The 61,279-nt window shown below is 37.9% G+C and overlaps 2 protein-coding genes across 2 annotated transcripts; both read right to left on the bottom strand.

Moving 5' to 3' along the window:
• Positions 1-41,330: 41,330 nt before the first annotated feature.
• On the bottom strand, positions 41,331-41,957 carry LOC132270235 (late embryogenesis abundant protein At1g64065-like). The gene has a single exon (XM_059771426.1). The coding sequence runs from the start codon at positions 41,955-41,957 to the stop codon at positions 41,331-41,333; it is 627 nt and encodes a 208-aa protein (XP_059627409.1).
• A 5,114-nt stretch (positions 41,958-47,071) lies between these two features.
• On the bottom strand, positions 47,072-48,013 carry LOC132268642 (late embryogenesis abundant protein At1g64065-like). The gene has a single exon (XM_059769461.1). It carries the CDS (start codon positions 47,845-47,847, stop codon positions 47,221-47,223), a length of 627 nt encoding a protein of 208 aa, XP_059625444.1. The 5' UTR covers positions 47,848-48,013; the 3' UTR covers positions 47,072-47,220.
• Between the last annotated feature and the right edge of the window lie 13,266 nt (positions 48,014-61,279).

The following is a 61,279-nucleotide window of genomic DNA, read 5'->3' on the forward strand; positions in this document are numbered from 1 at the left end:
TTCTTCCATTCATCTAGGGTTTTCATCAAGAAGGAGATCATTCCTACCATGGATAGCCCTTGAGGGTTGGATGACTACTTCAACGAGTGGCTAAACATCTACTTGGGGCTAGAGTAGCCCCTAAGTTTGCTTCCTAGACCTAGTCTTTTGTATATTTTTAGGGATGTAATTGTAATAAATGTTTTGATCTTGTATTTATATATATATATCTTATGGTTTCTACTTGATGTGTATGGGTTAATGCTTTCAATTGATTATATATTTCTAACCATATGTCTATGTATGCTAGAATGGATGATTCATGTGTTTTTCTCTATATTTAACGGAATTTATGCATGCCTAAGTGTATTATTGATGAAGTTAATCTAGAGCTGATCAAAACATAGTGCTTAATTGAATACTCTTGTAATTTATTTGATGGTTCACACTTGTTTCTTGATGGATTGTGCCATACCTTTAGCTTACTTAGTTTAATCTTCATGTCTTTAGTCTAGATGTAGTGTAGTTGCTTTAAATTCCTAGATAGGTGGACAATCTATTCTTGTTTCTTGGTGTTCTATACTTATGAATGCAAAGGGTGTCTATCTATAGATATTTGTGTGCATAAATTGTGGTTTCATTAAATGGATTTTGGTTTCATTTGATAAGTTGTTCTTTCCATTTGAATTGGCTAGACAATTTATACTTATTTGTCATCCATACTTAGTTTCAATTAGTGACACACACACACACGCATATGTTGCAATTCAATTTCCCTATTGATGTACAATTACTAGTGTCTAGTGAAGTCAAGTTTAGCGGTGAGCTCTAAAACCCCAAGTCCTCTCCTCTATATCTTTTCCCTACTTTCTAGATTATTTCTTTTTGCTTGCTTTAATTTCAATTGTATTGTAGTTTAATTAACCAAGCAAACTATATTTTGATCACTCAACCTACTAATCCAACCTTGTTTCCATTTCAAATACGCACCCAATCCCTTGGGACGATCCTACTTACCTTAGCTATATTTAGTTGTTAGAGTTAGTAGTGACTTTTTATAAATTCAAAACTTGGCCACACTTTTTATTGCAAATTTGGTTGCAACACGACGGACACCACCAAGTTTTTGGCATCGTTGCCGGGGACTAACGATTTAGTTGGAACTAGACTAGACAATAGTGTTCATTTGATTGCTTCTGTTTTTATTTTATTTTCCATTTTATATTCATTTCTCATTCTTGATATTATTTGTCAATTAGGTACTTGACTACAAGGAAGGCAAACATTGGATCTTAAAGCAATTATTGGAGCTTGAAGCTAGCATTGGAATTTGAGGTTGCTTAAGGACCTTTGTGAGCAATTCTTGGAACTTTTGTATTTTAATTGTTTCACTTCTTTGCATGTTTGTGATAGCCCTTGTTGAGGCTCATTATATTGCTTAAAATCTTTGTCCAAGCATCGGCCCATGTGAAGGCCATTATTTATTGCATTTGGATTTTGAATGTGGATAGAGCTATTGTTTGATCTAAGTTTAGGGGGAAATTACTTCCCCTCGCCTTATGTCCCTCCACCATATTTTGATCTTTATGAGGTTGAGTCCAATTCATTTCAACATGCATCATCCTATTATGGAATTCTCATTATCCTTCTTATAATTATTGCCCTCCCCCACCATTTTATGATGAACCAATTCCACCACCTTCTAGGTATTCACCCGAATTTGAAGAAAAAGTGTTAGCTTTACTTGATGTGCATATTTCACAAACTCCACTTATTAATTCACATTCTCAAATTTTAGCCAAGCTTGAAGCTCCAGTTGATCAATTTGCAATACTCTTTCTCATCAAGAGGAGGAGGAAGAAGCAAATGAAAAAATGGCACAAACATCAATTTATATAGATGAGGATGATGAGAGTGAAGAGGAGGATGAGACAAGTGGGCTAATGCCTAGAACTCTATCTTGTATAGAGGAAGAAGTAGCAAGTGAGCAATTTGAGGAGTTGATGAGTCAACCAATGGCTAATCCAATAGAGCATAATATGATTAATAAGGACTTTCCTTGTTTTAATCATGATTTTATCTTGGCTGTTGATACTTTAGAGAGTGAAGAGATGTTGACCACTATAGAGGTAGGAGAGCAGGAGGAGGAACTTGTTGAAGAGAGTTTTCCTTCTATTATCTCCAATGACCCTCTTAAGACATGCCTTTTGAAATGTATAAAAATTGTGGTTTTAACCTTGAAAGCTCCAAAAATGAAATAAACTCTCTAATGGACTCCTTAGCTAACTTGGAAGGTGAGGAGATGGTGATTTTTGAGGAAGAGAAAAAGGATGAAGAGAAGGTGTTTCTTGATATTCTAAATGAGTCTTTGAAAGACTTTGCCTTGTCAAGTGCAAGGCCGCCCATTATTGATTTCATTTTCAAGACCGTGAATGAAAGGAACAATATCATCTCTTTCATTTCTTTTCAAGTCATTCTTTTGGAGGATGATTTCATTGTCATAAGTGAGCCATCAAATGAGAAAAGTGAAAAGATGATTAATAAGGATGTTTTATATCCAGCTTTTGATTCTTTTGATTAGTGAGTTGACCCAACGTCTTGCTAGAGACGTTAAATACTAGCATTCGTAGAGTTTTTAACTCTATTCCTCTCCCATTTCTTTTTATCTTTCACTTCTTGCGGCGTCTAGATATGCTTCATTAAGCTTCATTGAAAATTTCATGCATGTTAGGCATAAACACTAGTATTCGTAGAGTTTCAAAACTCTATTCCTCCCTCAATTCTTTTTATTTTTCGTTCTTGTGTACATTCTTCCATCCATTTTTCAATCTATATTCTTGTTACCATCATTGGGGCCTAGCATATGATTTTCTACACTTTCATCTCAAAATGAAGCATTTGGTGCCAATTCGATCGATCACAAGTGTCACTTCGATCGATCGCACCTCTCTACAGTCAATTCTCTGTTGAAATTAGCTCTCTGTGTATCGTGCGAACTTTATTCCAGATCGATCCAATTATTTTTCGATCGATCCAGTTATCCCTTCGATCGATCTCAGTTTTATACGTAGAAAATTTTTAAATCTCTACACATTTCAGATCTCTGTGTATCGTTCGAAATTGTCTGCCAGTTTTCACATCTTGGATTGATCGATTATCCTTAGATCGATCACAACTTTGCTCCTTTGACTTTTTGAATTTTTCTTCTTTCTATCTTTATTTTATTTTATTTTATTTTTCATTTTCTTTTACTTTTGTTATTTTCTTTTACTTTATTTACTTACTTTTCTCTGATGAAAAAATAATAATTTTTTTTTTCTTTGCCTTCTTTATTCCCTTGCATTTTTACTTCTTACATTTTTATGTACTTGTTTTTTTTTTTGTGTACATATTTTTTTTGTCTAAAGAAAAAAAAATTAAAATTAATAAAAAAAAGATGGTTTTTCAAAGTAGCATTCCATCTTGCTAGAGACGTTAAACTTAACACCCACATGACACATTGTGTCTTTTATCTCTTGTATCATACATATTCATTTTCATTTTCATTTTTTTTTTATTTTTCTTGCATTTTGTTTCATTGTACACAATTTCATAAAAAGAAAGATAAAAAAAAACTTTTTACCAATGTGCCCTTGTGTGTATTCACGCTTCTATGCTTGGTATAGGGCTTGCTCTCTTATCTCTTCCATCTTATGCTATATTGCCTTAGTGTGTATCATTTCATTTACCTATTATCCCATTTGATATTTGATGTGAGTTTGCTAGTGTGGTTATTCAAATAGGTTATTGATTCCAAGTTTGGGGGAGACCCTTTTCATTTTGGATCACTGCTGGGCTTCATGATTTCGCCACCACAGTATACTCTTCCTATTTTTTCCATTGTTCTCATTGCACATTGAGGACAATGTGCGGTTTAAGTTTGGGGGTGAAGTTTCTTTGTTGCATTCTACTTAAAGTTGAGTTTTAAATGCATGATTGAAATTGGAGATCAATGTTAGCTATGATTTTGATCTTTTGGGGACTATATTATTTAAAATTTAAAAATTGCATAACTTGAGAGTCCAATACTCCTTGTATGTCTTGTGGATGCCATTTAGGAGTACATTTTTTGAAAGATTGATATCTTGCTTGCATTTATGGTCCACATCATCCTAATTTTGTGATTATTTTGAGATTCACTATAGGATTCTACACTAGCATAGGCGCACACTAGCATTCATTTGTGGGGTATATGCTTTGTTGATTATTGAATTGGTTATATCCCAATTGAGCTAGTAGTGTATTGAAAGCTTTCATCTTGATAAAAGTAGATAACAAACCCTTTTCATTGAGTAGCCAGGATTCTAGCCTCATCAAGCACTGAATTTCTCGTGCCGAAAGGTGGAGCGGCCAAACTCTAGGTTAATAATTGAACTTGTTACAAAAAAAAAAAAAAAAAAAAAAAAAAAAAAAAAAAAAAAAAAAAAAAAGAAGAAGAAGAAGAAGAAGAAGAAGAAGAAGTTGCAAAAGTAAATAAAAAAGTGAGGGCTTCTCTCAAAAGGTGAGGAGTGGGAAATGATTAGATGGAGGTTGTTTTGATTTGTAGTCTATTTGATTTGAGGTTGTAAGTCCTTAGGGGTGTTTTAACACCTAATGCCCTAAAGCTGTCCGGTTTGGGAGTCATTGACCTAACGCTTGACCTTATGGATCGATAGAAAGCTTAATAGATCAACACATTGCACTATGCTTCCATCTTTGATCCTTAGGATTAGAAAAAAAAAAAAAAAATCAAGTGAAAAGAATAAACGCACCTAGAACAATAAAGCTTTAATAAAAGGTCAACTCTTTGTCTTGGTGATCGGTACTAAATTTGTGTGCTAGTTTAAGGATAAGGATGTGATCATTTCTTTAGTTGGCTAAGATAACAATATATTTGATGCCGGTCCACTCAAAAAGGATTCTAGAGTTGTTTTGATTTGCATGATCATTTTCTTGATGTGTGGAAGACCATATTTGCTTGCTTGATGTTGAGATTTTGGGAGATTGCTTAGAAAGGGTTGAAAAGTTGCATACTTGAGGTAGTTTTCTCCCAATGCTTGTTTAGAATATTGGTACCTTTTTAGTGAGAATGAGCATAATGTATGTGGGTATCATTTCTGAAAACCCTCACGAGTATGTGGGTATCATTTCTGAAAGCCCTCACGAGACTTCACTCGTCCACTAGGGGTAACCTAGGCGTTTAAAAGGCTTGTTGCATATACTAAATGCAATCGTATTCCCTACGAAAGTGGCGTTATCCATTTATTGTTTTTTACTTCATAGTTGTATAGTTGATCATTTCATTCTTTACTTCGTAGTTCATTGCTAGGGACTAGCAATATTTAAGTTTGGGGGTGTGATGAGCATTTAAACCCCTTAAGCTTGAGTATTCTAGAACATTTATCTATCTTATTTTCCCGTCTTAAACTAATTTCATGTAATTGCCCTTTTCAGGCGCTTATCCCCACAATAAGTCAATTAAGCCCAATTAGAGCCTAAAAGAAGCTATCTCAAGCTGAATGGAAAAAAGGAGCAAAGTAGTGGAAAAACATCAAGCTTCGATCGATCTGAAAAATCTTCGATCGATCTCACATTAATCGATCCAGCCTCATCAAACCCCTGGTCCTTATCCTCAAGAATTTCCATCTTCGATCGATTTCACCATTCCTTCGATCGATCGAACTTCCTTGATCTTATCCTCACCTACCACTTTTGTCCTTTTCCCAAAATATCCCAAAATATCTCAAAGATTTGTCGTATTCCAAAAAGGCACTGCCAAGGATTGATCGATTTGGCCAAACTTCGATGGATCTGGCCACAGTTCAATCAATCTCATATGAATTCGATCGATCGAACCTCCTCAAGTCCAAAATAAAATAGAGTCCAGCTCATTAAAGATGGCTCGTGGTGCAATCATTGCAAGGGCCCTAGTGCACTAGTCCAGACCATTGGGTGTGACACTTGAGCTACTTATATAAAGACTTTGAGCCATTTTTACACAGACAGAAAAGATAGAGAGAGAGAAAACATATAGAGATATACTGAGCGCTGAAAAGTGCGTATTTAAACCTTTTAAGCTTAGGCATTCTAGTACCTTTATCTATCTTACTTTACCGTTTTAGATTGATTTTGTATAATTTCCATTTCAGGCACTTATCCCGAAAATAAGCTAACTCAGCCAAATAAGAGCTTAATTGAAGCAATTCTGGGATTAAACGAAGAAAAGAGCAAAGTGGAGAAAGAAAGAAGCAAATGAAGCCAAAGGTGGAAAGCAGCAAAGTTCGATCAATCCAACTTCAAGGTTCGATCGATCGAACACTGATCGATCTCAGCACTTCAAGATAGATCCAAACCTTGACCCAAAGCAGGAAGTCCAAAGTTCAATCGATCCAATACCACCCTTCGATCGATCGAACACTTTTTTCCTTATTCAAATGATTGATCCTATCCACAGCTGTACCACCCACTAACCACTTTTGTCCTTGTCCCAAAAATATCCCCCAAAACATCTCGGATTTGTCTTTTCCCAAAAAGCTCAACTAGTTGGATCGATCCAGCCTAAGTTCGATGGATCTCAGCCAGTTCGATCGATCCAAGTCCATGGTTCGATCGATCGAACTTCCTCCAGTGCGAAAAAGTTTAAATTCCAGCTCATTGAAAGTTGTCCTTTATCCAATCACTGGGGAATATTATGTGCACGACCCCAGCTCATTTTGTGTGTTATTTGACCTACCTATAAAAGGAATATGATACACTTTTTGAGGGAGCTTCTTAGAGAATTACAGAGACAACCTTAGAGGCAATTATTAGAGTAGATGAGGAGGTTAGAGACACCATTGGAGACTCTTCATTAATCAAGGAGCAAATCTGTAATACCCCTAATTTTAAAAGGATAGTCTCGGCAGGGGTATCACAAAATCTCTTCCATGGAGTTAGCCCTTGAGGGTTGGAACAACATCACCATGAGTGGCTAGACATCCTCTTGGGGCTAGAGTTAGCCCCAAGCATGCTTTCTATAGCTTAATCTTGTGTATTATTGAGGGATTAGTGTTGTAATTAATGTTTTGACACTTTGATATATATATATATATATATATATATCTTGTTTATTCAATGATTTATGTGGTCTAATGCTTTCAATTGATCATTTCATTCTATCCATATGTCTATGTATGCTAGGATATATGTTCATGTGCTTCTCTCTAGATTTTGTGTTATTGATGCATGTCTATGTGTATTGATGCTATAGATTTAGAAGTTGTCAAAACATAGTGCTTAAAAGAATACTCTTCTGGTTTTCTTGATGGTTCACACTTGTTCCCTGATGGATTGTGCCTATCCCCTAATTTATTTTCATGCTAGTAGTATAGATGTAGTGTAGTTGTAGTGTAGTGTTAAATGGGAGGACAATCCATGCTTGTTGTTTGATGTTCCATGCTTTTGAATGCAAGTAGCATATATCTCTAACCTTGTGGTGTAATTGGATTGTGAGCTTAATGAAAGGATTAATGACTTGTTTTGATCTATTGTGCCTTTCACATGTTGTTTAGACAATATATGCTTCATCGATTAGATATATTGTTCCTTTCACATGAAGTTTAGACAATACAAGCTTAATTGGTCATCCTTGCTAATTGAATCAACCAAAAACACAAACACACACCAATATTGCAACACACATTACCCTCATTAGTCACTAGTTAGAAGTGTAGAAAAACATTACTTGGTGGTGATCTCTAAACCCCAAGATTTCTCTCTCTTACTTACTCTTTGTTGCATTCAATTATTTAGTTTAATTTAGTTGCTCTCTAGTTTAATCAACCAATCAACCATTTGTTTGATCACTCGACCTACTAAACCTAATTGTGATTCCACAACCAAGTACGACTCCAATCCCTTGGGACGATCCCTACTCGCCCTAACTATATTTTTAGTGAAAGTAGTAGTGACTTTTATAAATGTAAAACTCTTGGCCCTCGCTTTAATACCCACTTTTAAGCTTGTGGTGCGGCAACAAAAAAACAACCACCAGTTTTTGGCACCGTTGCCGGGGATTAGGTAACGTCGTCTTTGTGGAATTAATTAGGAATTAGTATTCTTTTGATCGTGTCTTTACTTTATTTTCATTTTTCTTTAGATTACTTATTGTGTTTGTTCATCTTTGACAAGGAGCATTGAGCAAAGGAGCCACCAAGCAAAAGAGCTAAGTAAGCAAAGGAAAAAAAGCTAAAAATATAAAAATAAAATAAAAATTTTGCTAAGCTAAGCTATAAATTTGGAGTTGAAGTGCTAAAGGACCTTTGTGAGCTTTTCTTTACTCAATCCCTTAGTTAAGTCGTCGGCTTGCGTGGAGGCTTGTTTTTAATTTCTTAGATAAATCGTGAGCCCACGTGGAGGCATTTTTCTTGTCATTGCATCGTTGTTGTTAAAAGCATGGGAGTATGAATTAAGTGTTTGTGGAAGAAGTCAAATTGAATTGTTGTGAAGGCATATTGTTTGTCATTCTTTGTGCTTGTTGTGTTGCATTGTGCATGCATGGACGTCGTTCATTGAGACCAACTATTGTCCCTCTTGATTTGCATCTTGAATCCATCATTAGAAATCCTAGGGGAAGAGGAAGTTCAAATAGAACCAATCTATCAATGGATGACCATAATGATGACCACGTTGAGGACCTTGGTCACATAGACCAACAAGGTATCCTTTATCCTAATGTGCACAAAGAGAACATACAAGTACCATTAGGTATGCCTAGGCCATACATTCACCAACCACCACAACAACAACAAGGTCAAGTTCCATATGGAATGCCAAGGCCAATGTATGCTCCACAACCTCCCATCATCAATCAAGGAATTCAAAACCAAGGTGTTCATGTTGCACCTCAAGTAGCTAATCCCCATCTTTCTTTAAGAGACCATTATGTGCCTAATGAGTATAATGCACCTACATGTATCCAATTGCCTCCATTTAGAGCACATCATTATGAAATCAAAGCACAAACCGTTCAAATGCTTCCTAACTTTCATGGACTTCCTAGTGAAGAACCTTACAAGCATTTGGACGAGTTTCTAGAAGTATGTTCCACCATAAAATATACAAACATGCCGGAAGAGGTTTTAAGACTCAAACTTTTTCCATTCACCTTAAAGGATAAGGCAAAGTATTGGTTTAACAATCTTAGGCCTTTTTCAATTACTTCTTGGGCAGAAATGCAACAAGAGTTCTTGAAGAAGTACTATCCGGTTTCTAAGACCAATGCCATGAGAACTTCCATTAGAGAATTCACACATGGGGATGGAGAAACGTTTCATAAGGCATGGGAACGCTTCAATAAATTGCTTTGGAAGTGTCCACACCATGACGTGCCCAAATGGCAATTAGTCCAATATTTCTTTGAAAGATTATCGAATAATTATAAGGGCATGGTTAATGCTTCCATGGGTGGCTCATACATTGATAGGCATGAGAATGATGTATGGCGTCTCTATGAAAGCATGACTGAGAATTCATTGTATAGAACATTGTATTCAAAGAGTGGTAGAAATACACAAGGTAGGAAGAGTGTTGGCTTACATCAAGTCAACCATTTAAATGAAATAGCCGCCGAAATGAAGTCTTTATCTCAAAGGTTTGATCAATTTTGGATTAACCACAACTCGGCGAACCAAGTATCTTCCTTTCCTAACCATTCTCATCGTGCATCAAATGAATCATGTATGACTTATTCCAGTGTTCTTCATTCTAATTCTCATTGTCCTTACGGGCAAGTGCAAAATGAACAAGTCAATGCAGCTTTTGTGAACCAAGGGAACAATCCTTATGGTACTCATTATAATCTAAGTTAGAGGAATCATCCGAATTTCTCTTGGAAAAACCAAGGAGAGGGCTTAAACCCTTCCCAAGGTGGTTTTCAAGGAAAATACATTCCACCTCCACTTCAAAACCAAGGATCCCAAGGTTATAAACCTTATCAATTACAGGGGAATCAATTTGCTAATTCTCATTTTCCCAACCAATCTTATTCCCAAGGAAATTCTAGAAGTCCCGCTTTTGAAGAAAAAGTTTTAAATGCTTTGGGCACTTTAAAGGCTAACACACAATTGCTTCATTCTCACTCTCAATATATTGCAAAGCTAGAAACCCAAGTAGGGCAAATAACAAGCACTCTTAATGCTAGAGAGAATGGAAAGATGCCTATTAATGCCCCACCTAAGCAACAATGTGTTGTGAAAACCCAATCCTTATCGGAAGGGTGTACCATTGAACATGTTAATGCGGTGACTACCTTGCGGAGTGGTAGAGTTGTAGACAATCAAGTTGAGATGTCCAATGAATAGAGTGAACCGGTGCAACCTTAAGTTGTCACCCGTCCCATTTCACATCCCATTCCTCCTTCATTGCATATACATAATCTTTTGAATGAGAAAGTCATAAAAAATGATTTGAAAACTTCTTGTGTTAAAGAGAGTTCAAAAGAAAATTTTGAAAAAGTGTTTAAACTAAAAATTCCATTTCCGGATGCCTTAAAATGATCCATTTCAAAAGACAAGTAAAAGGCAAAAACCAATGAAATTATGGAAATGTTTAGGCAAGTGAAAGTTAATCTTCCACTATTAGATGCAATCAAGCAAATTCCGGCTTATGCCAAATTCTTAAAAGACTTGTGCACCCAAAAACGGAAGAACAAGAGCCAAGCACCAAGAAAAGTGGTTTTAACCGAGCAAGTAAGCTCAATTTTGCAACATAACACTCTTCTAAAGTTTAAGGACCCTAGTTCACCCACTACATCATGCATCATTGGTGAACACATCATTAATCGGGTGCTTCTTGACTTAGGAGCAAGTGTTAACCTTCTTCCATACTCGGTTTATGTCAAATTAGGCCTAGGTGAATTGAAACCGACATCGGTAGTTTTGCAACTTGCCGACCAATCCATTAAGAAGCCTAGGGGTATAATTGAGGATGTTTTGATAAAGATTAACAAATTCTTCTTCCCGGTTGATTTCGTTGTCATTGACATGGAACCGCTTCCCAATCCTAAGAGCCAAATACTCGTTATCCTTGGCCGTCCCTTTTTGGCAACTGCTAATGCCAACATCAATTGTAGAACGGGGATAATGAAGATCTCATTTGGCCACATGAAGGTGAAGTTGAATATCCTTAATCCTACACCCAATTCATTTGACAAATATGAAGGAGAGGTTAATGTTGTAGATAAATGTCATGATCTACAATGTCAAGGAAATGAGCTTTTGTGTAAGACCAAAACTTCCAAAGAATCATCTTCAACCTTGCATTCTCAAAGTCTTGTTTCAAATTCTTGCTTTGAAAGGGCATGGAAGCCCAAAGGCTATAATTGCATAGACAAAGGACCAAAGGTTTCTTTCGAGCTTAGTCCAACAAGTTCTTCAAAGAACCATTTGTTGGGTGGAGTTCAAAGCATCTATCACCTCAACAAGGAGGGGATGCATCATAAGATCTTTGATCCGGGCTAAAAGAGCCCAACGTCTTGCTAGAGACGTTAAAGACTAGCAAAGGCATTCGTAGGGTGTCAAAACCCTATTCCTCCCCCATTTCTATCTTTCATCTTATTTCTTGCGAAGTCTAGATACTTGTTTTTGGTTCATATGCATTGAAAGGAACTTTGGTGAGGATTGCATGAGCTTTCATGTCATTATTAAGCATTCTATATAGTTCGATCGATCTCAAACCTGAGTTCGATCGATCGAACTCCATCCTGCATTCAACAGTTAGAAAAATTTTGAGCCTGCAGAAACCTGCATCCAAATCACCTCTTTGTCTCATCGATCAAAACATTCTAAGATCGATCTGAACCTCTTCGATCGATCCAACTTTCAAGTTCGATCGATCTTCAAGTTCTAACACTTAGCCAATTTTCTGAACCAAAAACCTGCATATTTTTGCTCTCTGTCTGATCGATCGAACTCTTGTTCCGATCGATCCCAGTTCTTCATTTCATTCTTTGACTTTATTTTGACTTTTCAAATTTCAAAATCCAAAAATATTTTTATTTTATTTTATTTTCCAAATATACCAACAAGATTTTTTTTTTATTTTTTTTTATTTTTCAAAAATACAAAAATATTTTCTATTTTTCAATTTTAATTTTTAATTTTTAATTTTAGTTTTTAATTTTTCAAAAATTCCAAAAATACTTTGAAGAGAGAAAGTTCGATCAATCTCAGTTGAAGTTCGATCGGTCGAACTAATTGGGGAATGTTTTTAAAAATAGAATCGAGGATTTTTAAGATCTATCTCATTGATCGATCTCAATCCTCTCTCCAAACCCTAACACCCTTCTCTCTCATCGCCGTGAACCTCATCATCTTCATCTTCTCCGGCGAGATCTCTGGCGAGTCCCTAGCGTGAATCATCTATTTCTTCCCGGATCTCAAGTTCTCATCTCCCCTCTTCGCATCCACTTCTCTCCCTTCAATTTGGGTAAGATCCGAGACCTCACTAGTCGATTTCAAGCTTCAATCTCATGTATACATGATTTATATGTTTAATTCATGCTTTATACTTCCATTGACTAGCCTTCAAAGCATTTGTATATATATGTGTATATATTTGTATATATATTTGATTTTTGTTTTGATTTAGGAGTATGGGCCTTCTTCGGGTGATGATTTTTGTTGATTTGATTTGTTGTAGGGCCCACGAACACGTTCGTGTGGGCTCCGTGCTTCCATAGTCACAAATCTGTGACTTTTGAGATTTCATCGTCGCACAGTTCGATCGATCGAACTTGTATCTCAGATCTATCTTAAGAGATCAATCGAACTCATATATCAGATCGATCGAAGTTGTGAGATCGATCTCACTTATTTTTGATCAATCTCACTTCTTTTTATGATCGATCGAAATTCACAGATCTCACTTATACACTTCATTCACCATGTATTATGTTCATGCTATCTCATATATGCACAATGCCTGTGATATTCCACATTGGATGCATTTCATACTTACATTGTTTAGCATGTTTCATATCTTGTCACTTGCATAGATTCATGTCATCTATATGATTTGTCTATCTTATTTGACATACATGTTTCTATATTGTACTTAAAATTTCTTATTCAGGCACTAACTCCCATTGCAAGTTTTTCTTTTTCTTTTTTGCAGGCCATGGTTAAGCGTGAGACTGTTGCCAATAGGCAACACGGGCCTCAGAGACATATCCGACCACGGATACAGGAGCCAACAGAGCCCTCTCATGCACAGGAGGAGCCAGTACAGCCTACACCACCTCAATCTCCTGCTCATGAGGCTAAGGATGATCATATCCTATCTCCTTCCCAGGCTTATCCTGCATTTAGACCATCACCATCTCTACCACATGCTAGAGCTGAGCATTCACCAGTACCATCTCTACCACGCCAGCCAGCTCAGTCAGCTCAGGAGTGTGATAGCCCCGCGCCTAGATATGCGCATGAGTTAGTGTTCGACACGGCCTATTTCTCTAGATCGGTGCTGACCCGATCCACCTACCATGATATCATTCAGAGGGGCCTAGCCGCTATTCTTGCCCCAGTCACAGAGCCAGTCTACTAGCGGCTGGTACGGTTGTTCTACCAGAACCTCCGACCATCCCCGCGTACTACAGCAGAGCTGGTCACTTCTGTAGATGGCCATCAGATCACCATCATAGTGGACTCACTAGCCCGTTCTTATCACTGCCCACACCGCTGTCCTCCAGAGCTTTAGGAGATCTATCCGAGGATATACAGGCCTTCTTATGCCGACATGGCAGTTTTTCTTACAGGTCACCATGCCGGTGGTGAGACCTTCGCCACCCGGACATTCCTTCCAGATGACCTTTGGTTCACCGATTCCGTGCTTTTCCGGAACATATACATGGCAGGGCACAAGATTCAGAGGAGAGGCAATTAATTGGTAGCCCTCTACGCCTTCTATACCGGGCACTGGGTGTCCATTCCCAAGCTCATCTGGAGCGTGATGAGGAAACTTTATGACGAGTACATCAGTAAAGAGACGCCTGGACAGGTTAAGTCTCTTCCATTCGGCCACCTTATCACCCAGATTCTTATTGACCAGCGCTACCCTTTTCATCCTCGGGAGCACCCCGAGAGAGGTTCCTGTCACTTCCTAAAGAAGGACTGGGATAAGAGCTACAATGCTATTATTACCAGACTGCAGGACCACGCAGTAGTGGTTGCAGAGGAGCTGGAGGCACAGGCACAGGCACAGGCACAGGCACAGGCACAGGCACAGACAGAGGCAGCAGCAGCAGATCCCGCAGCGGATGACGCACCAGTCAATCCAACTGTAAATCATATAGATATTGACTTAGAGTGCCCTGCAAATGACGCAGAGCAGCACTCTCTAGTCAGGTCGCCCATTCACGAGCAGCACTCTTCTGATTCATCTATGCCTGAGGCTGATCGGTTGAGTCGATTACAATTATAAATCAACCTTCGCAAAGCACGAATCATTGTAAAATAGGGCTATTGGTCGGGTAAGTCGAACCACTGGGATTGCGCTAATCTATGGCAACCTAAGTGTCTAGAGTCTTTTTAGAATGATACGGGGTGTTCATAGATGATTTGTTGGTTGTCACTTAAGCTATGAAATTATGGTGCATAAAATAAAAGTTTACAAGAGTTTAAAGGAGATGAAATACAAGTAAAGAGGACTAGGGAAGTGAATCCGCCTCCATCCGTATACACATGCCAGATTAGAGCTAAATTGGGGGAAAACAATATATATTATGGTCATGATACATAGCAACACTTGGTTGCTATAATATCCTCAAGAAGTTCATTAAATCTGAAGCTAGCATGATCCATCAAAGGTTAACATGTTTAAACTACCTAACTAAAGTGTAGCTTAACCACATTTACTTGAATGAAAGACTATCAAGCCCTAGATAAAATGGTGAAGCACATGAAGGTAAGAAATAAGCATAAATCATCAAAGGTGTCACCTAAGCAATGATCTATCAAAGTCCTTATCAACATGCCATTAAACCATTTCATAACCTTGCTTTCATTCTCACCATGAAAACTTAAGCAATATGATTAATATAAGACATCATCTAAAGTAAGATAATCAACTTACAGAAATCATCCATACATATATCAACATTCATTACAAGAAATGAAGTGCTCTTGGTTATGAAAAGACCATAGAATATACATTTTAATCCCTAAAATATAGCCTAAATTAGAACATGCTTACAAGGGAGGGGCCTCATCACCTCCCTAGATGGAGGTTTAGTTACCCATGGGAGTTTTAGAAGAAGGAAGAAGCTTGGATGCAACCTCTATTTTCGAGCTCCTTTGTTGTAGCTTCAAGAACTCCCTCTTCTCCTCCTCTTTCTCTCTCTAAAAATCTTGCAAAGATAAGATATCCTATGATCTATGTGGTTCCCCTCACCTTGTACCCATTATCCTACCAAAATAAGGCTCAACTCCCCACCAAAAGACATCTCCAACCAACCCATAAAGATAGAAATCAAAAAAATGAGGGAAACAAGGTGCAAGTGGACTGAAGTGATGGTTCCCAGAGAGTATTCTGCCCATAGTTCGAGCGCTCGAACTAAGCACTTCGAGCGCTCGAAGTTGGACCAGTATGCTCCTTCCTCTTGACCTACTTTGCACTACTTTGGTAGAACAGCCATAACTTTCTGCTCCGAACTCCAAATGATGAACCGTTTAAAGATTTGGAAAGTTAATTCAAAGCTCTAAATACGTCATGTTTTAATAGAAGTCCAGTTCTCGAGTTCGCTAGGTCAAAAATGGCAAGTAAAGTCAGATTCCACTGCTGCCAGAACTTTAGCCTTGAGCACATTGCTATTCAAAGATTGAACAAAACACCATTTTTGCTCCTTTTTGGCCAATGAACCTGAAAATATATAAAAACGTGCAAATGAAGATAATTTATATAGAATAATCGAATAATGGACTTAACTAATGCAGCTAAGGGCGCTTGAATATGCAATATTCGGTGCTTATCACACCCCCAAACTTACATTTTGCTAGTCCCTTAGCAAAACTAAAATAAAAAACTCAATGAAATGACAACAATGGGAATGCTACCACAAAAATATCAACTATGGCAAATCGAAATATATACATAGCTCAAATATAACTCGAAACAGACATAGGACTGGAGGCGGGGTCATTGAGTAGACTACCATACATATATAAAGCATTGATACAAAAATTGGCTAAACACATTTCAATATACATGCATCAACATTCTAGTCCATATAAATAACTCAATTGTCATCTCTTGACTGGAAATCAACTCTAGCTTCAGTGAAAGTGGATTGGATTCACAACATGCGGCTTTTACTTTCTTTTTCTAATTTCAAGACACAAGTCTTCAAATCATTGAATTCCAATTTAAATGAAGTCCGTAAGGCATGAATTTATTTACAAAACAACTTTGTTGCTTGTTGACAATTTATTATAACTCAAAATTGATACATAAAATGGTTGTGCAATGCTGAAATCCTTTAAGCTTTCTAACCAACCCATGTAACAAGCGTTAGGCCAACAACTCCCAAACCAGATGGCTTCAGGGTGCTGAGTGTAGAGACACTCCTAGGGCTTAATAGCTCGAATTGCCAAGGCTACGAACTCCAACGAACCATGTTTATTATAATAAATATATATTTTTTGAATGATCGTGCAATATCTAAGTTTTTTAAGCTTTCTAACCAACCCATGTAATAAGCGTTAGGCCAACAACTCCCAAACCAGATGGCTTTAGGGTGTTGAGTGTAGAGACACTCCTAGGACTTAATAACTCGAGTTGGAAAGGCTACAAACTCAAACTGGTTATTATTTTCTTTTTCTTTTTCTTTTTTTTATTTTTTATTTATTTTTTTTTTTTTGGTTTATGCCAAAGGTATCCATCTATTAGGTTTATCAATTCAGATTAACTAGGTCAAGATCAAGGTTAATCAAGTTACATGCCTCACGGTTAAGTTTCCAATGTACATCTGTGTATTGTGAAGCATAAAAGAGTGTAAAATCCAGTGAGAATCTAATTGAGACATTTATACAGACTAATTTGAATCTACATGATCATTTTAAATTCACATTTTTTTTTATTTTCAAAAATTCACAATTGCTTATATATACAAGGTATTAAACATATGCTTCATCTCTGACAAGTTTTAAATTATATTGTCATTGCTTAGCAAAAATATGGAACCAACAATGCAACTTGCACCCCCAAACTGGAAGTACACATTGTCCTCAATGTGGGAGACAAAGATGGATAAATAAAGGGCATAGGGGATAAAAGGAACAAAAATACCAAGTAGAGTGACGAAGGTAAAGGTTGCCATCTATGTAGAAGCGTAAATGCTTCCCCCAAACTTGAAATGTGCCACCTATAATAGGACACGAATAAAAGGCAGAAACAACGACAAAAATAGTTACAAACAGTAAAACATGGACGGAAAAATGCTGAATAGAAGATAACAGAAATACTAAAGGAGTTTCATTCATAATGACATGATTACAAAAGGAACTGAAAGTCAATCATGTTTAACCAGAGCAACTTGTGCATAACACAGTCCTAAAGTTGAAAAGTAAAACAAAAATAGAAAGGAAACATATACATATGCGAAACAAAACGATAAAGTCCAACACTGGCAACTATCTACGGGGCCGGGGGAAAATGGGCGAAGATGGCATTAAGGAGAGATTGAGTCTCACGCCGTTCCTCCCGTGCCACGCAACGGTCCTCTGCCGCAACACGGCGGTCGTCTGTAGCAAGATGACGGTCTTCTTCGGCACGAAAATAGTCCTCACGCATAGTCCGAGTGTAGTCTGCCAAAGAAATCTCAAAACGATCCATCCGCTCATAAATACGGGCAAGACTAGCCCGGATGAAGGCTTGGTCTGGCAGAAGATCAACAGGAGGCTCGTCCCATTCAGCGTCCTCCGCCATGGGGTCATCCTCAGAAAAAGGAGGAGATGGAGAGTGAGGCAAAGGAGGAGCAGCAAGCCGAGGGTTCCGAGAATGGCTTAGAACATTGGTCCACCGGCGGAGAGTAAAAGTTTGAATCTTTTTGCCCCTCGGTTCATGAGGAGGAACAATGAAGCCTTTGTGCTTCAAGAGCTTGATAACGAAGAATGGTAATGGCAAAGGCCGATTTTTAAGACGCTGTTGCCGTGCGTTGATACACTCGTCCCAAAATCGAATAAATGTGTCCCAAATGAGTTCCGGGACAGAGAACCATTTGCCTTGGTCCATGGCATATAAGGCTTGCAACATCAGGCCTCGGCGCTCAGTGCTGTGCACCAAGGGGTAAACATTATGCTTGAGAACGGAGTCAAGGAACCAAACTCGCTCAGGAAGGGTGGATTTGTGGGTAAAGCTCCGAGGTCGATGAGGGTCATCCACGTTGCAAATGGCAACGACAACCTGCTCCACAGTTAAAGTATCAGGCTCCTCATATAAAGGGAGATTCTCACAATTGACAATGTCATCGGGGCACTCCAGAGGATAGCCGGAGACTGCCACCATGACAGCAAGAGTGAAGGAAAAAGGGATGCCATCAATAGATGTGGTGAGAGTGACCGGCGGCTCTTCGGGGCAATTAAGATTCTGGAAGAAGAGCCGCACCACACGTGGGTAGGTGACCTTTGCAATGGGTTGGCAAATGTGGTGAAGGCACCGGTTGACTAGTTCCTCGGCAGCCCATGAAGTGGTGGGAAGAGTGTCAAAGACACCCGTGAGTGGGAAGAGAAGCTCATAATTGAGCTTTTTGTCGAGCCAAGGGGCTCGGGGCTGCTCATAAAGAACGACGGGAACATCCTGAGAGGGTCTAGGACGACGAGAAGGGCTGGTACGAGACATTTGGAGAGGCAGACGTGGTTGGGGAATTTCAGCGAGCACCTGGCATGCATAAAGAAAGAGAGAATGTGAGAATGAGAGGAATTGATGAAGAAACCCAAAAAATTTCAGACACAATGCTCTCTATGGTAGAGCATAGCAACAAGCACAACCAAACTCCAAGGATTTGATGCCCATACTCCTTAAATGTAACATAAATGGAACACAAAGATTAAAGAGAAAGAGGGAAGAGACATATCTTGAAAGAGGAGTGGAGAGAAGCACGGATGGAATGAGGAGGAATAGTGGGGGTGATGGTTATATATATAGAGATGGATGAAGAAGAAGGAGAGGAGTGAAATGGGTGGATGAATTATGGAAGGAAGGGGAAGTTGGAAGGTTGGAGGTCGTGGGTTGTTGGTAAATGAAGGAGAGTAGTGGGGTGGGGTGGAAATTAATGGAGGAAGAGAGAAAGTTAAAAATGTTGAGGTTGTGGGTAGATGGAAGGAGTGGGGTGGGGTGGAAGGGAAGTAATGGAAGAGAGGAAATTAAAAATGGAGAGAGGAGGTTGTGGGTTGAGGGACTGGAAAGACGCGGGAGAGAGAGAGTTCAGATTTTAAAAGGAGGGAAGGAGGGTTCGAGCGCTCGAAGTTAGGCCTTCGAGCGCTCAAAGTTAAGGTAGTGAGCTTCTATGGACTTTCGAGCACTCGAAGTGTGTCTTCGAGCGCTCGAACTTAAGGCAGTAGGCTCTTGAATGAAAAATGGAAATTTTGAGTGCTCGAAGCTTGAACTTCGAGTGCTCAAAATTTGACCAGTGAGCAAAAGCCTGGGTAAAATGACCGAAATTGCCAATTTGCTAACATCTGTTCAATGAATGGATGGAATTTGGGGAAAATTTTCAAACTTTGCAACATCACTCCAATACATGGATGGAATTTGGCGAAAATTTTCGAACTTTGCAATATCACTCCAATACATGGATAGAATTTGGGGAACCATGATCCCACAATGTATGAAAAATGAGAGGTTACACACATGTGTAGCATTCCAAAGATCCGATGAAATTGCTGGAACGAGATGGAAGCATTTGGGAATGAAAACAAGGATTGAGAAAGTCTAAGAAAACCAGCCTGAATTGCGGGAACATAATTTAAAATAGTTCTAGATAAGGTTAAAGTTTTGGCTTTTGTTAACCATTTCCTAGAAAAATTTCAAGGCTCAGGCAATTGGAAATGTAGAGAAGCCTAGAAATAGAAAGAATTGCTTCCCTTGCTTTGCTAAATTTAAAGTCGATAGCTAGACGAAGCTAGAGCAGGCATCAATCCTCGTAAATTGGGTCCGTCAAGAGGACTTTCTCAATTTTTCGGGTTGGGATTATGCCGTCAATGCAAGGCTTAAGCCGTTGGCCATTAACTTTGAAGAGCGATCCTTTTGTCGGATCTTGGAGTTCGATTGCTCCATGAGGGAAGACAGTAGTGACGATGTATGGACCATCCCATCTTGACCGGAGTTTACCGAGAAAGAGTTTCAAGTGGGAATTGAAAAGCCAAACCTTTTGTCCCGGGGCGAAAGACTTGCTAACAATGTGCTTGTTATGAAAAGCTTTAGTCTTTGCCTTATAGATTTTGGCACTTTCATATGCATCATTTCAGATTTCCTCAAGTTCATTTAGTTGCAAAGCATGATTAAAGCCGGCCTGTTTGAGATCAAAATTTAGCCTTTTTATGGCCCAAAAAGCACGGTGCTCTAATTCTACCGGAAGATGACACACTTTGCCAAAAACGAGTCGATATGGCAACATGCCAATGGGTGTTTTATAAGCCATCCGGTAAGCCCAAAGTGCATCGTCTAGCCTTAGTGACCAATCTTTGCGGTCCGATCGAACCGTTTTTTCCAAAATGTGCTTTATCTACCCGTTAGAAACCTCTACTTGACCACTCGTTTGAGGATGGTATGGTGTAGCAACCTTATGAATGATGGAATACTTAGAAAGGATGGATTTAAGATAACGATTTCTGAAATGTGATCCGCCATCGCTGATGATTGCTCGGGGCGTACCAAAATGACTAAAGATGTTAGATTGAATAAACTCGATCACGACTTTATGATCATTGGCTCTGGTGGCCGCGGCTTCCACCCATTTGGAAACGTAGTCTACCGCTACAAGAATGTACTCATAGCCATAAGAAGGTAGAAATGGTCCCATGAAGTCGATTCCCCACACATTAAAAATTTCAATTATTAAGATGGAAGTGAGGGGCATCATATCTCTTTGGGACATGGATCCGAGCCTTTGGTATCTTTCACATGATTTACAGAAATTGTATGCATCTCGAAACAAGGAAGGCCAATAAAATCCGCTTTGAAGAACTTTGTGAGCGGTCTTTATGGCACTGAAATGGCCTCCACAAGCAAGAGTATGAGAGAAATAGAGGATGTTTGTGGTCTCAGTTTCAAGAATACATCACCGGATGATTTGGTCCGGGCAGTATTTGAATAGTTCCGGATCTTCCCAAAAGAAATGCTTGACGTGGGAGAAGAACCGGTCCTTCTCTTGTTTGGACCAATGACTTAGAATTTTACCTACCGCAAGGTAGTTAACAATATCCGCAAACCATGGAAGATTTGCTTGGGAAATCTGGAAGAGTTGCTAATTCGGAAAGGAATCACGGACAGCAGCGAAATCGGAAGATTTTTCAATGAGTAAGCGAGAGAGATAATCGGCGATAAAATTGTCTGCCCCTTTTTTGTCCCGAATTTCAATGTCAAACTCTTGAAGTAAGAGTATCCATCGAATCATGCGGGGTTTGGTCTCTTTCTTTGATAACAAGTGCCAAAGGGCGGCATGATCCGAGAAAACTATGACTTTGGAACCTAGAAGATAGGAGCGGAATTTGTCCAAGGCATAAACTACAGCTAGCAACTCTTTTTCAGTAGTTGTGTAATTTAATTGAGCATCAGAAAGAGTTCGACTAGCGTAATAAATGACGTATGGGAGCTTGTCCACACGTTGGCCTAAAACCGCGCCTAATGCATAGTCGGATGCATCACACATGATCTCAAAAGGAAGAGACCAATTAGGCGGTTTCATTATTGGGCCAGATGAGAGGAGAATGCAAAGTTTAATGAAAGCTTCCATACAAGCTTCATCAAAATCGAATGGAACATCCTTGGCTAAGAGATTACGCAAGGGCCGTGAGATTTTGCTAAAGTTTTTGATGAAACGACGATAGAATCCGGCATGGCCAAGAAAAGAACGAATTTGACGGACGGAATTCGGAGGAGGAAGATTAGAGATTAACTCAACTTTGGCCTTTTCTACCTCGATTCCCCGTTTAGAGATGACATGTCCTAGAACAATGCCTTCTTGGACCATGAAATGGCTTTTCTCCCAGCTTAGAATTAGATTTGTCTCCTTACATCTTTGGAGCACAAGAGATAAATTTTTGAGACAAGAATCAAAGGAGGAGCCAAAGACAGAAAAATCGTCCATGAAAACTTCCAAGAATTTTTCAACCATATCGGAAAATATGGACATCATACACCTTTGAAACGTTGCAGGAGCATTGCATAGCCCGAAAGGCATGCGTCGATATGCAAAAGTTCTAAAGGGACATGTGAATGTTGTTTTCTCTTGATCTTGGGAGGCGATTGCCACTTGGTTATAGCCGGAATAACCGTCAAGAAAACAATAGTAACTTTTGGCCGGCTAGCCTTTCTAGGATTTGATCAATAAATGGTAATGGGAAATGATCTTTCCTAGTTGACGAATTGAGCTTCCGGTAATTAGTACACACACGTCACCCGGTGGTGGTTCGTTGTGGCACGAGCTCACCCGCCTGAATTTTCAACAACGGTGAGACCGGATTTCTTGGGAACAACTTATGTGGGGCTTACCCACTTGCTATCAGAGATGGGGTAGATGATTCCCGCATCTAGCAATTTTATCACTTCCTTCATTACCACTTCCTTCATGTTAGGATTTAACCGACACTGAACCTCTCTAGTAGGCTTTGCGTCCTCCTCCATATGAATGCGGTGTATACAAATGGAGGGGTCAATTCCCTTCAAGTCAGCCACTGCCCAACCAATAGCTTCTTTGTGCTCTTGTAGCACCGCTAAAAAGTTGGTTTCTTCGTCTTTTAGAAGATCCGATGCAATGATGACTGGGAGAGTTTGATTTGAGCCAAGGAATACATACTTGAGATGGGCCGGGAGCGGCTTAAGCTCAAGTAGTGGTGGGGATTTCAGAGACGGAACCGGAGGAGTAGTGGAAAGCTAAGGAAGCGGCTCTCTTAGAATTTTCTAAGGGGGAATATCCATGATAGCGTCGACATTAAGCAGAGAATTAACTTCTCGGATGGATTGATTAATGTCAAAGTTTGAGAAGTCGAAATGAGACATGCAAGTTTCAAGGGGGTCCTTGCTTAGAATGAAGGGAAGAGATTCTTCGACCATGTCATCAATGACATCAACAAGAAAACAATCATCCTCATTGGAAGGATGTTGAGTTGCATGAAAGATTTGGAGTTTGACTTGCATATTTCCAAAAGCACTGTCCATCACCCTAGTTCGGCAATTAATTGATGCATTAGCCGTAGCTAAGAATGGCCTACCAAGGATTATGGGAATATGCTTTTTTGGATCGTAGACCGGTTCCGTGTCAAGAACCACAAAGTCTACCGGGAAGTAAAATTTGTCCACTTGGATGATAACATCCTCTAGAATGCCTCGTGGATGCTTGACCGATCTATCGACAAGTTGCAAAACCACGAAAGTCGGCTTTAAATCTCCCAGGCCAAGCTGTAAGTAAACTAAGTATGGAATTAAATTCACACTAGCTCCTAAGTCAAGGAGGGCCCTCTCGATTTTGTTGTCACCAATGATACAAGAGATTGTGGGAGCACCCGGATCCTTATACTTTGGAAGAGTGCTGTACTGAATGATAGTACTAACATTTTCAGTTAACCTCACTTTCTTTGGCAAATGACTTTTAGAAGTGCGCTTTTGAGTGCACAAGTCTTTAAGAAATTTTGCATAGGGAGGGATTTGCTTGATAGCATCCAAGAGGGGTAAGTTGATCTTCACTTGCTTGAAAACTTCCCACATGTCTTGAATTTTACAATTCTTGTTCCCAATATGTGTTGACTCTTGAAGATATTGCGGAAACGAAGCTTTTGGCTCATAAGTAGTTTCCACATTTGGGTTAACATGTGTGGGATTTCCGTGAATGGTATTTGGACGAGAAAAGCTTGAATTTGGATTTTTCAAAGGAGGTTCTTGTTCATTTTTATCTCCATCAACCTTGTTGTCAACCACTCTACCACTCCTAAGGGTGCTGATTGCTTGAACATGCTCATGACTCGACCCACTCAATGGAGGGGTTTCATCAATCACATGCATCCCTCTAAGATTTTCAAATGGTTGAGCGGGAAGCTTACCTTTGTCCTTTTGAAGCAATTGGTTCACAGAGTTAGCTATTTGGCCCACTTGATTTTCGAGCTTAGCTATGGATTGAGTATGAGAGTGAACCATTTGAAGAGTAGGTTGCAAAGATGTCAAGAGTTGCTTGTTGGAATCCATGATTTGCTTGTTTAATGACTCCATCATTTGCTTGTTTGCAGCCACAATTTCATCAGTTGGGTACACCGGAGGTTGATTGGAGACATTTGGAGTATACGGAGGACGGTAGCTTGAAGAGGCTAGGAATTGCCTATTTTGAAATTGAGGAGGGGGCTAATTTTGATGCCCTTGATTTTGGAATTGGGAATTTTGTGGGGCTTGTTGCCGCCACGAAAAATTTGGGTGATCTCGCCATCCCGGATTGTAGGTATTGGAATAGGGATTATTCCTGGATCTTGAGAACATGGCATTAGCTTGCTCTTGATCTGGATTGGAATATTGCTCCGGTGTGGGGCAATCTTCCGTGAGATGGAATGGACTAGTACATGATGAACATACCGAACTTGCCAAATTTTGAGATAATGAAGGAGAGAGATGTGGCGCCATCAATTGATATAATTTATGAGCTATGGCATCCACTTGGGATGATTCCTCCCTTATTGATTTTGGTTGACAAGGGTTGGTGTTCTTTGCATTGGTTGAGGTCGGAGCCCTATGAGAATTATGTTGAAGTGAATTTTTGCTTAAATTCTCTAGTAGGGTCCAAGCCTCATCCGCATTCTTGGACATGAACATCCCACTACAAGAAGAGTCAACCATGAATCTATGGGGTTCGGTTAAGCCAGCATAGAAAGCTTGCACTAATTGCCATTTTGGAATCAAATGATGCGAACATTTTCTAAGAAGGTCTTGTAGCCTTTCCCAAGTCTCGTAGAGTTGTTCTCCATTCGTTTGAGAAAAGCTAAGAATGGAATGCCTCATTTGGTTGGTTTTACTCATCGGATAATACTTCTTAAGGAATTCTTGCTGTAATTGAGCCCAAGAAGTGATGGAATTTGGAGTGAGTGAGTTTAACCAATATTTTGCCCTATCTTTTAAAGAAAATGGGAAAATATGCAGATGGAGTGCATTTTTAGGAAAACCTCTCAACCGGATGGTCGAACAGATTTCAAGGAATTCATCAAGATGCTTATACGGATCTTCATTATCAAGGCCATGGAAAGATGGAAGCATTTGAATAGTACTTGATTTGATCTCATATTAAGCCGCATCGATGTTTGGCATCACTATGCATGAAGGTGAAGCATATGTAGTAGGGATGAAATGGTCCTTGAGAGTCATTGGCTCTACATTTGGAATTTTGGCCCTATCATTATTAATTCCCTCATTTCTGACATCTCCTACATTTTCAGCCATTGTGTTAAATTCAGTTTCAAGTTCTCTTACGCTAGAAGATTCCCTTAGGTTTCATCTAAGAGTTTTTTCAAGTGAATTTATATCAACTGGCGAGTCAAGGGTTGGTAGGGAGAGCGATCTACGGCCAAATATCAACAATACATATTGCTATCAATACTACTATTCATCATTCACAACTCCACATACGATGTTCCCGTTCTCCTCAATTATCAAGACAGAATTTAAATGGCCACGACAAGGACCGATGCTTGTACACGAAAGTTAAACAAGATAATAGCCTCAACCAGGGCTATAAAACTAAATTATCACTAAATTTAACACATGCACAATATTTATAATGCCGAAACTAGAAGGTTAAGAGACTTACCTGGGGTCTTCTAGACTTATAAATTAGCTAGCTTTCCCTCGGCGAGCTTCGAGTCCCTAGAATCTCACTTACAACACAAGATGGTTAAACTACACAAGAAATATTCACAATTCATGATATTCACAATCACTCTAAAATTAACCCTAGAACTTCGGTTGCTAAACCATTTGCAGTCCCCGGCAACGGCGCCAAAAATTGATCGGTTGAGTCGATTACAATTATAAATCAACCTTCGCAATAGCATGAATCATTGTAAAATAGGGCTATTGGTCGGGTAAGTCGAACCACTGGGATTGCACTAATCTATGGCAACCTAAGTGTCTAGAGTCTTTTTAGAATGATACGGGGTGTTCATAGAGGATTTGTTGGTTGTCACTTAAGCTATGAAATTAAGGTGCATAAAATAAAAGTTTGCAAGAATTTAAAGGAGATGAAATACAAGTAAAGAGGACTAGGGAAGTGAATCCGCCTCCATTCCTATACACATGCTAGATTAGAGCTAAATTGGGGGAAAACAATATATATTATGGTCATGATACATAGCAACACTTGGTTGCTATAATATCCTCAAGAAGTTCACTAAATCTGAAGCAAGCATGATCCATCAAAGGTTAACATGTTTAGACTACCTAACTAAGGTGTAACTTAACCACATTTACTTGAATGAAAGACTATCAAGCCCCAGATAAAATGGTGAAGCACATGAAGGTAAGAAATAAGCATAAATCATCAAAGGTTTCACCTACACAATGATCTATCAAAGTCCTTATCAACATGCCATTAAACCATTTCATAACCTTGCTTCCATTCTCACCATGAAAACTTAAGCAATATGATTAATATAAGACATCATTTAAAGCAAGATAATCAACTTACAGAAATCATCCACACATATATCAACATTCATTACAAGAAATGAAGTGCTCTTGGTTATGAAAAGACCATAGAGTATACATTTTAATCTCTAAAATATAGCCTAAATTAGAACATGCTTACAAGGGAGGGGCCTCATCACCTCCCTAGATGGAGGTTTAGTTACCCATGGGAGCTTTAGAAGAAGGAAGAAGCTTGGATGCAACCTCCATTTTCGAGCTCCTTTGTTGTAACTTCAAGAACTCTCTCTTCTCCTCCTCTTTATCTCTCTAAAAATCTTGCAAAGATGAGATATCCTATGATCTATGTGGTTCCCCTCACCTTGTAGCCATTATCCTACCAAAACAAGGCTCAACTCCCCACCAAAAGACATCTCCAACCAACCCATAAAGATAAAAATCAGAAAATAAGGGAAACAAGGTGCAAGTGGGCTGAAGTGATGGTTTCCGGAGAGTATTCTGCCCATAGTTCGAGTGCTCGAACTAAGCACTTTGAGTGCTCGAAGTTGGACCAGTATGCTCCTTCCTCTTAACCTACTTTGCACTACTTTGGTAGAACAGCCATAACTTTCTACTCCAAACTCTAAATGATGAACTGTTTAAAGATTTGGAAAGCTAATTCAAAGCTCTAAATATGTCATGTTTTAATGGAAGTCCAATTCTTGAGTTTGATAAATCAAAAATGGTGAGCAAAGTCAAATTCCACTATTGCTAGAACTTTAGCCTTGAGCACATTGTTATTCAAAGATTTAGCAAAACACCATTTTTGCTCCTTTTTGGCCAATGAACCTGAAAATATATAAAAACGTGCAAATGAAGATAATTTATATAGAATAATCAAATAATAGACTTAGCTAATGCAGCTAAGGGCGCTTGAATATGCAATATTCGGCGCTTATCAGAGGCTCCAGATATGGCCCCCGGCTTTGGAGTACGCCTGCAAACTCTTGAGGATGCTGTTGTTGCTATACGAGCTGATCTTACTGCCCACAGAGCTGATATTGTTACCTTCCGCATAGATGTCGCGACTATGTTCCGAGATATATCCAGAAACATCTGTGGAGCCAGACCTACCCGTCCTACCTCATCCTCCGGAGTTCCCAGTTCCTTCTATCTCATGATCCCTCTCTCCTATTGATACTTTATTTTTGTCACTATACAGTACTATTATTTTTACAGCCGGTCTGTCGGCTTTGATATTTTTGTTGTACCTGCACTTTATCTATTTTATATATCTATTTTTGCTATGAATGTCATTTGATTATATTTTCATATCTCTATGTTTGACTCCATCAGGTGCATCACAGTGACTTCAGAGAGAGAGTGCTATCCAATTTTCAGGACCACCCTTATACCTCTCTTATCTATTTATTTGTTTATCTTATTTACACTTACATGTCCACTGTGCACCGATTATCCCATTTTGTTATCTAATGAGTTTATCCAAGTGCCAATTTTCAGGACCTCAGTTCATCCCAAGTTTGGGGGGGCCATGCCACCCACTTCGGATACTTCAGTCCCGATCATTCTTGCTTAGTTGCACTGGTATACTCTTTCCTTTGTTCTCTTTGCACATTGAGGACATTTTGCCATTTAAGTTTGGGGGGAATGGTGCTTTACAGTGTTAGTTTTAAATTTTAAAATTTTGAGCATGACTTGTGTATTTGAGGGATATTTCTATGATTGGTCCATATCTAGCTATGATTTTGATCTTTTGAGGACTATATTGCTTAAAATTTAAAAATTGCTTGACTTGAGAGTCCAATACTCCTTGTATGACTTGTGGATGCCATTTAGGAGTAAATTTTTCGAAAGATTGATATCTTGCTTACACTTGTGATCCACATCATCCTGATCTTGTGATTGTTTTGAGATTCACTCTAGAATTTTACACTAGCACAGGCGTACACTAGCATTCATTTGTGGGGTACATACTTTGTTGATTATTGAATTGGTTATATCCCAATTGAGCTAATAGTGCATTGAAAGCTTTCATTCTTGATAAAGGTGGATAACAACCCCTTTTTATTAAGTAGTCGGGATTCTAGCCTCATCAAGCATTGAACTTCTCGTGTCGAAAGGTGTAGGGCCCAAACTTTAGGTTAATAATTGAATTGAATTCAAAAAAAAAAAAAAAAAAAAAAAAAAAATAGAAGCTATAAAAAGTGAGGACTTCTCCCAAAAGGTGAGAAGTGGGAAATGATTAGATGGAGGTTGTCTTGATTTGTAGCATAGTTGATTTGAGCTTATAAGTCCGTAGGGGTGTTTGAACGCCTAATGCCCTAAAGTCCTCTGGTTTGGGAGTCATTGACCTAATGCTCGACCTCATGAATTGCTAGAAAGCTTAATAGATCAACACATTGCACCATGCTTCCATCTTTAATCCTATAAATAAAAAAAGAACAAAAAAAAAAAACAATCAAGTGAAAAAAATAAGCACACATAGAACAATAAAGCTTTAATAAACGGTCCACTTTTTGTCTCGATGATTGGTACTAGATTTGTGTGCTAGTTTGAGGGTAAGGATGTGATTAATTCTTTAATTGGCTTAGAGAGTAACATATTTGATGCCGATCCACTCAAAAAGGATTCTAGAGTTATTTTGATTTGCATGATCATTTTCTTGATGTGTGGAGGACCATATTTGCTTGCTTGATGTTAAGATTTTGGGAGATTGCTTGGAAATGTTTGAAAAATTGCATATTTGAGACAGTTTTCTCCCAATGCTTGTTTGCAATATTGGTGCTTCTTTTGAAAGAATGAGCTTAATATTTGTGGGTACCATTTCTGGAAACCCTCACGAGACTTCACTCATCTACTAGGGGTAACCTAGGGGTTTAAAAGGCTTGTTGCATATGCTAAATGCAATCGTGTTCCCTACGAAAGTGGTGTTATCCACTTATTGCTTTCTAGTTCATACTTGTATAGTTGTTCATTTCATTCCTTTACTTTCTAGTTCATTGCTAGGGACTAGCAATATTTAAGTTTGGGGGTGTGATGAGTACTGAAAAGTGCGTATTTAAACATCTTAAGCTTAGGCATTCTAGTACCTTTATCTATCTTACTTTACCGTTTTAGATTGATTTCGTATTATTTCCATTTTCAGGCACTTATCCCGAAAATAAGCTAACTCAGCCAAATAAGAGCTTAATTGAAGCAATTCTGGGATTAAACGAAGAAATGAGCAAAGTGGAGAAAGAAAGAAGCAAATGAAGCTAAAGGTGGAAAGGATCAAAGTTTGATCGATCCAACTTCAAGGTTCGATCGATCAAACATTGATCGATCTCAGCACTTCAAGATAGATCCAAACCTTAACCCAAAGCAGGAAGTCCAAAGTTTGATCGATCCAATACCACCCTTCGATCGATCGAACACTTTTGTCCTTATTTAAATGATTGATCCTATCCACAGCTGTACCACCCACTAACTACTTTTGTCCTTTTCCCAAAAATATCCCCCAAAACATCTCGGATTTGTCTTTTCCCAAAAAGTTCAACCAGTTGGATCGATCCAGCTTAAGTTCAATGGATCTCAGCCAATTCGATCGATCCAAGTCCAAGGTTCGATCGATCGAACTTCCTCCAGTGCGAAAAAGTTTAAATTCCAGCTCATTGAAAGTTGTCCTTTATCTAATCATTGGGGAATATTGTGTGCACAACTCCAACTCATTTTGTGTGTTATTTGACCTACCTATAAAAGGAATATGATGCACTTTTTGAGGGAACTTCTTAGGGAATTAGAGAGACAACCTTAGAGGCAATTCTTAGAGTAGATGAGGAGGCTAGAGACACCATTGGAGACTCTTCATCAATCAAGGAATAAATCTCTTCCATGGAGTCAGCCCTTGAGGGTTGGAGCAACATCACCATGAGTGGCTAGACATCTTCTTGGGACTAGAGTTAGCCCCAAGCATACTTTCTATATCTTAATCTTGTGTATTATTGAGGGATTAGTGTTGTAATTAATGTTTTAACACTTTGATATATATAGATCTTGTTTATTCAATGATTTATGTGGTCCAATGCTTTCAATTGATCATTTCATTCTATCTATATGTCTATGTATGCTAGGATAGATGTTCATGTGCTTGTCTCTAGATTTTGTGTTATTGATGCATGGTTATGTGTATTGATGCTATAGATCTAGAAGTTGTCAAAACATAGTGCTTAAAAGAATGCTCTTGTGATTTTCTTGATGGTTCAAACTTGTTCGTTGATGGATTGTGCCTCTCCCCTAGTTTATTTTCATGCTAGTAGTGTAGATGTAATGTAGTTGTAGTGTAGTGTTAAATGGGAGGACAATCCATGCTTGTTGTTTGATATTCCATGCTTTTGAATGCAAGTAGCATATGTCTCTAACCTTGTGGTGTAATTGGATTGTGAGCTTAATAAAAGGATTCATGACTTGTTTTGATCTATTATGCCTTTCACATGTTGTTTAGACAATATATGCTTCATTGATTAGATATATTGTTCCTTTCACATGATGTTTAGACAATACATGCTTAATTGGTCATCCTTGCTAATTGAATCAACCAAAAACACATACACACACCAATATTGCAACACACATTTCCCTCATTAGTACTAGTTAGAAGTGTAGAAAAGCATTGCTTGGTGGTGATCTCTAAACCCCAAAATTTCTCTCTCTTACTTACTCTTTGTTGCATTCAATTATTTAGTTTAATTTAGTTGCTCTCTAGTTTAATTAACCAATCAACCATTTGTTTGATCACTCGACCTACTAACCCTAATTGCGATTCCACAACCAAGTACGACTCCAATCCCTTGGGACGATCCCTACTCGCCCTAACTATATTTTTAGTGAAGGTAGTAGTGACTTTTATAAATGTAAAACTCTTGGCCTTCGCCTTAATACAGACTCTTAAGCTTATGGTGTGGCGACAAAAGAAACCACCAAGATAGAAAGATAGAATCATATAGAAGAGGAGGCTAAAGATAAGAGAGCTATACACCATTTAGGAGTTCTTCCATTCATCTAAGGTTTCCATTAAGAAAGAGATCATTCCTACCATGTAGATAGCCCTTGAGGGTTGAATGACTACTTCAATGAATGGCTAAACATCTACTTGGGGCTAGAGTAGCCCCTAAGTTTGCTTCCTAGACCTAGTCTTTTGTATATTTTTGGGGATGTAATTGTAATAAATGTTTTGATCTTGGATTTATATATATATCTTGTGGTTTCTACTTGATGTATAAGGGTTAATGCTTTCAATTGATTATCTATTTCTAACCATATGTCTATATATGCTAGAATGGATGATTCAGTGCTTTTCTCTAGATTTAATGGAATTTATGCATGTTTAAGTGTATTGATGAAGTTAATCTAGAGATGATCAAAACATAGTGCTTAATTGCACACTCTTGTAATTTATTTGATGGTTCACACTTGTTTCTGATGGATTGTGCCACACCTTTAGCTTACTTAGTTTAATCCTCATGTCTTTAGTCTAGATGTAGTTTAGTTGCTTTGAATTCCTAGATAGGTGGACAATCTATTCTTGTTTTTTGGTGTTCCATACTTATGAATGCAAATGATGTATGTCTATAGATAGTTGTGTGTTCATAAATTGTGGTTGTATTGAATGGATTTTGGTTTCATTTGATAGGTTGTGCTTTCCATTTGATTTGGCTAGACAATCTATACTTATTTGTCACCCATGCTTAGTTTCAATTAATGACACACACACACACACATGTTGCAATTCAATTTCCCCATTGATGTGCAATTACTAGTGTCTAGTGAAGTCAAGCTTAGTGGTGAGCTCTAAAATCCCAAGTCCTCTCCTCTATATCTTTTCCCTACTTTCTAGATTATTTCTTTTTGCTTGCTTTAATTTCAATTGCATTGTAGTTTAATTAACCAAGCAAACCACATTTTGATCACTCGACCTACTAATCCAACCTTATTTCCATTTCAAATACACACCCAATCCCTTGGGACAATCCCTACTCACCCTAGCTATATTTATTAGTTAGAGTTAATAGTGGCTTTTTATAAATTCAAAACTTGGCCACACTTTTTATTGCAAATTTGGTTGCAACGTGATGGGCACCACCAGAAGACAAGTGAAGAGTAGGAGTCCGAAGAGGATCCTAAGGGAGGAAATTTCAACGTATCCAAGAAAGAGAATACTAAATCTTGAAGATGAATGATCGCACAAGGGTGATCTTATTCACTAATAGTATAGTGAATGATACTAGTAGAGTTGGTGTGGATCAATCTACATATAATTAAGCTTTCATGTTATCTCTAAAAGAGATATATAAAGAATAGTCTTCAGGAGTTTGGGGGATTTAATGGAGTTTTTATTAGAATGAAACGTGTGATTTTGTATCATGTCCAGGAGAGCATTGGTATTATGTTGTGACATTCTAATAGGCTTTATAAAACCACGTTAGACGGTTTTTATTCCGCGTATAAGGAGGATGAGGGATTAAGCTCTTGATATTTGCTTAGGTAAACATATGTTGCTTTTAAAGCTGTGTTTAAAAAAAAAAAAAAAAAAGGGAGGTGTTTTGAGGTTGGATGAGTACCTAAGAAACTATAAAGGGAAATCTTGTGAAATAATTTTTCAAGTTTATTTTAGAGAAGACTTTCTTTTCTAGAAAGAGCGATGTCTTAAGAAGGATTATGTTTTGTGTTATTATGTTTTGTCCTACGTATTTTATTTTCATTAATTATGCAGGATATGGAATGTGGTTTATTTGGGGACACAAGTATGTGATCAGTCAACTATTGTTTTTTTTTTAATAACATGGTGTAATAGCGTTGCTTACGCTAGGATTGTGAGCATGTGGTAATCGGATTTGGTAGATATACATAAATCTAGCTAATCTATTAGACCTAGACATGCGTTATTATAGTATGTTTTCAGGATGGGATAGTTAAACCATCAATACGAGTCAAATAATCTAGAACGATTAGTTTGATTTATGATTAGTTAGAAGGATTCATATAATATTACAATGCCATGATAAGGGTGGTTGTTAATATTTCGGTATTCGTGAGGTTGTGGTAAATAAAGACCGTTGTAACGCCACGATGGTTTATCGGAGTTGCCGGAGTTGCAGAACATTTTCTTGGAAATTCCAGAAGTTGTCACCAAGTCGGAAGGAGGATTTCGTACTGATTTAAGTACTTATTGGAGTGATGCTAAGTGAGGACATTAGACTGGATAAATCTTCATTAGTCTATTCTTAATCAAGAATCTTTTCACGAGGGCGTGTCATTAGGAGGAGTTGCTGGTTTTGCACATGGATGAGGAAACTAAATCTTTTCACTTGCATAAATACTATGGAATTTTTTTAAAAAATCATAATTCGCAACAATTAGTTGTTGCTAGGAAATTGATGACTCTTTAGAGGATGAAAAGATTCCATATTCTTTTGAAGTTAGACAGGAAGTCTAATAAACACTTACTTATGTTAAAAAAACAGGGTGTGTCAACGACGTGAAGGTGAGACCGAACACCCATATAAGGAAGAGGTGTACAGTGTATATAAAACAGTCATAGCTAGTTAACTTTCGATGAATAGAATTACCGGTTGATTTTCTTTACCAGTAAGTTTATCACAAATCAGTGGTGCATGGATTAAGTTGTAGAGTTAGCTTTTGACGATGCTCCAATTTAAACAATGGGTGCAAACGACAGCTGATGGTACCAAATTAATGGTACTTTTTGTAGACAAAGAGGATGTAAGGACTGAGGTTTGTAAATCATAGTTCTTAATTTATCATGGTGGAAACATGATGCTTCACAGTATGAAACAGATGTTTGGAGGACAGGCAGGAGGAATGACAAATTGATTTTGTTTCCAATTCTAATATTTATTAAATAATCAAGATGAACCATCAGAGATCACTAGATTCTTGTAGACATTTCTTATACTGAAGTGGAAATGACAGAGTATTTTCCACAGATTTAGTTGAGGGATTGCTGCTTTTATACAAGGGTCAAGATTTTGGTTGGGATATTGGTTGACTGATAAATTAAATCAGTTTTATTTTGTCTATTTTGAACTGGTAAGATATCAGTTCATATAAATAGAATGGATCACGAGACGGCTTAGATAGATAGAAGAGGTGATTCACACTTTGCATTAAGTTTCGTCAGGTGGAAGTAATAGGGAAGTGGATACTCTTAACAACCGATATGGTAATTAAACCTTCGGGAAGTTATTGAGAAATCAGTTGAACTTATAGTATATATAATAATGACACTTACTATTATTAAAGAAATTAAGGAAGTCAACTTAAAAAATCGGAGCTGACCTTTGTGAGAGTGTTACCTTACTCATATAGAGCTTAAAGTACTGGAGGATGATTAGTAGTTTCTATAAATGATGTTGGAGTGAATGAGAGGTATCATTCGTAAATTTTTCTCGATGCACTCTTATGGTTATAAGGTACATCAAGACATCGAATGTCAGTTCTAGTGAACAGGTTTGGGTAGAGATATGTACATGACTGTCTATGATAGTAACACCTGTTAGAAAGGTAGAAAATTGATAATCGGATATCATTGGAGATTTTTGCCACAACCTATTAGGCGTAAGACTCATCAGGATTGGATGGTCGGTAGGGATTATCGACATTGAATTGGAAATTTTAAATTCATATAGGGTAAAGAATGGTGGATTGAACAGGTTCTCTTATAGACATTGTTCGAGTAGTGTTCATTTTGGAGCTTCATATTAGTTCTACATCGCATTGATAGTAGTGTTATAGCATGTGGATGTCCATTATAATGGATGAAAATTGGTATTTAGAAAGAGGTTTATAACGATGTTGGAGCAATAACTTTGTTTCACATCTCCGGATGGGGGATTTGATCGAGACATTACATTTGCTCATAGAGGATATGCTAGGGACATATATCCTAGGTTTTCATGGATAATTGGAAGTGTTTACTTCACTTTTCAGAGTATTTATCTATCATATAGTTGGCACAGGGAGGTTGGTGTGACAACTATTGAGGTTTTGTATATTATAGTGCAGACCTCTCATTTGTTGGTTTTAAATGAAAGTAAGGGTTATACAATCAGACCTTGACTTCATTTAAGGATACGTCGGAGAAAAATACTCTCTTTTGTAATGGATTGCGCGTGGTTTGGCGGTGACAGTAGGATTTTGTAAATAGTTAAACTCGTCCACTAGAGTTTTCTATCAGGAAATGGTTGTTTGGGATATCTTCCATATAGGAAGCAATGTGCATTTTGGAGAAAAGTCAGTTTTATATATTTAATTGCCTTTTTCACGGAATGTGTTTATAAATTTAGGTAGTAGCCTATAATTTAGCGTTACCAAAACGTTAGTGTTAGGTGCATAGAAGTTTTGCAAATCTATGCTATGGAACTCGAAGGAATATAGATATATAACCTTGTTTGAAAATTGGGTAAGGATGAGTTTTTGTTAAATACAACCTACGTGTAGTATAATTTTTGTATTTCCTAAATGTGGGACCCATAAATTTTCTATGAGAATTTGGAATTCAGTGAAGCCCATACACAGAGACAGAATCAACAACGGAACGGAAATGAATTTTAACAAAAATAATTCAGAGTTTCAAGAATTCCGAGGACAGAATTCCTTTTGTTAGGGGGGAAGAATGTAATATCCCTAGTTTTCAAAAGGATATAATTGAAATTTAATTTTTCTTTCTTGTGCATTTTAATAAATTATGTGGCTATGTGGTTATGTGGCTTAATGGTATGCATTTAATTGAATTAATTGTTTAATTGTAAATTGTTAATTGTTTAATTGTTTGATTATTTGAGTATTGTTATTATTTGAGTATTATGATTATTTGAGTATTATTATTATTAATTGTTTATTTTAATGTTAATACTAGTAATATTATGTTAGGAGATTATATATATATATATGTATATTTGGTGATTACGTATAGGACTTTATATGTGTGTGTAATTATATTTTACTTTTTTTTTTTTTCTTTTCTTTTATGTTTAGCCGACTTAGTATCGGGTTGGGATTAGGGTTTGTATAAACCTATATATATGTAAGGGTGTTGTCTACCTTAGGGTTATAAGACCCTACTCATGCCACCTTATAGAAGAGAGTGGTAGCAGAGAATTGAGAGAGAGAACAGAGATGAGAGAAGAGAAACTGAGAGACAAAAGAGAGGGTTTAGGCTAAAGAATTAGGCCGGACCAAGGAGGAAGGTTGAGGGTTATTCGAGGGTTAGAACCAGAGCAGAGGAGTCCTTGACGGCAGTCACGTTCGCCGGAAAAACTAGGAAGAAGAAGTTAAAGGTTTCAATTCGAAACCTAGAGGCAAGTTTTATTTCTTGCTCTTTCCCTTTGACCTGTATTCTGTGCATGCCCAGATAGTTTCCAAGAACTAAACGGACAATAAAATTGATTAGGTATGCATGATAATTTAGACTTTAAACTTTATTATGTGTTGATTAATTGAAATTGATTTATTGTATAAATTGTTTCATATTACATTTTAATTGTTATTCATGATGCATACTATGTTTTAAAAGTTTCTGGGATAGTTTTGGGACATAAACGGACCTCTGGGAACCTAAACAAAACATTATAGAGGGTTTTTATCATCGTCGGAGGCGAGGAAGATGATAAGAAGTAGGGGTAGAGCCGGCTCTCAAAGGGGATAAGAAGCAGGGGTAGAGTTGGCTCTTAAATAAATACTCCCGTTATTTTTAAGACCACGGCTCTCTGTGAGAGAGCCGGCTCCCTAAAGGAGGGAGCCAACTCCCTAAGAAAAAGAGTGGAGAGCCGGCTCCATGAGAGGGAGAGCCGGCTCCCTCCCTAGGGGAGGCAGCTCTCTCACTGGTTGTACACCTAAGGGTGTATTTTGATGGTTTCTATAATTTTGAGGCTTAAGGGTGATTCTGGATTATTGTGTGTGTGTGTGTGTGGGGGGGGGGGGGGGGGGGGGTGGTTAAATAAGTTAAATAAACATGTTAAAATCCTAGGATTTGTTAGACTATACTATTATGCTAATGTTTTGAATAGTACGAAAGTTTAAACAAATTTGCATATTGTTAACGGATAGAGAGGATTTAATTGCTTAATCTTATTTTAGCAATTTAACGGATTGTGACATGATTCTTAAATCTTGTAATGGATACATAATATGATCCTATACATATCAGATTTTTATTATGCTTGCTCTGGACTATAATTGATGAACTGTTTAATTCTGTTTATATCAATTATATGGATTTTGTGGATTATATACACCGGTATGAGACAGTGGCATATTAGGTACCGATTAGACCAAAACGCTAACTCCTACCTATTCTGGATTTTAATTGTTGAACTGTTTTATCTATTTTATTAATTATTGGTTTATTTTGTGGATTATATACACTGGTATGGGATGGTGGCATATTAGTTATGGATTAGATCAAAACGCTAATTCCTACTTATTCTGAAATAAGGGAATGGATTAATTATAACATTTAAATCCTACTTATATTTCATGTGATGGCAACGAACAGTTGACTGGCTTTATTTTGGTTTTGGATGGATTTTAAATATAGAATTATGGTACCGCAATATGAGCTTGAGTCTCAGAGTCGATGGTTAGGGAGCGTATATGTATTGGGATGCATAATTGGCTATGATAGGTTGAGGTATACCCTGTTAGGCTTAGGTACTCATGCCCACTTAAGGTGCATTTTGCATGTTGCCTTCTATTCAAGTTGACCCTATTTGTAGTCCAGTGAGAGTCATTTAGTGTGTGTGTGTGTGTGTGTGTGTGTGTGTGTGTGTGTGTATATATATATATATATATATATATATATATATATATATATATATACATATATATATGGATTAGATAGTTATTGTTGAGTTATATAAGATGTATCTGCATATCGGGTTTTTGCTTGGACTGTAGTAGAGTAAAACTTATTTGTGTGCCTGACCCACCATCACTTTTTCAGGTATTCGTCAGGAGTAGGGATTGTTCGTGCTGAGCAGGGATCATCTACTTCACTCTTCCGGATTGTGTTACTTAGGAGGTTCTTTATGTTTCAGTTTTCTGATGTAGACAGTTTTTGCTGTCATTTGGTTAGTTTGGTTTTCCAGGGGTCCACATAGTATGGATTCCCGAGTTGTATAAGTTGGAGGATTAATTATATTAAAAGAACTTGTTAATGAAAATTTATTCTGAGATTTTATTAATGGATTATCATTTTAGTTTCTTTCAGTCATTTATTTATTCATGTTATTTAATTAATTTGTACTCTATGTTCGATTATTGCCGATTGGTTTTGATATCCTCGGGCGTGGGCCAGACTAACCTGCATTCAGAAATCATGGGGTATCAAAATAATCCTAGGAATTTTCCTCATAGTTTTGATGGTCTTTTTCATGTTGAAGATTTTCTGGACTAACTAGAAGATTTTAAGATGTTCTTTGATTATATGGATTTTAAAGAAGAAAATAAGGTGGCATTAGTTGCATATAAATAGGAAGGAATAGCTTTCAATTGGTGGGAACAATTGTGAGTTTCACGTACACAACAAAGAAAAGCAGGTGTACAATCTTGGTTGGAGATAAAACATCTTTTGAAATCCAAATTTCTTTTACCTTACAATGAGCAAACTCCATCCAAAGTCCAAGCGGCTGATCTGGTCTCTCATCCTACTACCACAACACAGTAATGTCAATGATGATGTTGTACAACATGTAGCAGTAGTTAGTGATGCTATGGAAGTTGTTGGCAATCCAAAATCAAGTGATTGCATATTTTTCAAAAGCATATGTTTGACTTCAATTTCTTTACAACATCTCTCATTCTCCAACACCAAGGTGGAATGTCCATGTAATAATCTTAATGGGTTATTGGTCATTCAACCTTTGCTTGAGAAACTGATTATTGAAGATCATAATAGGGTGGATCTTTTAAGCAATTTTATAACTATAGATTTAATTGGCCTAGCTTGTATTGCCAGCACGTGATAAGGTAGGTTGCCTTCTGCAGCTCAGATTTAGTGTTAGATCTATGCAAACAAGAATGAGGCATCAAGACACCTACAATCGGTCACTCTTTACCCGGCTAATTTGCAACAAGTCTGACACGTTTCAGAATAAAATTTTATTCATACTTGTATATGATTAAACTTGAGGACGAGTTCTTTTTTTAAAAAAAAATTTTTTTTTTAGAAAATTTAAGTTTGGATAATTTTTTTATGTTTTAATTTTCTTATCCTATTAGTTTCCTTGTAGGATTAAGTTTCTTTGCAACTAAGTTTTTACTTTTATTATAAATAGGGTAAATTGCATTGACACTCCCACTCGCCACTCAGCGGACTATCAACGATTTTGTTTACATTAACACCCCTGAGGTTTCAAAAGCTTAAAATGCCCCTAAATTTTTAATTTAATTTTATTCTAAAAATATCAGCCGTATGAAATGACCAAATTAGCCATCTAACTTACCCTAATTGCAAACATGATGAAGAGCCACCACAACCTGCCGCCGCCACCTCTACCCCTTCTTTCTTTCTCTCTCCCTCACCACCGCAACCTCCACCTCACAACCACCACCCAGCATCGCAAACATGCTTTTGGTTCTAGTAGAGGGTTGTTTTTTTTACTCGGCTTACACTTGAGGATGATAGTGAGTTTCTAAATGGATACCATTATCTTACAATCTCTCTCCTTTGCCTTCGGATGAGAAAGGATGGGAGAGGTGGCAAGTGGTAAAGATAGAAATAGTGCAAAATTTTTGGAGAGAGCGAGAATGGGAAATTAAGATTCTTTTGATCCTTCAAATTTAGTTTAAAGGGTTATATTAGTAATTTACACTTTTTATGTATTTATTGACTAAGTCAAAGGGCGAAGTAGTTATTTTCTCTCATGTCAGACGTCTCGAAGGGGTGTCTGTAAACTTTTGAACCTTCAGGAGGTGTTAAAGTAAACTAATTAAGCTGTTGATCGTCCGTTGAGTGTCAATAACCAAAACCCCAGGGATGTCACTGTAATTTACCCTTACAAATATATGTACTGTAAAATAAATAATTAACTTTTATTCATTCAATTATCAATACAAATATCATACTTCTCTCAAATTATTCTTCGTTTTGCGGATTCAATTAAACCGTTCCTTCTCAACAAATTTATTACTTCCATGTTAGTTTATTTGTTCACCTTTGGAATAAAAATTAAGTAAATATGTTTATAAACAATTTAGGAATTCTTTCATCTAGAAGATGTTACGGAAATGTCATTTGTGCTTGTTATATTATATTGTATCCAAAAAAAATAAAAAAGGTAGAAAAGGATTGACACAGGAAAAATATATATTAAGTGCACACTCAAATATATATTGAAAAAAAAAAAAAAAAAGAAGAATAATCAAAAGAATTTTCAGGAATTAAACACTAAGCAGATTAACACAAATATGTATCATTTGCATTTCAAATTCTGGATTTGCTTGCTCGCGATATTAACTTCCATGGTGCAATTCATATTGATAGCTTTCTTCTTCTTCATCACCAGCATTAGCTCCACCTTTCCGGTCAATCTTGATGTGCTGCTAAGTGGCAAAATCCCAGAATTGAAATCACTTCCTAATTCTGAACTGGCTGGTAAATTAGTTGATGATAGATTTATTGTAACATTGAAGCTCTTGGTGGATTGAAATTTAGCCGTTGACTTGGGAACAAAAGCATTCCCTATTTCTGCACCCCTGTAGTAAAAGGTGATGGTACTATTGTCGAATTTGTAGGGACCGAAATTGGTGTTCTTGACACCAAGTCGAGCATTCATTCTCATGTCAAATGATGATGCTGTGACACTAAATGTCTCAAATGAGGCAGTACGAACGCGGAACTTGAGAGTTTTGACCTTCATGACAGTGAGTGAAAAGATCACTATAACAATGGTTTGGAATACAGCGAACGCAGCAATATAAAGAATAAGTTTCTTGCGTTTCTGGCGTTTAAGTTCTTTAGTTTGTGCCTCTTCGTCTGCTCCGCCATAATTATATGGTGCTGCCGAGTTATGCCCTGGTTGCTGCTCCTTCTCTGCCATTAATCTTCTTGATGAAGGTTGACAAGCTGGTTGAGACTTGAGAGAGAGAGAGATTGGCTTGTCTAGAAAAAGGATAATTCAAGAGTAAAATATGAGCACAGGCTCTATGAATAAAAGAGACAGTGAAATGGAACACTTTTGCTGGAAATTTTAAGATCTGTTGGTGAAGATTAAAGGGCTTGTGGCAATCTATATTTATAATGCAAATATATGTGCTTGTGATGGATGTTAATAAATTATGGAACACCTTCCTTGGAGCTTCATAAACAATGGCTAAAGGGTAGACTTTCTAGAAACGCGTCTAAATGGTTTGATTTTCTTTGGTACCAAACACTCTTAAATAAAATGTCTGTTTAAATAATATATATCAGATGCTTGTATAAGGAAACATAGGAAAAACAAGGCTTTACAGTGCCGTACATGACCTTATGCTGCCAATATCTTCTGTTAATTTTGTTTCCATTCATTACCACCAGGGCCGGTCTCATTCCCACCAGGGCGGCTCGATCAATAAGAAGGAAAAAAATAAAAATAAAAATTAAAAAGATAAAAGTTAAAATAAGAATATGAAAAGTTTTACAAATTCTAGAGAAAAAAGAATAGAGAATGAGGAGTTGAGAGAGAGGAAAAAGAGGTAAGATAAAAATCTTTTGGCCATTATTATTGGTTAGGGTCTACTAATCAATACAAATAAAAATTTTAAGGCGGTTATAATATAAGGAAATTAAAAAAAAAAATTGGCCCTTTCTGTTGGGTAGAGTTTAATAATAAGGAAGAAATAACAATTTTAGTATTAAGAAATACAAATTTTGGGGCCTTTATATTAGCTGAAGTGATAATAGAAAGGTAATAAAAATTTTAGGAAGGATATAATATGAAGAAATAAAAAATTTTAGGCCTTTCTATTTAAAAATATTTAAAACTCATTCTCTTCAAAAGTTGGATTCCCAAAAAAAAAAAATTAAAAGGAATAGTATTTCAAAATAGAAAGGCCTAAAATGAACATCACTGTTTTATTTATTTATTATTATTATTTTTTTTATCAAAAGTTGAAGCAAAAGAACAACAATGTTTGATTACCTTTCCTTTGCAGTGGAACCTCATATGGTCTCCACTAATACCTATAGATATGAACATCAATATTTTATTACCTTTCTTAGTTTGACTTATTTTACGTTAAAGTACTCCTCGCGGAATTTTCTTTAAATTATTGGGCTTGCAAATGTGTATGGGATAAATATGTGAAGGATGGGAACCGGCAAAAACACACCACAAATTAAAAAAATAAATAAATAAAAATAGAGATGGACCATGTTAACTAGGCAAATAAATAAAATGACAGTCTTATATTTTATTAATTTATTTATTATTTTTGGTGGGTAGGTCGGTTAGAGTGTTTCTCAATTTCATCATAATTTTTTGTTCGAGATGGAGAATTCTTTAGTTAAAGTGGAGCTTGAACAGATCTTTGTTCGATGTAGAGTAATGAAAGAACACATTAAAGACCGAATTTTGAGCCATGATGGAGATTGTTAGGGTTATGGCTCAAATCTGGATGAAGAATCCCATTCTGAAAAAGTTTAATGGAATTGGTTGAACTTTAACGTGCAATCAGTTGAACTTTAAACTAGAACCCGTTGAACTTACCTGATATGCGAGGGAGACCTTTTTTTTTTTTGTTTTTTTGTTCCCGTTTTGGAAGTTAGAAGACTTGGGAAATAAGTTGTACTTGCTATTGTAGAGTTGTAATTGATATGGTAACTCATTGTGACAAGTTGGGGAATTTTGTTCAACAAGGAACTGGGTTTGAAGACTTTATAAATAGAAATGGCCGGGTGTATGAGCTAGGTTTAAAGGGAGAGAAGATAGGAAAGATGTAAAGGGTTTAAGAGTGAGTTATGTGAGGAGAGGGGAGAGTATATGTAATTTTCAAGTGTAGAGATTTAGCCTCAAAAGAGATGATGAGTGAGGGAATGCGGTTTTGACATCAGGTAGTATATTCACTTATTCGTTACATATAGTGAAATCTCTCATCCATATATGGTTGTAATAATATGATAATGTTATTTTCGTTGTATGTGAAGAAAGAGAAATTTAACTCTCTAAATAATAGCTAACCATTGAATGGGTTAGAGGGATTTAATTTTCCTAACAAGGCCACAAAATGAAAACTGTATTGGTTATTAAATTACACTAAAAAGGGAAAATGATATAATCTATCTTGCTTTACCAAGTTGATTCTACATTACCACTAGGCCTCATATCCAAATGGTATGATCTCTCCACTATAAAGGAGAAGTGAGTTTGAGTTCCAATAGGGACACTTTGTTGGTATGATTAATTGTGTGTTTGCTTTAGCTTCTAGAAAAAAAATAAAATTGATTATGTCCATAGTGTCATTTATTTTGAGTTTCAATGTTTACTTGTAAGCATACCCTTTTATGCGGCTTCTATTATTAAAATTCATGCTTTCTGTTTGGTGCTATAAAAATAAGGGTGAATGGCATTCAACCCCCTTTTTGTATTTGGATTTTGCATTAAATCCCTCTTTACAAATTTTTTTGCCAAAAAACCACCCTCAACTATCCGAGGGTGGTGACCTAACAAATGGACATTAGATGAAAATAAGGTGTTTGAACATTGCATTACCTCACGTATAATATATAATCCATTGTCATTTTTAATTACATATCCTCCACCATTGAAGCATATGGTATTCTTCTTCTTACTCAACTTCTTTTGTACGTTTACCCATGATATATATATATACACAGACATTATAATATTATATATAATATATACTATTAAATATTAAATATTATTTACACTATACTTGTATTTTCAACCAATCCTCGTACTAATCCTTTTTTTCCCAATAGTTTACTGTTAGGATCACAGCTATTTTTTATTTTTATTTCACAGCTATGATTTAGAAAATCTAAAGAATTTCCTTTTATTCAATCTATGCTTGCTAGGTTTGAGTTGGAGCATAACCGCGAAAACAACAGGTTTCGTAACGTTAAAGAAGATAGCATTCATCTTGTTCGGAATCGCAACCCCATCCCGTCACGTAGGTTGCCAGCCTATGCGGATGAATTCAGTGATGATGATGATGAACATTACACTAAAGATGTGTTTGGGGGTCATAAAGACATGCGAATTTATTTTAATAATGTGGATTATGATCCTTGGAATTTTCCTCCTATTTTGATGGTCTTTTTCATGTTGAAGATTTTCTGGAGTAGCTAGAAGATTTTGAGAGGTTCTTTCATTATATGGATATTAAACAGGAAAATAAGGTGGCATTAGTTGCATACAAATTGGAAGGAATAGCTTTTAATTGGTGGGAACAATTGCGAGTTTCTCGTACACAACAAAAAAAAGCACGAGTACGATCTTAGTTGGAGATAAAACATCTTTTGAAATCCAAATTTCTTTTATCTTACAATGAGCAAACTCCATCCAAATTCGAAGCGGATGATCTGGTCTCTCATCCTACTGCCACAACACGTAATGTCAATGATGATGTTGTACAACATGTAGCAGTAGTTAGTGATGCTATGGAAGTTGTTGGCAATCCAAAATCAAGTGATTGCATATTTTTCAAAAGCATATGTTTGACTTCAATTTCTTTACAACATCTCTCATTCTCCAACACCAGGGTGGAGTGCTAATGTAATAATCTTAATGGGTAATTGGTCATTCAACCTTTGCTTGAGAAACTGACTTTTGAAGTTCATAATAGGGTGGATCTTTTAAGCAAATCTATAACTACAGATTTAATTGGCCTTGTATTGCCAGCACGTGATAAGGCAGGTTGCCTTCTGGAGCTCAGATTTAGTGTTAGATCTATGCAAGCAAGAATGAGGCATCATGACACCTACAATTGGTCACTCTTTACCCGGCTAATTTGCAACTAGTCTGACACGTTTCAGTATAAAATTTTATTCATACTTGTATATGATTAAACTTGAGGACGAGTTCTTTTTTTTTAATTTTTAGAGAATTTAAGTTTGGATAGTTTTCTTATGTTTTAATTTTCTTGTTCTATTAGTTTCCTTTTAGGATTAAGTTTCTTGGAAACTAAGTTTTTACTTTTATTATAAATAGGGTAAATTACATTGACACCCCCAATCGTCACTCAGCGGACTGTCAACGACTTTGTTTACATTAACACCTGAGGTTTCAAAAGTCTAAAATGCACCTAAATTTTTAATTCAATTTTATTTTAAAAATATCTGCCCCATGAAATGACCAAATTAGCCATCTAACTTACCCTAATTGCAAACATGATGAAGAGCCACCACAACCTGCCGCCGCCACCTCTACCCCTTCTTTCTTTCTCTCTCCCTCACCACCGCAACCTCCACCTCACAACCACCACCCACCATCGCAAACATGCTTTTGGTTCTAGTAGAGGGTTGTTTCTTTTAGTTGGCTTACACTTGAGGATGACAATGAGTTTCGAACTAGATACCATTATCTTACAATCTCGCTCCTTTGCCTTCGGATGAGAGAAGATGGGAGAGGTGGCAGGTGGTAAGGATAGAAATGGTGCAAAATTTTTGGAGAGAGCAAGAATGGGGAATAAAGATTCTCTTGGTCCTTCAAATTTAGTTTAAAGGATTATATTAATAATTTATACTTTTTATTGTGTATTTGCTGACTCAGTCAAAGGGCTAAATAGTTATTTTCTTTTATGTCATAGGTTTGGAAAGGGTGTCTATGTAAACTTTTGAAACTTCATGGGGTGTCAAAGCAAACTAATTAAGTTGTTGACAGTCCGTTGAGTGTCAATAACCGAAACCCCAGAGGGTGTCATTACAATTTACCCTTATAAATATATGTACTGTAAAGTGAATAATTAACTTTTATTCATTCAATTATTAATACAAATAACATATTTCTCTAAAATTATTCTTCGTTTTGCAGATTCAATTAAACCGTTAATTCTGAACAAATTTATCACTTCCATGTTAGTCTATTTGTTCACCTTTGGAATAAAAATTAAGTAAATATGTTTATAAACAATTTAGGAATTCTTTCATCTAGAAGATGTTAGGGAAATGTCATTTGTGCTTGTTATATTATATTGTATCCAAAAAAATAAAAAAGGTAGAAAAGGATGACACACAAAAATATATATTAAGTGCACACTCAAATACATTGAAAAAATAAAAAAATAAAAAAATAAAAAAATAAACAAAAAGAATCAAAAGAATTTTCAGGAATTAAACACTAAGCAGATTAACACAAATATGTATCATTCGCATTTCAAATTCTGGATTTGCTTGCTCGCGATATTAACTTCCATGGTGCAATTCATATTGATAGCTTTCTTCTTCTTCATCACCAGCATTAGCTCCACCTTTCCGGTCAATCTTGATGTGCTGCTCAGTGGCAAAATCCCAGAATTGAAATCACTTCCTAATTCTGAACTGGTTGGTAAATTAGTTGATGATAGATTTATTGTAACATTGAAGCTCTTGGTGGATTGAAATTTAGCCGTTGACTTAGGAACAAGAGCATTCCCTATTTCTGCACCCCTGTAGTAGAAGGTAATGGTACTATTGTCGAATTTGTAGGGACCGAAGTTGGTGTTCTTGACACCAAGTCGAGCATTCATTCTCATGTCAAATGATGATGCTGTGACACTAAATGTCTCAAATGAGGCAGTACGAACGCGGAACTTGGGAGTTTTGACCTTCATGACAGTGAGTGAAAAGATCACTATAACAATGGTTTGGAATACAGCGAACGCAGCAATATAAAGAATAAGTTTCTTGCGTTTCTGGCGTTTAAGTTCTTTGGTTTGTGCCTCTTCGTCTGCTCGGCCATAATTATATGGTGCGGCCGAGTTATGCCCTGGTTGCTGCTCCTTCTCTGCCATTAATCTTCTTGATAAAGGTTGACAAGGTTGAGACTTGAGAGAGAGAGAGAAAGAGAGAGTGAGAGAGAGATTGGCTTGTCTAGAAAAAGGATAATTCAAGAGTGAAATATGAGCACAGGCTCTATGAAGAAAAGAGACAGTGAAATGGAACACTTTCGCTGCAAATTTTAAGATCTGTTGGTGAAGATTAAAGGGCTTGTGGCAGTCTATATTTATGATGAAAATATATGTGCTTGTGATGGATGTCAATAAATTATGGAACACCTTCCTTGAAGCTTCATAAACAATGGCTAAAGGGTAGACTTTCTAGAAACGCGTCTAAAAGGTTTGACTTTCTCTGGTACGAAACACTCTTAAATAAAATGTCTGTTTAAATAATATATATATATATATATATATATATATATATATAAGATGCTTGTATAAGGAAAAGTAGGAAAAACAAGGTTTCACAGGGCCGTACATGACCCTGCAGCCAATATCTTTTGTTAATTCATTTCCATTCATTCTGTCACAGGGGTAAATTCTGAACACGAATCTAGTGCCCTGTGATAGCACTGAGCCAGAAATATCAACAACTTTTCTTTGAATTTCTAACTTAGCTCAGCTAACTCACACTTGCTGCCTAAAACACATAGTAAGTAAAACACTATCACACACAAGTATAGTTGCAAAAATGTAAAGACAATAATACCCACGAATTTACAGAAGTACAAGGCTTCCAACCTTTTACTATTATTCACAAAACAGTATAATGAAATGCCTCAACCTGCAGAAACATACAAGAGTCTCTCACAACACAACTCTGTGTCTCACTCTTAATCTGCCCTCTCTACAGAACCCACATTAGCAATATATAGGCAAACTCTCAAACCGCCCACTAAAGTAGTGGATGACACCCCCATCTACCCACAACTACCCACTAAAGTGGTGGATGATACCCCCATCCACCTAGGGCCATGTTGGCACCCACTAAGTGTGTCAACACTACATATGTAGTTAACAAGCCCAACTACTAGCTTGTTGGCACGCTCTGCTCATGCCACTTGTCCACAGGAAGTTACACATTATCTGCCACCTTTTATATATCAGCATAGTGGAAGAAAATCGACTCTAATAGCCTATGTGTTGTCCCCTCAGATCTGTGCCACATGCATGAGAAGTTACTCAGCACACCCCCTGTGATACCCCTCGGATCCGAGACACGAGTTGATCAGGCCCAGGCCCAAACCCGAGGGAATATCAAACAATTAATATTTTAAAACAAACACAGGTAACAAAATGAAATCAGAATAGATAATAAAAGCTGGAAGATACTAAAATAAAATCCCTTAAAGTAAATACTTAAATCCCAATAATCCAAAACCTCCAATAGATTAAACAACTCGGGAATCCATCTTTAATAAACCCCTAATAATAATTCAAAATGAAATAAAATAACTGAAAGAACATCCATAAATAAGCTATGGAGAGAAGTCCTACGTCATCGGTAGAGTGAGTAGAAACCTCTACTCAGCACGAATACGTCTAAGTTTGGAATTGTCGTGTACTTGAAAAATAGAAGTGGGTCAGGCCCACGCACAAGTTCTATACTACTACAATCCAAGCAGAGGCCCTACACGCATGTACATCCTAAACTATTCAACAATAGCTAATAATCCATAGATATATATATATAGTCACACTAAAAGACTCTCACTGGACTACAGGCCGGTCTCAACCTAAATAGAGATAACATGCTAAAACGCACACGAAGTGGGCATGTGTACCTAAGCCTAAACAGGGTACACCTCCAACCATCGTAGCCAGCTATGTATCCCAATGCATATACGCTCCCTAACCGTCGATCTTGAGACTCAAGCTCATATCGAGGTACCATAACAATATATTTAAAATCCATCATGTATCCTAGTAGTGCCGCTCAATTAGTCGTTGCCATGACACTACAATCAATAGGACTTAACTTTTAGTTAATCCAATTCTTAATCCAGAGTAGGTAGGTTTTGGTATTTTGAAACCAAACCGTCCCTAGTATACCACCGTCCCATACCAGTGTATACTATCCAACCATCCAGCAGTTGATAAAACAAACACTTAAGGTAAATATCAACTAAATCCATACTTCCAACAATTGATACTAACAGTGATAATGAAAGCATCAAAACATAATTACAGTATTTTCATAAACACACTTAATTTATAATGTTTCATAAAATCCGGTATAGTGTTAAGTTTAAATCTTAGTAGCATTCAACATCCAGTAGTTGATATTACAAGCAATTAAGGTAAATATCAACAAAGTCCATACCTCCAGCAATTGATACTAACAGTAATAATGAAACATCAAAACAAAAATACAATATATACATAGACATGCTTAATCTGTAGTGTTTCACAAAATCTAGTATAGTGTTAAGTTTGTTTAAATCTTAAAGTCACTCAGCACCAACTCATCCAAAACAAATATAATTCAGATACATGATCATGATATATGGTTCAACATGTTACAATTAATCCATCCATCTCAGAAGATTACTAATTCAGAGAGAGTTAAACATTACTAGCTTTCCAAATTTAAACACAGTGTAACTGTCTAATTAAGTCCTAACTGTCCAAACTATTCTAAGCACATAGACTTAATTAACATCACATCTGGAGCCTTAACCTAACCATATACATCAATTAGACCTTCCATATTCAATCTTGAACTCAACTGAAAACTCCAGAATCAACCACTACATGCAAAAACTGACTGAAAACGAAGAAAAAAATCAGAATTCACTAAGGAAACGTCTCCCAAATTGTGGAGCTGCCTCCTTTAGGCCTTGGAGCTGGCTCCCACACTTGGGAGCCACCTCTAACTCAAAGGAAGCCGGCTCTCTCCAAGGGAGAGCCGGCTCTCTCCCTCTCTGTCTCGTCTCTTCGTCTTCCTTCTTCTTTAAACGCCTTCTACAACTTCTCTACCCTATACTATGGTTCCCAGAAGTTGTAACTCAATCCCAGTAGGTTCCCAGTCCATGTTTAAGTCTTTAATACATTCCATGCATAGGATTAAACAGAGAATTAAGCAAGCAAATAACACGTTTTAACAGGTTTTGCAAGCAAGCAAACATACTGTGATAATCCAAGTTTTAGCATAAATAGATAACATTTTTATGAATTAAATCAATCCTAGAATTATTTAGGAATGCAAAGAATACGAAGCCTACGGGAGAGAGTAAGGACAGAACTTGCGTTACACCGACGTTCGTCTCAATTTTCTAGCGAATCCTCTGTTTGCTCTCTGTTCTTTCCCAACCGTCTCCAAAACTTCTCTTAGCCTTACTATGTCATAGTATTCTTCTAAAACCCTAGGCGGATATTCTAGGTGAGTATTTATAGACCACCATTAAACCTAAGTCCAACTAAACCCTAAACTGAAACTCGGCCCATAGAGAAAGCTAGGTTAAAACTATGTTGGTTACTTATGTGCATACTCTATAGGCAAGCAATCCTACAGTTATGATAAAGAAAATAAATACACAATGCATTAACTAATTAAATCAATTAAATAAATTTGGTAATTAAAACAGTAAAATACAACTAATGAATTAAAAACACTTAAACAATTAATTCCAATTAAATAACCCAATTAAATAATTAAATCAATTAAATAATTAAAACACTTAAACAAGTAATTCCAATTTAAAAAATTTAAAATAACACAATTAATTCAATTCAATCACCACAATAAAAACAAGTTAGCAACAAATCAAATAAAAACGCAATTAAAATATAAATTAAATACCAGAAATATGCTTCTAAAATTAGGGGTATTACATTCTTCCCCCCTAACAAAAGGAATTCCGTCATCGGAATTCCCTCTTACCTTCTTCCAATATTTTAGGAAACTGTGAGCGAATGACATCCTCTCGTTCCCAAGTGGACTCAACCTCATTGTGATGACTCCACTGAACCTGAACTAATGGAATAACCTTATTACGAAGGATTTGATCCCGCCGGTCGACAATACGACACGGTGGCTCCAAATAAGTTACATCCGGCTACAACTCAATCTCCCCAACATTGATATGCTGATACTGATCCTCATCTCGCAGAAATTTTCGCAACATGGAAACGTGGAATACGTTGTGGATACGATCCAAATTATCTAGAAGTGCCAACCGATAAGTGACGGCTCCAACTCGATCCGTAATCATGAATGAACCGACAAACCGCGGTGACAACTTCCCTTTCTTCCCAAAGCGCATTGCACATTTCAAAGGCGACACTTTGAGTAGAACCTGATCCCCAACTTGAAACTCCAAAACACGTGTGCGACGATCCGCATAATTCTTCTGCCTACTCTGGGCAGTGTGCATGCGATCCCTAATAAGAGCAATCTTCGCAGAAATATCCTTGATGAACTCAGGACCCATAAATCTGCTCTCGCCAACCTCCATCCAACAAACAGGCGACCTCAAATGGTGCCATTCCAATAGTTTTCTGAAAACTATTATTGTAGTCAAACTCCACAAGTGGTAAATAATCCTCCCAGTGGCCCTTAAAATCAAGAACACACGACTGGAGCATATCCTCTATGATCTGATTAATCCTCTCAGTCTGTCCATCAGTCTGAGGATGATAAGTAGTACTAAGGTGCAACTCTGTACCCAAAGCCTGCTGGAAACTATTCCAGAATCCAGACACAAAGCTCGAATCCCTGTCCGATATAATAGACAATGGAATGCCATGTAACTTCACAATCTCGGTAATGTAAAGCCTCGCCAACTGCTCTGAAGTGAAGTCAGTGCGAATAGGCAAGAAATGAGCTGATTTCGTCAATCTGTCCACGATAACCCAAATAGAGTTGTGATCCTTGAAAGAGTTTGGCAATCCCTCCACAAAATCCATAGAAATGCTCTCCCAATTCCACTCCGGTATCGGCAGTGGCTGTAGAGCTCCTGGCGATCTCTGATGATCTATCTTGACTATCTGACAAGTACTACACCGAGAAACAAAAAGAGCAATATCCCTCTTCATACCAGCCCACCAAAACTGTCGCTTCATATCCTGTTACATTTTGTCGCCTCCTGGATAAACAGAGAACTCAGAGTGGTGAGTCTCAGTCATCACATCCTTCCTCAAATCATCAGCAAAAGGTACCACTAACCATCCCTTGTACCTCAAACCTCCATCAGCCCCAACGTAGTAGAATGGAACCTCTCCGGAAGCTATCTCCATAATTTTGTCAATGCATTGCTGATCCGTTAGTTGTGCCTTCAAAACCTTGTGAATAATAGAAGGTGTAACTACCATGCAAGCCATGAAAGCATCGAGCAATTCATCCACCTTCTCTAATGCATTCCACTCAGTAGTGAATAGAGCGAAAAGACTGCAAACAGGTCGGCAACTGAGTGCATCCGCCACCACATTCACTTTCCCTGGATAGTACTGTATATAGAAGTGATAGTCTTTCACAAATTCCAACCATCTACGCTGTCTCATATTCAGCTCTCGCTAAGTGAACAAGTACTGCAGACTCTTGTGATCACTGAATAATCTGAAGGACTTACCCAACAGATAATGACTCCAAATACGTAAGGCAAAGACCACAGTTGCCAACTCCAAATCATGTGTTGGATAATTAAGCTCATGAGGCTTAAGCTTCTGAGATCCATACGAAATCGGTCGTTCCTCCTACATCAGAACACATCCAAGACCCTGCAACGAAGCATCCGTGTAGACCAGATACTCTATCCCGCTCTGTGGGGTAAACAAAACCGGTGCAGAAGTCAACTTAGTCTTCAACTCCTCAAAAGCTTTCTAATAATGTTCATCACACACAAACCGTACACCCTTCTTAGTCAAATGAGTGAGTGGCCCCGCTAACTTGGAGAACCCCTGGATAAATCTCCTATAATACCCTGCCAAACCAAGGAAACTTTGAATCTCAGTAGGTGAAGTAGGCTATCCCCACTCAACCACCGCTGAAACCTTGGCTGGATCCACCGTTATTCTTCTTTCTGACACCACGTTACCCAGAAACTTCACCTCCCGTTACCAAAATTCATACTTCTCAAACTTGGCATACAGCTGGTGCTCACGAAGTGTCTGCAACATAATCCGTAGATGTCTAGCATGGTCATCCTCTGACCTCGAGTAAATCAAAATGTCATCTATGAAGACAATGACAAATTGATCCAAGTAAGCCCTGAAGACTCTGTTCATTAAATCCAAGAAAACCGCTGGTGCATTAGGCAACCCAAACGGCATCACTCGAAACTCATAAGATCCATATCTTGTGAGAAACGCCATCCTCAGAACATCCTGCTCTCGAACCCAAAGTTGATGATATCCAGACCGCAGATCAATTTTAAAGAAGTACGTAGCTCCCTTCAACTGATCAAAAAGATCATCAATCCTGGGTAACGGATACTTGTTATAAATAGTAACCTTGTTCAACTCCCTGTAATCTATACACAGCCAAAGTGAACCATCCTTCTTCTTTACAAATAATATCAGTGCTCCCCAGGGTGATGTACTCATGCGTATAAACCCCTGGCTGAGTAGCTGCTGAATCTGATCCCTCAGCTCTCGCATCTCCACTGGTGCCATCCTATACGGTGCCCTAGCAATAGGCGTAGTGCCTGAAGCTAAGTCTATCACAAAGTCAATCTCACAACTAGGCGGCAACCCTGGAATCTCCTGAAATACATCCGGGAAATCCTGTACAATTGGTATGTTATCCAATGATACAGTAGTCCCTTCCTCCGTGTCCTCCTCCATATGGAATAAATAGGTACTAGTGACCCCGCTAGAACGCGGCATAGTGATGACGTACATGTCTTGACCAGGTTTGGTGAAAACAACTGACCTATCATAATAATCAACCTGGGCATGGTAATGCGATAACCAATCCATCCCAAGTATCACATCATAAGTGTACATGTCCAGGACCAAAAGTTTGGCTAGAAATCTGAGTCTACTAATATCTAGTGTCACAGGCCCATCACTCTTATGAAGAATGGTTGTATCGTCTAACGGTGTAGAAATACCCTGAGGTCTACTGCATACCCGAGTTGTCATCCCAGACAAAGCAACAAAATTCCTAGCTACAAATGAGTGTGTAGCACCCGTATCAAATAACACACGTCCAAGTAAACCATGAATAAGAAACTTACCCTCAACAGCCTAAGGTGCCTGCATATCCTGTGGCATGGGATTGTACACCCTGCCATAATGTAACTGCTGCGGTGCCTATCCCTGAGGCTGCGGCGGCACTGGTAAAGCCGAATATGTCTGTCCCTAAATTCGTGGAACCTGTGGAGCTGGTAAATGCACTAGCGCCCTCTGCCCCTGCTGCACATGTTGTCCCTGTCCCTGTCTCTGCCCCTATCTTGCTGTAGGACACTGCCTGGAAGTGTGACCATACTCTCCACAAGTATAGCAACTACCCTGGAAAGTACTAAACGGCCTCCTCTGTCGGTTAGCCTATGGCTAACCCTGTCCTGCCTGTGGTCCCCCATTCTGCTGTCGCTGAATAGATGCCAAATCCCTGGAAGCATCTGAACCACCCTTGTGCTTCTTCCAAGGTTGTTGTCCCTGAAATTTTCCCTTGTCATTCTGTTGATATCCGTTCCCATTCCCTTTCTCAGCTGACTAATTAGCAGAGTTTTTGTCACCCCGCTTCTCACCCTTGGCCTATCTGAAATCCATGGTCAACTAATACTGTTGTAGCGCGGCGTCTACCACCTGAACATAGGTAGTATAGGCTGGACTACCTATAATAGCTCTCTTGATAGACCACATCAGTCCCTTGACAACACTGTTGCACTTCTTCTCCTCTGTATCCACCTCCTCGGGTGCAAAGAGAGACAAGCGTGTGAACTGCTGTTCATACTCCGCCGCTGTTATGTTCCCCTGCTACAGATTTAGAAACTCAGTCTTCATAGCTGCCCTGACTGCATAAGGGAAGTACTTCTCTTCAAAGCGTGTATTGAACTCATTATAAGTCAATGCCATCCTCTCCTCTGTGGTGGTAACTGACTCCCACCACTGTAGTGCATCCCTAACTAGCTTGAAAGTAGCAAGCATCTGCTTCTGAACCTTCATGCACTGAACCAAGCGAAAATGTCGCTCGATGTCCTCTTTCCACTGGTGAGCTGCTCTCGTATCAGTGGAACCTGTGAACTCAGGTGGGCTCCCCTTTGTGAAAGAACTCCTGGCCTTCTCCCAAGAATCAGTCTGAACAACCAGTGCTGGTAGCGGTACCGGCTGTACCTGAGGTTGATTCCGAAGTGCAGCTGTTACCCCAGCTTCTATAGCCCGAGCAATGAGGTTGTTGATGTGAGAAGGATACTCTGGATCTCCTCCCTGATCCCGAGTCTATTGAACTGCCTCTTGAAACTGACCATCATCATCCTGAAACCCAAGATTTTGCTGACGTCGTAGGAGATATTGTTGCCTACGTGCCGCTCTCCTTTCTTTCCTAGTTCATTTAATGTTCTGTCCGTTTCTAGCGTTAACCATCTGTTAACATGGAAAGACAGACATCAGTACCATTTCTAAACAAACTGTAAGGAATACAATGAATCCTAAACTTAAGCTCTAATCAAGAGAAAACGCTACGCAGAAGTTTTATACGATAGAATCCTAGAGTCACTTGAACCTGGAGCGCTCTGATACCAACTGTGATACCCCTCGGATCCGAGACACGGGTTAATCAGGCTCAGGCCCAAACCCGAGGGAATATTAAACAATTAATATTTTAAAACGAACACAGATGACAAAATGAAATAAGAATAGATAATAAAAGCTGGAAGATACTAAAATAAAATACTTTAAAGTAAATACCTAAATCCCAATTATCCAAAACCTCCAATAGATTAAACAACTCGAGAATCCATCTCTAGTGGACCCCTAATAATAATCCAAACTGAAATAAAACAATTGAAAGAACATCCATAAATAAGCTATAGAGAGAAGTCCTACGTCGTGAGTAGAGTGAGTAGAAACCTCTGCTCAGCACGAATACGTCTAAGTCTAGAACTGTCGTGTACCTAAAAAACAGAAGTGGGTTAGGCCCACGCGCAAGTTCTTTACTACTACAATCCAAGCAGAGGCCCGATACGCATGTACATCCTAAACAATTCAACAATAGTAAATAATCCATAGATATATATATATAGTCACACTAAAGGACTCTCACTGGACCACAGGCCGATCTCAACCTAAATAAAGGTAACATGCTAAAATGCATACGAAGTGGGCATGTGTAACTAAGCCTAAATAGGGTACACCTCCAACCATCGTAGCTAGCAATGCATCCCAATACTTATATACTCCCTAACCGTCGATCCTGAGACTCAAGCTCATATCGAGGTACCATAACAATATATTTAAAATCCATCCTGTATCCTAGTAGTGCAGCTTAACTAGTCGTTGCCATGACACTACAATCAATAGGACTTAACTTTTAGTTAATCCAATTCTTAATCCAGAGTAGGTAGGTTTTGGTATTTTGAAACCAAACCGTCCAAAGTATACCACCGTCCCATACCGGTGTATGCTATCCAACCATCCAGCAGTTGATAAAACAGACACTTAAGGTAAATATCAACTAAATCCATACTTCCAACAATTGATACTAACAGTGATAATGAAAGCATCAAAACAGACTTACAGTATTTTCATAAACACACTTAATTTATAGTGTTTCATAAAATCCGGTATAGTGCTAAGTTTAAATCTTAATAGCATTCAACATCTAGCAGTTGATATTACAGGCAATTAAGGTAAATATCAACAAAGTCCATGCCTCCAACAATTGATACTAACAGTGATAATGATACTTCAAAACAGAAATACAATATATACATAAACATGCTTAATCTGTAGTGTTTCACAAAATCTAGTATAGTGCTAAGTTTGTTTAAATCTTAAAGTCACTCAACACCAACTCATCCAAAACAAATATAATTCAGATACATGATCATGATATATGGTTCAACATGTTACAATTATATCATCCGTCTCAGAAGATTACTAATTCAGAGAGAGTTAAACATTACTAGCTTTCCAAATTTAAACACATTGTAACTGTCTAATTAAGTCCTAACTGTCCAAACTATTCTAAGCACATAGACTTAATTAACATCACATCTGGAGCCTTAACCTAACCATATACAACAATTAGACCTTCCATATTCAATCCTGAACTCAACTGAAAACTCCAGAATCAACCACTGCATGCAAAAACTGACTGAAAACGAAGAAAAAAAATCAGAATTCACCGAGGAGACGTCTCCCAAAATGTGGAACCGCCTCATTTAGGCCTTGGAGCCAGCTCCCACACTTGGGAGCCAGCTCTAACTCCAAGGGAGCTGGCTCTCTTCCTCTCTGCCTCGTCTCTTCATCTTCTCTTTTCTTCACACACCTTCTATAACTTCTCTGCCTATGCTATGGTTCCCAAAAGTTGTAACTCAATACCAGTAGGTTCCCAGTCCATGTTTAAGTCTTTAATACATTCCATGCATAGGTTTAAATAGAGAATTAAGCAAGCAAATAACACGTTTTAACAGGTTTTGCAAGCAAGCAAACATACTGTGATAATCCAAGTTTTAGCATAAACAGATAACGTTTTTATGAATTAAATCAATCCTAGAATTATTTAGGAATGCAAAGGACACGAAGCCTAAAGGAGAGAGTAAGGACAGAACTTGCCTTACACCAATGTTCGTCTTAATTTTCCGGTGAATCCTCTGTTTGTTCTCTGTTCTTTCCCAGCCGTCTCCAAAACTTCTCTCAGCCTTACTATGTTGTAGTATTCTTCTACAACCCTAGGCGGACATCCTAGGTGAGTATTTATAGACCACCATTAAACCTAAGTCCAACTAAACCTTAAACTGAAACTCGGCCCATAGAGAAAGCTAGGTTAAAACAATGTCGGTTACTTATGTGTATACTCTATAGGCAAGCAATCCTACAGTTACGATAAAGAAAATAAATGCACAATGCATTAACTAATTAAATCAATTAAATAAATATGGTAATTAAAACAGTAAAATACAACTAATGAATTAAAAACACTTAAATAATTAATTCCAATTAAATAACCCAATTAAATAATTAAATCAATTAAACAATTAAAACACTTAAACAAGTAATTCCAATTTAACAAAATTAAAAATAACACAATTAATTCAATTCAATCACCATAATAAAAACAAGTTAACAACTAATCAAATAAAAACGCAATTAAAACATAAATTAAATACCAGAAATATCCTTTTAAAATTAGGGGTATTACATCCCCACTCCCCATAATATATGCACACGAGTGGGAAGTGTTAGTAACTTCCCCCAACCAACTGAGCCCACTTAGTGGGAAGTGTAACTTCCCCCAACCAACTGAGCCCACTTAGTGGGAAGTGTTAGTAACCCCCCCCCCCCCCCCCCCAAAAAACCAACTAAGCCCACTTAGTGGGAAGTGTAACTTCCCCCAACCACCTGAGCCCACTTAGCCATCTTCTGTCACCATAAGCCATGTCTGAGTCCCCTGAGCCTTGCCTACGCCCCCTGCCTTATGCCCATGTCCCTGACTTGACTATGCCACACGTTCATGACTTTTGTGGTCCATGCTTTAAGCAACATCTAAGCCAACCTTGTGAACTTAGCCCGTGCCAAGCGCACTAATCTGCACCCACATATAAATGTCTCAAAGTGCACGATATCCAAATTGAGTGCTATCTGCGCCAACCATCTTCTATGGACTCAAGGTACCTCCCATAAAGATCCCGAGCCAAAACTCCAAGCTTCACTTTTTTGCCATATTTACGAAAATGCCACTAGGCACCCCCAGTGCACGTTGAAAGCTTCCCATAACTGTCAGGGGGCTTGTCAAGGTCCCAACCCCGTAACAAACCTCCCCCACTTAAGAATTTCAACGTCCTTATTAAAGCAATCACAAAGTGTCACAAGTCTCTGCTTACAACTTAGCATATTGGGCCCTTCCAACCCGAATGCTGAATATTAACACTACAATAACTCCACTGCTGCACTTAAATAATGACATAAACCCCAACCTCCGCTTCGATTCATGACATGAATTCTGAACACCTTTGGATTCTGTCCTCACAACCAGCAACCCAAATCAGAAAAACAAATAAAGAGGGAATTCACCATTACCAACTTTGGCAATAACTCCATGAGCATCTCTGCATAGCCTTCCCCGAAGCCACGCGCCCACCTGCACCTATCATAACTGCATGACAAAAGGATTGACCCAAACATTACCCTCATCCAAGTCTAAATCTCTTCCATTGGCTTCTTCAGCAACCATAACATTCACCTTCTCCTTCTTAGGACAGTCCCTCACTCTGTGTGGACCCTTGCAAATGAAACAATCACTATCCAGCTTTGGTCTCTGCTGGATGAACGTCGCCTCTAACTTACCTTTGTCTTTCTCTTCCTCAGCAACATCATACCTCTTGGGCATGTCACCGAACTTGCCCTTTTTCTTTAGTTTACTGGCGGTAGTAGAGTCAGAATTTTCAATCTGTAAGTCCACCAGGCTGTCTGCTGCAACTATAGCAGAAGAAAGGTCAATCACTCCACTCCTCATTAACTCAATTTGTGCAAATGATTGCAAGCCTACCATGAAATTAAATAATTTGTCCCCCTCGGACATATCTTTGATATCCAGCATCAAAGATGTGAACTCTTTCATATATTCACGCACTATACCCGTATGCTTAAGTCACCTCAATGACTCCGGAGCCACCCAGCCAGAATTTAGCGGAAGAAACTGCTCCTTCAGTTCTTTCCTCAGCTCTGCAACTACAGTAATTTTTGGGCGTAACTCGTCCTCCACCCGAGTTTGCCACCACAATTTAGCATCACTAGACAAATACATACTGGTAATAGTTACCTTGTCATTATCTGGAATGTGGCTTGCTCGAAAATATTGCTCCATATCCCACAAGAAATTCTCCAGATCTTTGGCACTCCTCTTGCCCCCAAATGACTTTGGTTCTGGAATTTTAATTTTGGAAGATGATGGCTTCTCTCCCACAACAGTCTGATTATGTATGGCCCTCTTCAACAGAGCCACCTCACCCTCCAAATCCTTCACATGATCTTTGAAGAGGTCTATCATGGACATCACATCATCCGTCATAATCTGCATCTTTGAGTTTGTCTCCCCCACAAACTCTTCAAGCATTGATCGTATTGTCAACAACTCAACTGCAAACAATTCCATCTGCTCCGTCAAGGCAGCAGCATTGTCAGACTATGGAGCACCCACCAAGGCCTCCAAATGAGTCACACGATCTCTGAGAGCTTCTATAGCATTACCACTGGCTATGATGAACCCAACTCTGGGCTCTGATACCAATTGTCACAAGGGTAAATTCTGAATACGAATCTAGTGCCATGTGATGGCACTAAG

Source organism: Cornus florida, unplaced genomic scaffold (assembly GCF_030987335.1).
Source record: "Cornus florida cultivar Cherokee Brave unplaced genomic scaffold, ASM3098733v1 CherokeeBrave_3.0.0_Hap2_Chr08, whole genome shotgun sequence".
Lineage (NCBI taxonomy): Eukaryota > Viridiplantae > Streptophyta > Magnoliopsida > Cornales > Cornaceae > Cornus > Cornus florida.

Coding starts and splice junctions, on each gene's coding strand:
- LOC132268642 (XM_059769461.1), bottom strand. CDS start 47,847: ATGGCAGAGAAGGAGCAGCAACCAGGGCATAACTCGGCCGCACCATAT.
- LOC132270235 (XM_059771426.1), bottom strand. CDS start 41,957: ATGGCAGAGAAGGAGCAGCAACCAGGGCATAACTCGGCAGCACCATAT.